Source organism: Lycium barbarum, chromosome 5 (assembly GCF_019175385.1).
Source record: "Lycium barbarum isolate Lr01 chromosome 5, ASM1917538v2, whole genome shotgun sequence".
In the NCBI taxonomy this organism is placed as follows: Eukaryota; Viridiplantae; Streptophyta; class Magnoliopsida; order Solanales; family Solanaceae; genus Lycium; species Lycium barbarum.
The window spans coordinates 17474094-17546182 of NC_083341.1; the positions used below are offsets into that span (position 1 = coordinate 17474094).

Genomic DNA, 72089 nt, shown 5'->3' on the forward strand with positions numbered 1-72089 from the left:
CCATTATAATATAATTCAGAAATATACCTGTAACTTAGACATATTGTATTAAGTTATTCTCTGTCAATTTTCCATAAGAATAGAGCGAGAAATATCCTTAAGATTGTTGAAAATATTACGGAAAATACTCGATCACGAACACTTTAACGAATTCACATAGCTTGAGGCATATCAATTAAGACACTGTCCTTAAGGATATTTCATCCGGTATGAGTGTATCCCCCAAGATTCAACAAGCTCTTGTAGTACAAAACTAGGAGCCAAAATCTAACAAAGATTAACAAAATAGAAAACCCAGCACACTATAATATTAAAAAAAAAAAAATCTATGTCTCTTGATATGACTTTTTTCTCCACAATTAAAGTACACAAAGGAGTATCTATATATGTAGGAAAATTAGTGACCAAATACTTAACATCAATGTCGATATAGTAAATTGTAATAACAACCATTGATGGCTATTTAAAGACCAAATAGAAATGGTCAAAAACGTTTGGGCAACTGCCACTTTCCCCACGAAGAAAATCATTAAGGCTAATAAAAGTAGTATCAATCCTTGAGTTTCAAATGTTAACGTTAATATCATATTAAATCATAATTAATACTAGTAAATTATCTTTTTGAGATAAACAAAATATTTTTTAACAATATCCATTCTTCCCTTCATCTAAAACCAAACCATTACACCCTTTCAACAACCTTAACTGCCTGTTCTAACATCGTACATCACACTAAATTTGGCAAACAGCTCCACGCTTTAGCCCTTAAAACAAGGCTTAAAGAATACTCTCACGTATTGAATTCACTCCTTTCATTCTACGCCAAATCGAAATATTTGGGGTCGGTATGTGCAAAGCACGTATAGAGAGACTAGTATTTAAACGGAAAAGGGTCATATTTACCCCTCTCTACTATCGAAAATAAGCTACATCTGCCCTCTGTTATACTTTTGTAACAGATATACCTCAACCGTCATACTTTAGAACTATATTTACCTCTTACCCGTTAAAACTAGTTATATTTACCTCTCACCCGTTAAACTAGTTATATTTACCTCTCACCCGTTAAAACTTCATTTTCAGTTTTAAGAAGTCACACCTCATGCTCTTATTAAACGAAAAAAACCAACCATAACTGCCTTTAGTAATCATCGAAGAATGAACTTGACGCGTTACAACAAACTAACTACCATTGCCGAAAGCTCCAACACAAAACAACTCATAAAACTGAATTGCATTCTTTCAAACTTTACTCGTTCCCACCAATTCTTGATTGCTCTTCACCTCTTCTACAAAATCCACTCTTCCTTTCATCTCAAACCAGACCATTACACCCTTTCAACAACCTTAACTGCCTGTTCTAACATGGCACATCACACAACTAAATTCGGTAAACAGCTCCACGCTTTCGCCATTAAAACAAGGCTTAAAGAATACCCTCACGTATTGAATTCACTCCTTTCGTTCTATGCCAAGTCGAAAGATTTGGGGTCGGTGAAAAGTTCATGTGCAAAGCATGTATCGAGAGACTAGTATTTACTAAACGGAAAAGGGTCATAGTTGCCCCCGCCTACTACCGAAAATAAGCTATATCTGCCCTCTGTTATACTGTTGTAACACATATACCTCAACCGTCATACTTCAGACCTATATTTACCTCTTACCCGTTAAAAATAACTATATTTACCTCTCACCCGTTAAAACTTAATTTTCAGCTTTAAAAAATCACGTGTCATGCTCTTATTAAACGAAAAAAGCCAGCCATAACCACCATTGGTAGTCATTGTAGAATGAACTTGATGCGTTACAATAAAGTAACAGCCATAGCCGAAAGCTCCAATACAAAACAACTCATCAAACTCAATTGTCTTCTTTCAGACTTTACTCGTTCCCACCAATTCCTGAATGCTCTTCACCTCTTCTACAAAATCCATTCTTCCCTTCATCTAAAACCAGACCATTTTACCCTTTCAACAACCTTAACCGCATGTTCTAACATCGTGCATCACACTAAATTCAGCAAACAGCTACACGCATTCGCCATTAAAACAGGACTTAAAGAATATTCTCACGTATCGAATTCTCTCCTTTCATTCTATGCCAAGTCGAAAGATTTGGGGTCGGTGAAAAGTTCATGTGCAAAACACGTATCGAGAGACTAGTATTTACTAAACTGAAAATTATGGGTCATATTTGCTCCCCGCTATTATCGAAAATAAGCTATATCTGCCCTCTGTTATACTTTTATAACAAATATATCTCAATCGTCATACTTTAAAGCTATATTTACCTCTCAACTTTTAAAACTTTAGTTTCAGCTCTAAAAAGTCACGTCTCATGCTCTTACTAAACGAAAAAAACAACCATAACTGCCATTAGTAGTCATTGTAGAATGAACTGGACGCGTTACAACAAACTAACTACCATAACTGAAAGCTCGAACACAAAACAACTCATCAAACTCAATTGCCTTCTTTCAAACTTTACTCATTCCCACCAATTCTTGAATGCTCTTCACCTCTTCTACAAAATCCACTCTTCCAATCAGCTAAAACCAGACCATTATACCCTTTCAACAACCTTAACTGCCTGTTCTAACATCGTACATCACACAACTAAATTCGGCAACCAGCTACACGCATTTGCCATTAAAACAAGACTTAAAGAATACTCTCACGTATCGAATTCACTCCTTTCGTTGTATTCCAAGTCGAAAGATTTGTGTTCAGTGAAAAGGGTATTTAAGGAAATTGAAACTCCAGATGTTTATTCATGGACAACGTTGTTGTCTGCTTGTACTAAGTTGGGTGAAGTTGGGTATGCTTGTAAGGTGTTCGATGAAATGCCGCAGAGAAATTTGGCTGTCTGGAACGCGATGATTACAGGGTGTGCTGATAGCGGGTGTCACGGGGTTGCTTTGGATTTGTTTAAAAGAATGCATTTTTCGGGTGTTAGATGTGATAATTATGCTTTTGCTAGTGTTTTAAGTTTGTGTGATTTGGAGTTATTGGATTTTGGAAGACAAGTGCATTCGATTGTCATTAAAACGGGGTGTTTGGCTAGAGCTTCGGTGATTAATGCGTTGGTTACGATGTATTTTAACTGTAAGAATGATTTCGATGCTTTTGGAGTATTTCAAGAAGCTGGGGATGAAGTGCCTGATCATGTAACGTATAATGCAATGATCGCTGGTTTAGTGAGTATGGAAAGAGTTGAGGAGGCCTTAATGATGTTCAAGGATATGCAAATGTTTTCTTTGAGACCCACTGAGCTCACGTTCGTGAGCATAATGAGTTCATATTCATGTATTAGAATATCTTCTCAACTGCATACTCAAGTTGTGAGAACAGGCTTAGAAAAATATACATCTATAGCTAATGCAACTATAACCATGTATGCAAGTTGTGGGGACGTGAATGCAGCCTTTTTAGTTTTTGAAAGATTAAAGGAGAAAGATAATGTTTCGTGGAATGCCATGATTACGAGCTATGCCCAAAATAGTTTGGGGAGAGAAGCAATTTTCACATACGTCAAGATGCAGAAGGAAGGGATAAAGGCAGATGAGTTTACAATAGGAAGCATACTAGCGAGCTCAGAATCTCTGGTAGTTGTTGAAATGATTTTAGGTGTTGTTTTAAAGAAGGCACTTATCTTGAAGACTGAAGTATCTAACGCACTGCTCTCTGCCTTCTGTAAGCATGGTGAAATGAAACAGGCTTATCAAGTTTTTCATGACATGTTTCCTAGAAACATGATCTCTTGGAACACATTGATTTCTGGTTGTCATCTAAACGGACTACCCATGGATTGCTTGCACCTGTTTTCTGAGATTGTTAGAGAAGGTTTGATGCCTAACCCTTTTACTCTCAGCATCATTATGAGTGTTTGTGCCAGCATTTCAGCTCTACAACAAGGGAAGGAGATTCACACTTACACTCTCAAATCTGGATTGTTTTTAGAAATATCCTTAGGAAATGCTCTCATCACTTTATATGCAAAATGTGGAATGTTGAATTGGTCTCTAAAGGTGTTCCAGATGATGATAGAAAAAGATGTAGTCTCTTGGAATTCGATTATTACTGCCTATGCTCAGCATGGGAAAGGCAAGGAAGCTATAACTTGCTTTGAGATGATGCAAGAATTAGGTGGGGTCAAACCAGATAACACCACCTTTAATGCAGTTCTGTCAGCTTGCAGCCATTCAGGCTTAATTGATAAAGGCATTGAGGTTTTTACCTCTATGGTTCGTACCTATGGTATAGAGCCTACAGCAGACCACTTATCTTGCATTGTCGATCTTCTAGGTCGGGCTGGGTATCTTGATGAGGCAGAAAAACTGATTAAAGATAGGCATGTTGATGTAGATTCCACTGTTTGGTGGACACTATTCAGTTCATGTGCTGCTTATGGCAATGTTAGACTAGGCAGAATTGCTGCGGGGTTTCTGCTTGAGACCGAAAAGAATAACCCCTCGGTTTATGTGCTTTTATCCAATATTTATGCCAGTGCAGAGAACTGGGAGGACTCCGCTAATGTGAGGAAATTGATGAATAAATGTGGAGTGTTAAAGCAACCAGGAAGCAGTTGGATAGGATCCTAAAGCTCGTTTTCATTAATATGGACTGAAGACGTTTTCTTGTGCAAATTTTAAGGAAATATCTGCACTTTGGTTAGCATTCTATGGGTCTAGGCCTTGAAGTGGGCAATTGCATAATGTGATTGTCATACCAAAAAGACAATTCGTCTGTTCAGATGGTAAGTGTTAAACCATTTTTCAAGCACAGATGTCTTTGACAACTCTATGGCTTTGATTAAATATTTAAAGACTCACGAAGTTACTTTTTGCAAAGAAGCATATGAGGAAAGTTGTTGAAATTATGTAATTACAAAAATAAGTGATTCTTCTTTTTCAGTTTTTAGTTTATTTTTTCCAAAATTTTTAATCACCTTTCTACTGAAGATATGCATCAAAAAGACTTGAATGCTGCTTCAGAGGATAGAGGGTAAAGCAGAGCAGAAAAGTAACTATAGATAGCAAGAAACCAACAATTTATCACAATCTGTTTGAGTCATTCAGGGAATCAGCTCCTGCGTTCAAGTCTCTTGAATTTCTTTAATGTTTTTAATGCTTGTTGGGTAGTGGTTGACTGAGAAAAGACTCTTCTTAGGATTAGCCTGATTTATATAAAGAAAATGAAGTTTATCGATAAGCCAGTGAGGTAAAATTGGCTGCTTTTTATCCTAAGGGTAGAAGTGGATCGCCAAGTAAGTGTTTCTCAAGCAGGATTGCCAACAGAGTTTTGACTTTATTGTTTGTAAACCTTAATAGGCTCAGATGAGATCAAAGTTGAACATGTTTAAAATGATGTGCATTATGTTCTCAAAAGAAAAAGGGGTGAAATGAGTCGTCCCCTTTCTGCTGCATTGTATTATTTATTTGTAGCAAAGCTACAGGTTTCATATATATTCCAAAATTCAAAGTTTCCATGCCTTCATCTTGATAATTGATGAAATGATGTTATGCAGAGTCAAATTCATCTCCTTGGATGAAAATCGAGGCAAACTAGCTAAGCATGAAAAGACTACAGAAGGCATCAAACTCGATTATTAATTCTTTCATCTGCTTTACTTACCTCGAGGTATTTCCTATTTCTTTCTTCTACTTCTAAGAATGGTGTTGTACCGAATGGATTGCTCATGTAGTTTCCTGCTAAAAATATGTGTTGTCAGTAGATGTGTTGGTTTTAGTCAAAGCTAATAATAGTATTATTTTTCAGAATTGTAACTTGGCTCTTAAATGGTCACAATGATCCGCTTCCTTACAAGATTAGAGAGAAGAAACATACCAGATAAATGTATCATATACCTAAATCAGCTTCCACTGTTAATTCATTAGTCTACATGAGTATATTGTAAAACACACATCCTACATTTCCAACCTAACTATAACCTATCATCCTATTGTATCCTATTGTACATTGTAAAACACACATCATGCACCTAATGTGCTTCAACAATCACACACTTTGTATAGCCTCTTATAAGAACTAATGTTGATGCTTGTATATTAATCACAAAACCTTCAGAAAAAGAGTGTAAAACAGAAAGAAATGGCAGGAAGTTGTGTAGCCGTTAATGTTCTCCGTCACTCATCTTATAAAGTGACTGTTCTTGGAGTCGGAAGTGGTGTAGGCCACCAACTACTGGTACTTCTAATGAAAATGTCACCATTAGTTTCACTAGTGAATCTTTATGATCGACAAAATATCAAAGGAGTTGCAGTTGATCAAGTCATTGCAACACTTCCTCTCAGGTTTCACGCTTCACCGGAGAGTCTGGATTGGACGACAGTCTTAAAGGTGCAAATATAGTCATAGTGGCTGCTAGTTTCAGCTATAGCCAAGCATGTCCCCTGATGACTTATTCAGCACCAATGCTGAAATAGTGGAGAAAATGGGCGAAGCAATGGCCGATAACTGCCTAATGTATCTGTACGTATAATTAGCAACCCTATGAACTCTACAGTTCCAATTGTTGCAGAAGTTTTGAAGAAAAAAGGAATTCTATGATCCCAGAAAACTCTTCGGCGTTACAACCTTAGACGTTGTGTGTGCGTGAACATTTGTCTCCCAGAAGAAAATTGTAAATCCCATTCATGTAGATGTCCCTGTTGTTGGAGGTCATGCTGGGATTACCATCCTGCCTTTACTTTCTAAAACCAAACCAGCAACTATTTTCAGGGACGGAGAAGTGACGGACATTAATTTGAGAATCCAAAATGCTGGATTAGAAGTAGTGGAGGCAAAAGCTGGTACAGGGAGTGCTACCCTTTCCATGGCATATTCAGCAGCAAAGTTTGTGGAATCTTCTCTCTGAGCACTCAATGGTGACAACGATGTCTATGAGTATGCTTATGTCCAGTCGGATTTGACTAAGATTCCTTTCTTTGCCTCAAGGCTTAAACTTGGCAATGATGGAGTAGAAGCTTTGGTTCCATCCGATCTCTATGGATTGACGGACTATGAACAAGAATCTTTGGATGTTTTAAAAGCCAGCATTGAAGTCAAGCATTCAGAAGGGAATAAGTTATGTTAAGACGGAACCATAACCACATATTACCCCTGATTAGATTGTCAACTGTTACTGCCATGAAATTTACTCCTGATTAGATATATCATATATAAAGGAGCTGTTTTTTTTTTGGTTGATGTTGGTATAGGATATAAAAGTAGTGATTTAAGTTTAACCATTTGCCAACTATTTTTGATTTTTTGATTTAAGTATTTCAATAAAAATGTAGTGCATAAAAAAAAAATTATGTTATCCTCATTCTCCTTGCGTGATATAATCCTCACAAAGAATCTACCATCTCTTTCCAGCCAAATATTCGAGAAAATGCAGATAGCTATCTGTTATTCATACTTGTATGCTGGCCTTAGAAATATCTGCCCCTTTCAGCTGCTCAAGGTTTGCTGAATGTTCCCAGGAATAACCCATCCCACATTAAAGACATTGAGGAACATTGACCATAGCTTCCAAGTGAAGTTACAGCGTAAAAGAAGATTATTGACAGATTCCAAAGCTTCTTCACAAATGTAGTACTTGCTGCAAATTGTCTTGGGTTAAGCATGCATTATGAGCTGCAATCCAAGCAAATTCAGCTATCCTATGGGGTGCTAATCATTCTCCAAGGCTAATCTTCAACACATTTTTTTATTTGAAGTTACATATATAGGATGTCCTGCAAAAAATTTAATTAGTCAAGTACTCAAAAACAAATACTAGTATCATTGATGTTATCAGACGTCATGCTACACTCCATGAGAGTGATATGTACCTTTGAGGTTAATCTCAAATATGTTTTACACCCAAATGAGCTGTTGTTTCCCTGTTTCCCAAAAACAAGCATACTTTTGATATGCTCTACTTGGTTAGTACCTTTCTTTATCATCTTCTCCCATTTTTTAATTTGTTACTTTGGAGGATTGTTCTGTTGCTTGAACGAAGAAGGTGAAAGAGACATTGTGTTGGGAGATTTGGAGTACTCTGAGAGACGTTGCGATTTTGGGTATTGTAGGAGTATAAAGGTAGAGGAGGTTAAGGGTGCTATTCGTAGGATGCGTAGAGGAAGAGTGACCGGGCCTGACGAGATCCCTGGGGAGTTTTGGAAGAGTGCGGGCAGAGCAGGTTTGGAGTGGCTGACTGGGTTGTTTAATGTCATTTTTAAGACGACGAAGATGCTCGAGGAATGGAGGTGGAGTACGATGGTTCCTTTGTACAAGAACAAGGGTGACATTCAAAGTTGCAACAACTATTGAGGTATCAAGCTGCTAAGTCACACTATGAAAGTGTGGGAAAGGATGGTGGAGATGAGGGTGAGGAGAGGCTTGTCTATTTCAGAGAACCAGTTCGGATTCATGCCGGGGTGCTCGACTACAGAAGCCATTCATCTTGTGAGGAGACTGGTGGAGCAGTATAGGGAGATGAAGAGAGACTTACACATGGTTTTCATCGACCTAGAAAAGGCTTACGACAAAGTGCCAAGAGAGATTTTATGGAGATGCTTGGAGGTTAGAGGTGTACCTGTGGTGTACATTAGGGCGATGAAGGACATGTATGAGGGAGCCAAGATCAGGGTAAGGACAGTGGGAAAAGACTCGGAACACTTCCCAGTGGAGATGGGGTTGCATCAGGGATTAGCTCTTAGTCCATTTTTATTTGCCTTGGTGATGAATGGTTTGACACGGCAAATTCAAGGTGAGGTGCCATGGTGCATGTTATTCGCAGATGACATAGTCCTGATTGACGAGACTCACAACAGAGTGAATGCTAAGCTGGAGGTTTGGAGACAAACTCTGGAGTCTAAAGGATTCAAGTTGAGTAGGACCAAGACAGAGTACATGGAGTGCAAGTTCAGTGACGTGACACATGAGGCTAGCGTGGAAGTGAGGCTGGGTACCCAGGCCATCCAAAAGAAAGGAAGTTTCAAGTATCTTGGGTCTATTGTACAAGGAGATGGAGTTATTGACGATGATGTCACACATCGTATTGGTGCAGGGTGGATGAAATGGAGGCTCGCTTCAGGAGAGCTGTGCGATAAGAAGGTGCCACCTAAGCTTAAAGGCAAGTTCTACAAAGTGGTAGTGAGACCGACTTTGTTGTACGGGGTGAAGTGCTGGACAGTCAAGAACTCACACGTCCAAAAGATGAAAGTTGCGGAAATGAGAATGTTGCGATGGATGTGTGGGCACACCAGGCGAGATAAGATTAGGAATGATGATATCGGAGACAAGTTGGGAGTGGCATCGGTGGAGGACAAGATGCGGGAAGCGCAGCTGAGATGGTTTGGGCATGTGAAGAGGAGAGACACATATGCCCTAGTGCGGAGGTGTGAGAGGTTGGCTATGGACGATTTCAGAAGAGGTAGAGGTAGGCCGAAGAAGTATTGGGGAGATGTGCTTAGACAGGACATGGCGCAGTTCCAGCTTATCGAGGACATGACCTTAGATAGGAGGCTATGGAGAACTCAGATTATGGTAGAAGGCTAGTAGGTAGTCCCACGTATCCCGTCGTACTAGTAGTCGCAGTTTTGATCTTCATTTTCTTGTCCTTTGATTCTTGCAACTACATGTTGTTTCTTGTACCACAATTATCATATTTATCTGTGGTAGCTACTAATTCTTTTTCTCAGACTGCTTTATCATGACTTTTGTCGCTTTCGTTAGTTTCGTATTGCTTTGAACTGTTTGTGCTTATCTAACTTTTTCTCGTCATGTTTTCTCTTGAGCCGAGGGTCTTTCGGAAACAACCTCTCTATCTTCCGAGATGGGGTAAGGTCTGCGTACACTTTACCCTCCCCAGACCCCACACTGTGGGATTTCACTGGGTATGTAGTATGTTGTTGTTGTTGAGGATTGTTCTGTTGAGTAGCCTTCATATGTAGAAGATTATGGATCCTACCTTTTCCATTTCTCTCATGAGATTTTCCTCCTCCTGATCATTATGCCAATTGTCAACTATTTTTTTTTTCTGGACATTAATAATATTACACTTTATTCTATATTCACTTGAGCTGTAGGGCGTGCAAGCACTCAGATCATCAGATTGAGTTTGTGCATCAGTTTCCTTCTGTCTCCTCTTGTTGTGTGTGTTTGTGCATCAGTTTCCTTCTGTCTCCGGTTGATGCGTGTGCCGGTTTTGTATATTAGGGGTGTCGAAGAGGCTGGTTGGCCTGACTTTGGTCGGACTAAAATGTGGTAAATTAATAAATGGGTGGGTCATTGGCTCAGTGAAAGATTATTTGGACTGAGATGGGTTGAGATAAGATAAGCTAAACACAGGTCATAAGCCAATCCGTCCAATACTAATCAAGTTTTAATTTAACTTATTTGGAATGAAGTATACTCAAACATTTGAGATGGGGTCACACCAGTAAAAGTTTTCCTTTAATGGATCATTACAACTCTGAATCAGATGGAAGGCAAATACTTATCCAAAGTCCAAATAAGCCATTCTAATCTTTCATTGATTGGTTGCTGTGGTAGTTAAATGGATTTTCCAAAAATTAATGCGTGGTTGCACGAAAACAGCATTGTAGATCAAGATTTGACAAGGATGATTTTGATCTTTCCTTTTCCTATTAGTATTAATTTGATCGTATGTCTAATAATAGCTGCAGTTAGCCAATCATTTAAAGGGTGTATGAAACTCGCACTTACAAGGCAAAGTCTTAAAATACCTTAGGGGTCGTTTGGTTCAAAAACAAATTACGCTGGAATAAGTTATGCTGAGATTAATTACGTTGGGATAAGTTATGCTGGATTAGTTATTTTGGAGTTATTTTTTATTGACTATTTGGTATGTTGGACTAAAGGTATTATACATTGGATAATTTCTAAAAAGAAGAGGTTTCTTCCTTATCCCGGGATAACTTATCCAGGGATAACTTATTCCACCCTATGGCAAGTATAAGTTATCCCAGCACTATTTTTACTCCTGTGATAACTTATCCCAGGATTACTAACCAAACAAGGGATAAGGAATTGCTAAATTCTTATCCCACGACTAGTTATGTTTATCCTTCGTACCAAATAACCCCTTAGTCCCATATCCATATCACATAGAAATTAAATTGTAATAATAGACTGATACCGCTTGAACAAAAATGCATTCGCCATGGATGCTATAGTCTAAAGAAGGTCCCTACAATCTTGAAAATGTCCTTGCTATAGTCACTTCAAACTTGTTTTTTTCCATGGTTGTCTTTGTCAATAAAGACCAAGAGGGAATGAAAGAGTATGTTATCTTAAAAAAATTGTAATAAAAAAGATGGGTGAATTATTATGAAATATTTTCTTACTGAAAAAAATTGTTTGAGTCTTCCTATTCTCTGAGCTTTCTTGCAATTATAATATGCCATCTCAAGTTGTGAGTTATTATTTTACACGCAAATGACTTGGTAACTGCAAATGATGGCTTATGATACCATCTACTTTTTCTTTTTTCTCATAAAGTTGTTTGTAATATATTAATTAAATGACAGGTCAGTCGAACCTTCTCACTTTTCTCTTAATTTGTTTCATTTGTCATCTTCACATTTCACACGACAATTGGAAAGAAATACTTTCTTCCATAATCATTTGATCTTGACTTAATCATCGAGAAATTAAAATTAGTGAACATTCAATTATCACATGTAAAGGATATTTATTAGTAAATGTTTAAAACTTGAGAGAAATCTTGAATTAAAAGGGGAAAATATATAAAAAATCCCCCAACGTATAGCCAGATTAATTATGACGCATCCAACCTTTGCGGACGATCTATTATCCCCCAGTCTTAATTTTTTAATATTTTAGTACCATTTTTTGACTGACGTGGCAAAAAAAAAATTGAAGCCCAGTTGCACAGTGGAGAGTGTTGCACACTCTCCGCCACATTAGTGCCACGCTGCTGCCACGTCACTGTCACTTTTCCTTTTTTTTTTCATTTGATTTTTCTTTTATTAATTATATTTACACTAATTAACCATTAAACCATTAATTTTGTCTTCTTCATCACTAAACTCTTCTTTTTCATCACTAAACCCTTCTTCTTCTTCTTCATTTTAAGAAATCCATCAACCCATTTTCTTCCTCCATTAACACACACATTCAATTTAATCATCAATCATAAAGAGCTTATTTTCAAGAAACATTCAACCCATTTTCTTCAACCCATTTTCTTCCTCCATTAAAACTCATTTTCTTCAACCCATTTTCTTCTTCCATTAACACACACACATTCAACCCATTTTCTTCCTCCATTAACACACACATTCATTTGAAGGCAAATCAAACACCAAAATATCTCCTCCACCGAAATGGCATTATGTTTTAATGGGTCAGACCCATTTTCATATTGGTGTTGTTGCTGCTGTTGCTCCTGTTGCTGCTGCTGCTGCGGTGTGGCAGCTGCGGCGGCAGTGGTTGAGGAGAAAGAAGAAGAAAGAGAAAAATAAATTGCATTTAACAATTGAAATGTGGAAGAGAGGGAGGGTGGGTGAGAGGATAAAATATAAGTAAATTTTTAAAAATTAATTTTTATTAAAATATAAAAAATATTTTTACTGCTTTCACTCGCCATAATGTTTTCCTTTTTTTTGCCACGTCAGTCGAAAATGGTACTAAAATACTGAAAAATTAAGACTGGGGGGTAATAGGTCGCCCGCAAAGGTTGGGTGCGTCATAATTAATCTGGCTATACGTTAGAGTTTTTTTTTTTTTTTTATGTATTTTCCCATTTAAAAGAAGGAATGCATCTTTTTAGACTATAGAAGAAAATGAGTTTCTTGTAATTAGACACTGGACCAGCTTAAGTCTTAGCAACTTCACTTTGTAAAAGCTTTTGGAAAAAAAAGGGGGTGGTGGGGGTGGGGGTGGGGGTGGGGGGTGGAATGCCGCTCATATGTTGAACTTTTTCATAACGGAGAATGTTAGTTGGTTGGTTATGTGACCTTTCATTTTATTTACTAGAGTTCGACTCCCCATCTTATAATTTCATTCTAATTTTTTCTTCCAATTTTTTTATAAACTCATAAATGTAATTATGTAAAATTGGAAATATTGCGCCGTTAATGTCCAACTTGATTCTTTTCCGTTATGGCTGCCAAAGAGAAAGCCAATCATTTGATCAAAGATCTTCTTTCTTCATTTCCCTTTACTTCCTACCAAAACAGATCCATAACTGTTTGCAAATGACATAAAATGTGTCGTAAAGAGAAGGAAAAAAAGATCTATATTCTCCTTTATTTGGGATTTTGCATTGTCGTTTCCAGCTGGATACAAAAAGGAAAAATTATGTGCTGAGAAAGAAGCCAAGTCAAATTATTGTCCTCTTTTCCCCCACTGATGAGAAAAGGTTTTAATTTAGAATTAATAATCAAAACACACTTGAATTATCACTTTTTTGCGAGTTTTACACCTCAACTATCAGATGTTCTCTTTTTCTACCTAAACTATCACCATTGATGTATTAAAACATACATCAAAGTTGATTAAGCCAACTATCAGTTGTTCCCTTTTCCTACATGAACTATCATCGTCTACTCAATTAAGTGTGTTGTAATACGTAGATGGTGAAAGTTAGGTAGGAAACGGAGTAGGTGATCATATTTCAGGTAGAAAAAAGGGCATAGCTGATAATCGCAAAAAAGTGATAGTTCAGGTGTATTTAATTTTGACCATTATCTCTTTGAAAATAAATCATATTACCCCCGCCATCCTATTTTATATGAAAGTGTTTGATTGAGCACGAAATTTAAGAGAAAAAGAAAGAGTTTTTAAACTCGTAAGTTATAGAGATTTCAGTGGCTATAAATCATTTCATTAGCGGTAAAATGAAAAATATAAAGTTAAATTACTAACTACGAAAAATGTCATTTTTTGAGATTGAAAAATAAAAGAGTGTCACATAAAGTACGACGAAGGGAGTAACTGCCCTATGAACCTAAAAAGGAATTAAAGTAAATTACATTCATATTATCACACATTAAATTGGAGTAATTTTACGAATAGTTACTCAAATTTTATTTTATTGCACCAAAGTTACTAAATTATTTTTTATGACAAAAGTACTACTCAACTTTGTTTAAATATCACATAACTCACTAAATTATTTGTTAAATAAACAAAACATTCAACTTTATATAAATATCATATAAAGTCACTAAGCAAATTTTTTGTAACCAAGAGGTCTTTCAACTTGCTTTGTCTAAGTATTATATTTTAATCTCTTTTTGTCACCTAATGACTGTATTTGATACTAGGACAAGAAGTTGAATCACATTTTAGTTACAACAAAATAGTATAGTGAACTTCGTGATATTATGTAAGGAGAATGACTTTTTCGTTACTTGAAATAGTTTAGTAATTTTATTGCAATAAAGTGAAAATTGAGTGACCATCCATAATATTACCCTTATTAAATTATGCACATAATTTTTTTTTATACTGTCAGTCTGTCACTATATATACTTGTATCTTTTTTAAAGGATGACTAAGACAACTCTTCCTAAGATTGTTGAAATTGTCCAATCTTGGTAATCCAACCTTGTGTAGAAAAAGTTGATGGCCAGTGAAAGCTTAATATTGACATTAACAACAATAAGAGAGTAGAACATGGTAATAAAAATAAGTTTTAAATTTGATCGATTACTCTGAACCCCGCCATTTTCATTTTATACAATTAGTCGCAAATATTACTACACAAATTAGATATAGAAATTTGTAATTTACTTTCAAAAAGCGATAGAATCCAAAATTTTCTTAAAACATCTATCTCACTCTTATCACCTAAATTTGGCTTTATCAGTGATACACTAAATAAAATTCGAAAACTGGCACCAACTAACTTTTAGAAGATCCAATTGGTAGAGTACCTTGAATATTACCTATGAACTTGCTGTATTGCAATAACAATTAAATTGAGCCTCCAGTTGGTCTGAGGTCACCTTTGTGTCTGAATTGATCCAACATCATAACAAATTAGAGAAAGAACAAAAAAAAGGAGAAAAATCTATCTTTATTTATTCTTCCCCAAAAAATTGAACTCTCTTTTCTTTTCTTTTTCTTTCTAAAATAAAAAAATATCTTAAGTTTTTTTTTTTTTTGGTAGAAAAAAATAACTTTATTTGATGCAAATGAAATCTTTCATGTGGAACCAATAAAAGGTTGCGATCGAGTAGTATGTATGGCTTCAAGCTCGGGCACGGAATGTGGAGTTGCTTTTGTTAGGGAATATCTTTACAACTAATGTTGGACTTTTCGGCGTGAATTTAAAATTTGGTCGGACTCTAATATGAGTATCGAATACGTAACAGAAAAGATTAAAGAATCCTCCAAAGATGTCAAATGTGTATAGTTACAAAAGAATAGTAGACATCAGACAGCTGTGTAAGTGGAAGGTCGCCAAACATCTAATTCTCCTTATACACTCGTCATCCCCAATAGGAAAAATACTAAACACTATAGTATTTTTTTGGTTCCATGCATGCAATGCAAAATCGGTTACTATCATCATTATAGAAATACAGCTGTCAAATGGTCCCTTTCCTTTACTTCTTCAAATCCGAGTCAACTTAAATATCCACCTAATTCACAAGCCTGCATTTTTTCCTAACCACATCAACCTCCAATTCTTATATTAATATATATGGTGAAGGAGGATTTAGGATTTAAGTTTTATGAGTTTAATTTTTAAGATTCTTCATATTGGATTCATTATATATTTAAAATTATGGATTCATATTTATTAATATTTATTATAATTTTAGTTAATTGTTACACATAAAAAATTGCTCTCTATGTTAAGTATCGGGCTCAGATGAATTTGGTATCTAGTATCCACCTAGGCATATTATTTTTTTGGTACATCGCCTCGGCATATATACATAAACAAGTTCAATACATATTTAATTATGTCGTCACGTAAGTATTAGACCTAATGTTAAAGCGAGAGATTTACTTGTAATTGTTGTATTTATCATAATTAATGAAGATTAAAGATAATGATGACACGCGATTCAATCAAGTTAATTTTTGAATGTTGATTGATGGATAAAAATAATTAAGAAACTTAAGCATGCATGGAGATGGTGATAAGATATGAATACGTTACCGCTAAATTCCAAGATTTCAACCTTGATCCTTGAATTAATAGCTTTATAAACATTTTAATTCGTCGAAGCTACTGAACTCAACATCTAAAATGATCCAAGTTGTGGTTTAGAAAAATCAACATGGACAATGTCGTCGTAAAAGTCTTTCGTGGAATGCTTATCATCATATATAGTAATCGAGAACAATAAAATATAAAATGATTTCAACTCCCTCCGTCTCATTTTATGTGATGCGTTTTTTCTGGACATAAAATTTAAGAAAGAAAGAAAGGGGAATTTTTAAAATCTGTAGTCTAAAACCAACCATACATATTTGTGTAGTTATAAATAATCTCAATAAAGATAAAATAAAAAGTTTCAAATTAAATTGTTTGTAAATATAGAAATTACTTTTATTTTTGCTACATATAATTACCAAAAAAGAATTCCCGCATCACATAAATTGGAACAAGAGGAGTATTTGATTTAGATCCTAGCTACTAGCAAAGAGAAGCTTTGGTCAATGAGTAACCCCTGATATGATCTTGGTTTAATCAATTGATTTAAGTTCTAATAATAAAAAAAAGTTGTACATACCAATAGTCTAAAAAAATTTAATCGGATATACTAACATGTTATTACTCTATTTTAAAATTACGACATAATGTTTGCTACTAAGAGTTACATAACGTATGTTCTCTTAACAAAGTTTTGTAGTACTATCTTGCTGTAGGGGCCAAAATCAAACGTATACACAAAAGGAAACCCACCAACACGCACCCAAACTAGTCCCCACATCGTATATCTCTCTCAATTCCTACAACTTATATAAAGGCTAATCGTGTTCATGCAATTATGCAAAGTCATATACAATTCCTTCGAACATATACACCATGATGACTAGTTTATTATCTTTCTTCTTTCTATGCTTCTTGGTGGCTGCTTTTGCCGGAAATTTTAATGATGATTTTGATATTACATGGGGTGATGGCCGTGCAAAAATACTCGAAAATGGACAACTTCTCACCCTTTCCCTCGACAAAAACTCTGGTTCTGGTTTTAGGTCCAAAAATCAGTATATGTTTGGAAAGATTGATTTGAACATCAAACTTGTTCCTGGCAATTCTGCTGGCACCGTTACTACATATTATGTAAGTCATTTTTCTGCTGTTATGAGTTCTAATTTAATGTTCGTTGTTTTTTTTTTATATATTAAGATCTTAAATTATATACACCGTCACTATATATATAAATACTCCTTCCGTTCACTTTTACTTGTCATGTTGAGCTTCTCAAGAGTCAATTAGACTAATCTTCGGAGCTAAGTTGAATTAGATTAAGTCAATAATTTAAAATTAAAATTTCGAAAACTATACGAAAAATACTATTGGTTGCAATTCTTTTCATATCAATATGATTAAAAAAGTATATCTTAAAATGTTGGTCAAAGTCTATGCTATTTGACTCTCGAAAAGGAACATGACAAGTAAAAGTTATGAAGGGAGTAGTTTTTTACCGGGTAATTACACCCAAATGACCTTGGAAATGTGTAGTCTTGAACTTTTGACCCCCACTTGCCCCATGAGAAAACCACCAAAGTCAAAACGTGTTGATTGAACTTGAAGTTTTGCCCATGGGGCAACTGCAATCAAAAGTTCAAGACCAGTCATTTTTAGTGTCACTCTTGTAAATAACCCATTTTTGTACCATCGGGTCACCCAAAGGATACCTACATGTAAGCCCATTTTTTTGCACGGATTGCCCTTCTTTTGGGGTGGTCTTTAAATTTTGCCCCTTATATTTGTGTTCTTTAAGTTTTGTCCTTCGCTTGGATACCTGAGGTTCTGGGTTCGAACCCCCGCTCAGGTATAAAATAAAAAAATAATTTCGCAAGGCAGGGCTGGGGGGAGTGTATGCCGGATCCGGCATACAATCCTTAAGGAAAAACTAAAGTTATGCCGGAGGGGGCAGACTTTGCCTTGAAACTTTTTTTTTTTTTTTTTTTTTTTTACTTTTCAAGGCAAATTTTTAATTATGCCTTAAGGAAAAATTCCGTCTTATGGGGCATACTTTTAGTTATGCCTTAACTAAAAGTGTGCCCCATAAAATATAACTAAAAGTTTGCCCTATAAGGCGGAACTTTTCCTTAAGGCATAACTAAAAGTTTGCCTTAAGGAAAAGTTCTGCCTTATGAGACATACTTTTGGTTATGCCTTAATTAAAAGTCTGTCCCATAAGCCATAGTTCCTTAAGGAAAAGTTTTGCCCCATAAGACATAACTAAACTATGCCTTGAGGAAAAGTTATGCCCCCTCCGGCATAACTTTAGTTTTTCCTTAAGGACTTTATGCCGGATCCGGCATACAATCCTTAAGGAAAAACTAAAGTTATACCGGAGGGGGCAGACTTTGCCTTGAGACATATATTTTTTTTATTTTATTTTTTTACTTTTCAAGGCAAACTTTTAATTATGCCTTAAGGAAAAATTCCGCTTTATGGGGCATACTTTTAGTTATGCCTTAACTAAAAGTGTGCCCCATAAAATATAACTAAAAGTATGCCCCATAAAGCGAAACCTTTTCTTAAGGCATAACTAAAAGTTTGCCTTAAGGAAAAGTTCTGCCTTATGAGGCATACTTTTGGCTATGCCTTAATTAAAAGTCTGCCTCATAAGGCATAGTTCCTTAAAGAAAATTTTTGTCTCATAAGGCATAACTAAACTATGCCTTGAGGAAAAGTTATGCCCCCTCCGGCATAATTTTAGTTTTTCCTTAAGGACTTTATGCCGGATCCGACATACAATCCTTAAGGAAAAACTAAAGTTATGCCGGAGGGGGCAGACTTTGCCTTAAGACATATATTTTTTTTTTTACTTTTCAAGGCAAACTTTTAATTATGCCTTAAGGAAAAGTTCCGCCTTATGGGGCATACTTTTAGTTATGCCTTAACTAAAAGTGTGCCCCATAAAATATAACTAAAAGTTCTGCCGAGGCATACTTTTGGTTATGCTTTAATTAAAAGTCTACCCCATAAGGCATAGTTCCTTAAGGAAAAGTTTTACCCCATAAGGCATAACTAAACTATGCCTTGAGGAAAAGTTATGCCCCCTCCGGCATAACTTTAGTTTTTCCTTAAGGACTTTATGCCGGATCCGGCATACACTCCCTCCAGCCCTGCCTTGCGAAATTATTTTTTTATTTTATGCCTGGGCGGGAGTTCGAACCCAGAACCTCAGGTATCCAAGCTAAGGGCAAAACTTAAAGACCACAAATATGAGGGGCAAAATTTAAAGACCGCAAATATGAGAGGCAAAATTTAAAGACCACCCCAAAAGAAGGGCAATTCTGCGAATTGCCTTCATAAAAAAGTAAGATCTGTGATCTTGAAAATAAGTCAAGTTACTAATTGCTATAATAGTTAAAGGTGACCTGATAGTATAATTTTTTTTAATACTTACGGTATATAACTTAAAACTCTGATATTAGTTGAATGGTGATTTTGTAATTAGATGTTTTATTTTATGTGTTGAGTTTTAATGGTGTGGATTACAAAATGCAGCTATCTTCAATAGGATCAAGTCATGACGAGATTGACTTTGAGTTTCTTGGAAATTTGAGTGGAGACCCTTATATTCTTCACACAAATGTATTCACACAAGGAAAGGGAGATAGAGAGCAGCAGTTTTATCTTTGGTTCGACCCCACTAAGGACTTCCATACTTATTCTATTCTTTGGAATCCTCACAGCATCATGTTAGTTCTCTCGCTATCTCTCACTTACAAACATGCCTATATATATATATATAATGTATATAATTTAAATTTTAATTAGGTATACTTTACTAACGTCTATTTTGAATATTTACTCTTGATATGTCTTCGTACCTTTCATATAGGGTTTTTTCATAATTACCTAGTCAGAAGTAGATATTTACTAGTCCATATCTATTTATAATTTGCTCCTTAAATGATTATACCGAGTTATGTATGTTGTATACCTTTGACATATACTATTTAAATTTTGTATACCTAAGTGGTATACAATAGTAAGAACAATTAATTAGAATTGATAAATCAAAATGATTGAGATATTAGCACTTTTGATTCGTTTTCTAAAATACTGATGCGACATAATAAAAAAAAGGCGTTCAAGAATCAATATTTGTTTAATTTAACATGAGAGAAATTACTGTAAATATATAATCCTTGAACTTTTTCATGTATGATGATTACTAATTACTACCCTTTTGTCCATTTTATTAAACAAAATCAGCTTTTCAGTAGATGGGACACCAATTAGGCAATTCAAGAATATGGAAGCAAGTGGGATCCCTTATCCAAAAGAACAACCAATGTGGATATACTCAAGTTTATGGGATGCAGATGATTGGGCTACAAGAGGTGGACTTGTCAAAACTGATTGGACTAAGGCCCCATTTATAGCTTCTTACAGAAATTTCAAAGCCCAAGCTTGTGTATGGTCTTCAAGTTCTTCTTCTTGTAGTTCCAACAACTCAACAGCAAATTCTTGGTTAAGTGAATCTTTGGACACAACAGGCCAATCTAGGATTAAATGGGTGCAGAATAATTACATGATTTATAATTATTGCACTGATACTAAACGTTTCCCTCAAGGATTTCCTCCCGAATGCTCTCTCAATTAGTGTTAAAATTGTTTTTTTATATTTAGTTTTGCATTGTAACTAAAATATATATTGTAGTACATTTTATTCCCTCTGATAAAAGAATTATTTGGGTTGGTTTGAGCAATAAGAATGAGAAATATAATTTGTACCTATTGTGACTGTTTAATAGTTAGTATACCATGATGACTTTCTTGTAATCTTTGTTCTCTGTTAATACAAGCAAGCTTTTTCTTTTCAATTCTCTCGTTGCACATTGTTGTCTTGATATCGGTTTACCCGTACGGCAGTGACACGTTGTTTAGCGTGCGGAGGGGATCACCAGTTGGCGGAAAGTAATCAGACAGAAGTCGGTTGCTTAGCTTTATGTCGCCCTTCCAAGAATCTCAGAAGGGCGCTGCGTAACAGTATTTTACCGTTCTTTTTTATTTATTTTTTCTTTTTCAATAATTTCTCACTTCTTTGGATTTATGAATGTTACCAAAGTGATTGCCGCTTTTCCTGATCTTATAGTATTAAATAAATGGATGGCTTCTATCACAGTATGGTCGTTATTATTGAGGTGAACATAAGGAGTCAAACAGAAGCAATTAATTTATTAACATTCATAAATCAAAACAACTAAGGAAAATTTTGAAAAAGACAAAAAAAGAAAACAGTGTGGTAAAATCCTCCAATACTAATTAATAAATAGCTACAATAGATACAGACGAAATTTCTCCTTATTACTCAAATCAAACCAAATAATTCACTTCTCAGGAATATATAATGTAACTATATATTTTATGCACAATGCAAAACTAAAGATAAATAAACAGTTCTCTTAGAAATTAATTTACTTGTACTAATTAAGAGAGCATTCAGGAGGAAATCCCTGAGGAAAACGTTTGTATCAGTGCAATAATTGTAAATCATGTAATTATTCTGCACCCATTCAACCTTAGATTGGCCTGTGCTGTCCCAAAGATTCACTTAGCCAAGAATTTGCTGTGGAGTTGTTGTAACTACAGGTAGAAGAAGTTGTAGACCATACACAAGCTTGGGCATTGAAATTTCTGCAAGAAGCTATAAATGGGGCCTTAGTCCAATCAGTCTTGACAAGTCCACCTACTGTAGCCCAATCATCTGCATCCCATAAACTTGAGTATATCCACATTGGTTGTTCTTTTGGATAAGGGATCCCACTTGCTTCCATATTCTTGGATTGCCTAATCGGTGTCCCATCTACTGAAAAGCTGATTTTGTTTAATAAATAAAATAGGAAAAAAGAATAGTAATTAGTAAGTAATCAATCTACATGGACAAATTAAGTTCAAGAAATATATAATTACAGGAAATTCTCTCGTTTTTCATTAATGAAAATTTTGATCCTTGAATTAAGTTGTTTTATGATGCTGACTGTTGACACTTGACATAAAGAACACCTTTTTAAAATTATATGGTACAAAACACTTGCGAAAACAAACAAAAACTGCTAATATCTCAATCATTGTGATTTATTGATTCTGATTAATCATTCTTACTGTTGTATACCATTTCGATGTATAAAGTATAAATTGTACATTTTTAAGGTATACAATATACATAACTGTTGCATATAATTATTTAAGGAGAAACTTTATAAATAGATACTGGTTAGTAAAAACTCCCTTCGTCCCAATTTAAGTTTCTTACTTTCCTTTTTGGTCTGTTTTAAAGTGTTCCTTTCTATATTTGATAAGTTTTCCAATTTCAACATTCTACCTAACAAGTTTAAGATCATAAGATTAAAGAACTACGCACATATTTAATTTAAGATTACAAAATTCAAAAATCTCTTTTTATTTGTTGAATTTCATGTCCGGTCAAATTAAGACACTAAAATTGAGACAAAAGAAAGTAGGTTATTCTGACTAGGTAATCATGAAAAAGCCCCTAAAAGAAAGGTACATAAGAAATATCAAGACTAAGTAAATATCAAAGTATAGAAGCTAGTAAAATGTGTCGAGAGACAGGAGCTAATTACATGATGCTCTGAGGATTCCAAAGAATAGAATAATAAGTATGGAAGTCCTTAGTGGGTCGAACCAAAGATAAAATTGCTGCTCTCTATCTCCCTTTCCTTGTGTGTATACATTTGTGTGAAGAGTATAGGGCTCTCCACTTACATTCCCAAGAAACTCAAAGTCAATCTCGTCATGATTTGATCCTACTGATGATAGCTGCATTTTATAATCCACACCATTAAAACTCAACGTATAAATTAAAATTTACATATTTAGAAATTAATCACGTAAAAAATATTATAAATCATAATAATAAATAATTTAAAATATTTAAAAGACATTTGAAAAAATTACAGTTAAATAAAGACTTGTTTGAATATTGAAATTTGAAAGATGCCACGTAAATTAGGACGGATGAAACAATATAATATTCATAAAGTAACCCTTAAGCAGTTTGTCAAATCAATAGATGCTTCCGTAGAAAAAAGACTTACATAATATGCAGTAACGGTGCCAGCAGAATTATCAGGGACAAGTTTGAAATTCAAATCAATCTTTCCAAACAAGTAATGATTTTTGGACCTAAAACCATAGCCAGACATTCTGTCAAGGGGAAGCGTGAGAAATTGTCCATCTTCGAGTATTTTGGCACGGCCATCACCCCTTGTAATATCAAAAGCTTGGTAGAAATTTCGAGCCAACACTAGGGCCCAAGACTTTTATAATTCAAAAATAATTTTTTGGAACTAAAATAATCTATTAAAAAAAAAACCCTTAAATAGCCTTTACGTACAGATTATGTGCGTAAAAGGATCAAAGTGTACATTTACACTTAAGTCTTTTTACGCACAGAATTTGTGCATAAAAGAGGTAGAATATATCGGGCCCTTCTTCTTCCCCACTGGTCCCCTTAATTAAAAAACAAAAAAAATGAAAATCAGCCATTAAAGGTCCTTTTTCAAGTTCCCACGCGATCAAAAATATCGTTTTCTTGTTGATTTCCAACCCAAAAGTGGTATATTGAAGTCTAGGAATAAGTTTCTTCGCAATAAAGCAGCGTATAATTCAATTCAAAAACTCAAAATCAAAGCTTTAATCTAGGTATTTCACTACGATTTTTTTATTACATTATTAACCTAAGCATTACTATTGTGCGAATATGGACAAAAAAAAACTTTTTACGCACTTTTTTTGTGCGCAAAAGGGTTGTTTTCAGCCCGTTTTTTCATTTTTTTTTAATTTTTTTTGTTCATTTGTTGTTAATTTGTTAATTGTTTATTTATTAACCTAAGCATTACTATTGTGTGAATATCGACAAAAAAAAAACTTTTACGCACTTTTTTTGTGCGCAAAAGGGTTGTTTTCAACCCGTTTTTTCATTTTTTTATTTGTTTATTTGTTGTTAATTTGTTAATTGTTTATTTAGTATTTGGTAATTGTTATATTAGTTATTTCAATTGTTAGACTAGCTAATTATTTATTTAGTTTTTGTTAAGCCAATTGTTTATTTGTTAATTATTTGATTAGTTAGTTAATTGTTTATTTATTAATTATATGCTAATTGTTTGCTAGCTAATTGTTAATTTTCTAATCATTAATTATTAATCTTTATATCTTTAATTGTTAATTTATTTATTTGCTAATTAGAAATTGAAACTCGTTAGTTTAGGATTCAATCCTTTGTACGTAAAAGATTACATAACTAATACTACGTATTAGAGATTAATTAAAAAAATAATGATTAATTTAAAATGCGTAAAAAATATACCACTTTAATCCTTACTTCATGTATTAATGATTAATTTAAAATGCCTAAAATAGATAGAACACCACCATGGAGTCGGGACCCTTCGACAACAGAGAGGTACTTTATCTATAGCATGAGCATAGGTCCCAGTATGTATGGGATGCACCGATATCCTCTAGTAGAGTGGTCCGTACCCGTTCGGGGGAGTCAGCATGTGATATTCTAGAGGCTATTCCCCCACATCCCCGTGTCATAGATATACTACGTCGGGGCGGTATCTACCGGTGCATCGAGGTTGGTCGGCTTGTGCACGATAGGGCTCTTGTGACGGCCATGATTGAGCGCTGGCGACCGGAGACCCATACATTTCATCTCCGCACTGGCGAGGCTATCATTACCCTGCAGGATGTCGAGGTGATTTATGGTCTACAGATTGATGGACAGACATTGTATAGAGTGGAGCCTCTGGAGATGCTACCGTATCGCTAGGAGTTGACTAGGCTCACTGGTTTCAAGCCTCTGCAGAGGGATATGCGTGGACGGAGTCGGTTGTTGCGGTCTTCCCTCCATGCTCACTTGCGCCTCGTAGATCTGCAGGGTCCGATTGACGAGGCGACGCCTCAGGCTGATGTTGACCGACGTGCTCGCTTATATCTTCTCATCATATTCGGGGGCATCATGTTCCTGAACACGTCGGGTGCGGATATAAGCATTAGGTATCTGCTCTTTATTGAGGACCTAGACCAGCTGGGATGTTATAGTTGGGGCGCCGCTGTCCTGGCTTACATGTATAGAGGATTTGATCGAGCCTCTATGGGCGAGAGGCTTGAGGTCGCTGCATTTAGCCCTCTTCTTCAGGTAATATATTTAAGTGTGTGTAGATAAAACACTAAATATATTTTTTCAAAACGACGACTGATAAATTATTTTTTTTGATGACTATGACAGATATGGGTGTGGACTAGGTTGAGACCTTTTCAGCCCATAGCTGCTCACCCTCCTGATAACTATGTTGCTGAGGATATGCCATACGCGTGGAGATAGTCGCGCCCAAGGTAAGTTTTTTTTATTTAACATTAGTTTGTTATTTTTGTTAGTCTTTTATTGTTAACTAGTTGAATTCCTTTTATAGGCTTTCATATGGACACCGTATGATCAGATTTTGGGTCAGCTGCCAGCAATTTGTAGGGTTGGTGAGCACATGTGGATTGCACGGTGTTCATTGATCCATATGGACATCGTTGAGTATCACGCACCCGACTGCGTATTATGGCAGTTTGGGCATGTACAGAACATACCCGCGACTACACGTTGGGAGCACACCCACTACACCAGGGACGAGCGTCCGATCGACAGTGCGGCATGGCGGGCGCGTATGCACTAGGAAGTCGATGCATGGAACGCGAGGATGACGACTCTAGCGGCGGTCAGACATGACACTCCGATCCATGAGTACATGACGTGGTACATGCATATCACTCGCTCCTTGATTGCCAACCGCTCGACGCCGCGTCCTGATGGCCGAGGATATGCATCACTCTCAGGAGCGTATGAGGCGCTGGTAAGTTTATTCAATCGTCGTCTTATTATGTATTACTTTAAGAATTTATTCAATTCTTAAAATTTGCAAATATATGCAGCTACGAATGACTCTGATGATACGCCATGAGAGCATTCCCCTTACAGAGTCCACCGACCCCGGATAGCGGCATATGCATCACAGATAGTTTATCTTACTGACACTGGTATGACACGGGCACAAGAGTGGCATCGTGTCGATGAGGATGTACCAAAGGGTGTTCCTGAGGGTGGTAGGGCTGATAGAGGTGGTCGGGCTGATAGAAGTGGTCGGGCTGGCAGAGGTGATCTGGCTGGCAGAGGTGGTCGAGCTGGCAGAGGTCTAGTAGATGAGCCTGACGATATAGCCTGTCAGGCTCCGTCAGCTATAAATATCCCGTCGACCTCTTCTTCCAAGCCGTCGACTTCACAGAGACCTGGATATACGCCAGAGATGGTCCCACATTATGATCCTTGGTCATTATTTGCACATGTGCCAGTTAGTGATCTATATATGGGAGGCGGAGATGAGGACATAGACTTGGATATTATTTTCGTGACTACTTTCTTCTTGCTACAGCCAGGCCTACGGCACCATTTGCATCTCCGGCTCCTCGGGCCGCTCAGGAGCCCTCTCACATGCCATCTCAGGAGCCTGTCGACACACTTGTTTGTTTTTTTACAATAAAATAATGTATTAATTAATTATTTTATTAATCTAAACTAAATTATTTACATGTATTATAGGTTCATTCTTCTGCGCCTGTGGACCCGTCTCCGCCTGTTCAGATTGACACGTCTCCACCTCTAGCTACAACTCTGGGTAGCGCTCAGGTGACCGTTGAGGAGCCAGCTAAGGAGCCCTCTGACCAGCCATCTCAGGAGGCCGTCGACACACAGGTTTGTTTTTTTACAAAGAAATAATTTATTAAATAATTATTTATATGTTATTTCATGTTTAGTTTATGATAAATCTAAATTAAATTGTTTATATGTTATTTCAGGTTCATTCTTCTGCTCCTGTGGTCCAGTCTCCTCCGATTGAGTCATCTCCTGAGGCTACTCAGGTGGAGACCGCCGCCGTCTCCCACAGGAAGCATATTTTCACCCAGGGCCTGAAGAAGGGAAGAAAGGATGATCATGCCATAAATCATCCTATCATTAAGAGGAGGAGAGAGGATCCTGATGATACTGAGGGTGGTGGGGTTAGGAGGATCCTTAGGCCTTAAGAGATTGTATATTTGTAAATAAAATGTACATTTTATGTTAATATTGTATATATTTTTGGGTATTATTTTTTTAATGATAATTAGTTATTTTAGTATTTATTGTCGATTAATAATAACTCGTGCGACGTCCTATATTAATTAGAACCCTATAACGACGATCTAAATGTATATGTATAATAAGTTTTCAAACTTACTTCGGAGCACTTTACACCCTCTAAAATGACGATCTAAATGTATATGTATACTTGATGTAATGAGTCGATATTATTGTACATGAAAAAAATATTAAGTTCTATATAAAATATTTATATTCCGGTGTTTTGAAACGTCACTAATTTCCGGTCAAAGTATGGAAAAAAGCTTAATTTTGAGTTTGATTTCCAAAGAATAAAGGTTAGGGTTGGGGGGGGGGGGGGGGGGGGGGAGGCACTTCACGCACAAAATCTGTGCGTGAAAGGACTTAAGTGTAAATGTACACTTTGGTCCTTTTACGCACATAATCTGTGCGTAAAGGCTATTTAGGTTTTTTTTTTTTTTTAATAGGTTAGTTTGATTCTAAAAATTTATTTTTGGGTTAGAAAAGTCTTGGGCTCGCCAAAACCACCATCAAGAAGCTTAGAATCAAGAAAGATAAGAAAGCTGAAACTGCATGTATAGAAATAGTCATCATGATGTATATGTTCGAAGGAGTTGTGTATGTTTTGAATTGCACGGACACATTTTGCATTTATATAGTTGTAGGGTCTCTCAGAGATATATACGAGGTAGGACGGTTTGATTTTTCCCCTACGTACGGCCAGAGAATACTACAGAATTCTGTTAAAAGAACGTATACTTGCTCCCGTCTCAAACTTATGTGACATATTTTCTTTTGTAATCTATTCGAAAAGGTTTTTTTTCTTCGTTTCAATTTACGTGACACCTTTTGGATTTTGGAGATCAAACGAGTTTGTATTTGACTGCTATTTTATATGCATCTTTTAAATATTTTGAATTATCAAGGCCAAAGTCATAGATGGACCCCTGAACTTGTCCTGATTTTTCATTTAGACCCCCCAACTGAAACGTTGACCATCTGAACCCCCGAATATAAGATAAACCGTGCCATTTGAACCCCTCGTGCCAACTGGGCACACACGTGAAGCTCACTACTTTAAATAGAGCGTGAGAGACCAAATTTTTCTTTTTTTAAAATTTTTAATCATTAAAAATTAATTTTAACAAAAACTCTATTTAAAAATCTATTTAAATAATTAAAAAAAATTGAAAAACCCAACCAATCCTCTCCGATAGCCCACTTCACCGCCGCCACTGCCTCCTCCGCCACCGCCACCGCTTTCTTTTGTTTTTAGAATTTTTAATCATTAAAAATTAATTTTGACAAAAACTCTATTTAAATAATTAAAAAAAAATTGAAAAACCCAAACCATCCTCTCCGATAGCCCACTTTACCGCCGCCACTGCCGCCGCCACCGCTTTCTTTTTTAAAATTTTTAATCATTAAAAATTAATTTTAACAAAAACTCTATTTAAATAATTAAAAAAAATTGAAAAACCCAACCCATCCTCTCCGATAGCCCACTTCACCGCCGCCGCTGCTCCACTTCAAAATCTATTTAAATAAATCTCCGAAGAAAAACGACACCATTTTTTAATTATTTAAATAGATTTTGAAGCGCCGGCGGCGGGGGCAGTGGCGGCGGTGAAGTGGGCTATTGGAGAGGATGGGTTGGGTTTTTCAATTTTTTTAATTATTTAAATAGATTTTAAAATAGAGTTTTTTTTTAAATTAATTTTTTTTGTTGACATGGCTTATTTTGTTTTATAACAGGTAACATGACATGACTTATTTTCATTGGTCTTTTTTTCCATGTCATAGCAAGTGAGCTTCACGCGTGTGCCCAGCTGGCACGAGGGGTTCAAATGACACAGTTTATCGTATGTTCATGGGTTCAGATGGTCAACATTTCAGTTGGGGGGTCTAAATGGAAAATCAAGACAAGTTCAGGGGTCCATCTATGACTTTGGCCAATTATCAATTATTGTGACTTATAGTACTTTTTACATGGTATACAAATATTTTAATTTTATTTCAAAAAACTTCAAGTTTCCATGTTCGTATTTACAATATTAAAAGTTTGAATCTGAAAATTTTAATTGTGCCACATAAATTGGGACAGAAAAAGTATCATACTTTCTTATTAAAAAATAATTTAACTTAAAACTTTTCATTTTACAAATATCCAAGATTGTTTTCAACTACAAATTCTGAAATCATTTTTATTTCTTAAACTTTTGTTCTCGATCAAATATCACTACATAAATTGGGACGTAAGGGGCATGTTAATAACTCTTTATATAGAAAACATGATATGATAATTTTGAAATACTAGAAGAATAACACGTTATATTCGGTTAGATTGTAGTAATGGCTAGTATATTCTTTAAAGTATAGATTTTCCTTCACCCACCGTCTTTAGGCATTTATTTAATACTCTCTCCGGATAAAAAAAAAAAGAGTTCACTTAGCAATTTGTACACCTCTTAAGAAAAGACTAACTCCTAGATAAAAATAAATAATTTGACTAAACTACCCCTAATTAAATAGGCATTGAGATTTGATCATATAACACTTAATAGGGGTAAATCTGAAAAAACAAGGTTAATTTTTTTTTTATTTGATAAGTGGACATTGTTTTTCACCCAAGAAAAAAAGACTAAGTGGACACTTTTTTTTTATTCGGAGGGAGTATAAAATAAGGGCAAAGGTGTAAATATACCTCTTAACTTTGTAATTTAGAGTAGATATACCCCTTGTTACAAAAGTGGTGTATATATACCCCTGCCGTTACAAAATGGTGCAAATATACTCTTTTCGCTGACGGGAGTTTTTTTTAAAAATCATTTAGGTTATTTTTTAATTAAAATAAATACCACGTGACTTTAAAAAAATCTACCTATTTTTCTAAAGCCATGGTAATTTTTTTTCTAGTGTGTTGGTTATGGTTCATTTTAAAAAAAAAATCTCCGAACCCCCTTGGCGGAAAATTATATTGTTTATACATGGTTAAAATTATTTTTTATGTATATATAGTAGGCGTTGAACCCCCCCCCCCCCCTCCCCCCTTGACTTCTTCGTGTGTTCACTTTATCATATTTTGAACCCCCTTAGTGAAAATTCTGGCTCCGCCACTGATGCCTAACCGTCATAACAATTATATTATCTTAAATATGTCAAATAACTCCAATTGAGTATACATTTATAAATACTAGTTTCCGAACACGTGTTGTATATATGTCTCATGTGAAATGGTACGGGAGATGTAAAATCATATTAAAATAGGAATGTAATTGAGTAATAAAAAACTTTAAAGTGAACAATACGAACTGAAATTGATGAACGATCAGTACAAGATAACAAGAACATGTTTAACAACCAAGGCCAAAGTCATAGATGGACCCCTGAACTTGTCTTGATTTTTTATTTAGACCCCTTAACTGAAACGTTGACCATCTGGACCCTCGAACATAAGATAAAATGTGTCATTTGAACCCCCCGTGCCAGCTGGGCACACGCGTGCAGTCCACTTGCAGTGACATGGAAAAATAGACCAGTGACATGAAATATCTGACCAATGAAAATAAGCCATGTCAACAAAAAAATTAATTTAAGAAAAATTAATTTTAAAATCTATTTAAATAATTTAAAAAAATCTAAAAAATCCAACCCATCCTCTCCGACAGCCCACTTCATCGCCACCACTGCCGCTGCTGCCTCCGCCGCCCCCACCATCGTCGCTTCAAAATCTATTTAAATAATTAAAAAAATGGTGCCGTTTTTTGTCGGAGATTTATTTAAATATATTTTGAAGCGGCGGTGGTGGAGGGGGCGGCAGAGGCAGCAACGGCAGTGGTGGCGGTGAAGTGGGCTATTGGAGAGGATGAGTTGGGTTTTTTAATTTTTTTTAATTATTTAAATAGATTTTAAAATAGAGTTTTTGTTAAAATTAATTTTTAATGATTAAAAATTAATTTTAAAAAAAGAAAAAATTTGGTAACTCACGCTCTGTTTAAAGCAGTGCAGTTCACGCGTGTGCCCAGCTGGCACGAGGGGTTCAAATGACACATTTTATCTTATGTTCGAGGGTCCAGATGATCAACGTTTCAGTTAAGGGGTTTAAATGAAAAATCAGGACAAGTTCAGGGGTCCATGTCCATCTATGACTTTGGCCTACCAACCAATATATAATTGACAATTTTTTAGAACATACGCACACACTCAAAGTTCACAAATATTACTATAAAAAAGCGTTGGATGCAGGCTAAACTCGGCATGAATTGTTTGAAATCTAATCCGCTACAAAATATTACTGTAAAAAAGATGTGTAGTGATATCTGAAGTCATTCCAAGTTTCAATATACATAGTGAAAGACTTAAAAATCTAAATTATAACTAAAACCCATACAATTTCAATAATGAACGTTACTTATAAGGAGATTGACGAGCATTTTCTATTACTTCAATTACACACGAGTAACTCACATTATCTTGATCATACCAATCTTTCCTGACTTTCTTATTTTTTATAGTTATGAATTAGAATATATAAGTAGTATTCAATAACCAAAGAAACACCCAGACGAATCAGCAAAGAAATATTGACACCAAATACGATCAATCTAATATTTTTCATATTGAGTTGTCTCATGTCCTCATAAAATATAATTGAACTACTACCTTTCTCTTTATGTCCTTTAAATTTCATTTATTAAGTTTTCTTAAAAATTATACCCATATAATTAACAGTAAGCTGTTCTGAATACAAAATTTTAGAAGTGCTTGAATAATATATGCCATCACAAATATATTGAACTGCCACCTTTTTCTTTATATCCTTTAAATTCAATTTATTAATTTTACTTTAAAAATTATGACTAAATAATTAATATAGTAAGTTTTGAACACTCATTTCCCTATAACAATCATGAAAAGAAAAGTTGCGTTAGTTATAAAGAGAATGAAAAATTCACCAAAAATTTAAATTTAATTTTACAAAAAGAAAAAAAAGAGGGGGGGGGGGGGGGGGGGGGCATGTTTGAAGATAAAGGGACTTCTTAAGAGGCTTTATCTTGGGCGCTTGACGACTCTTCACTTCTTAATATCATATTTCTCAACCATTCCGCTTCTTTTCAAGCATTTGTATGCTAAATATATTTTTATTCCATCGTGGAATACAAGTTTATTTTGATGCTCAAATTATAGCACCTTCATTTGTGTAACAAATCCAATTTATATGAAGTTTTTTTTATCATTATCATCAGTTGGTTCTTCACTTTAGACCATGAACCATGAAACGTCTTGTCTTTAGGAAGGATTGTCTTTCAATAAACATGTCTTATTATGAAAAGTCATAACCTTTCAAGTGACTTCTTTTTTCATTAAAGAATATAATATTTCATCAAGTAACACCCTTTCACAAATGAACATAATATTTTGAAACAACACATGATCAACCATCAGGTTAGTAATTCAATTAACTAGTCGTCACCAAAACCAAACCAATTATGAATTCATTCTTTGTCATGTCAATACCACCAAGGATTTGTGGGAGTTGAAGAACTACACAATGTGAATAAATTTATGTCTCAAGTATCTTCAAAATTGTAACAGACACTAAGTCCAATATTGACTTTTATTCATAAGTCAAACACCCCCACATTTTAAATATTTCAAATGACGTATTCTAGGAAATTCAGTATCATATTGTTGCCAATTGTAACGGACAAAGTGTCAATATTTTAGATTAAGACATCAAATTCATATAAATGTCTTTCAATTACCCTTTTCACAACCCACATGAAATAGAATTACGTCGGTAATCATTTTGGTGCCAATTAAAGCACTCAATGTTATAAACTAATTTTGTTATAATACGAAGACGTTACTATTACAAAAACACTTCAACCGTTAATGTACCCAAAATGATCTACAAATAAGGTACCTTTTCTCTAGATTTAAAATTATTCTATCAACTTTCAAGTATAAATATTATGCATCAAAACAAAGGAATTCATATATATTATCTCACAACTTGAAAGTAAAATGCTATGCAACAAAGTTATGCCACGTAATTTTTTTCGGCGTGGAATAACAAATTTATAATAAGCATATCAAACATGCTATTCCTAGTACTTAATTAGAATGCATTTCATTATCCTAACAAGTGGATCATCTACCCTAACATTTATTTACTTTTTAAAAGGTGGGGCAGAAAAAAGGGTTGAAAGTGTTGATTGAAAATCTCTCTCAATAATTTTACATAAGCATAGAAGGCTTTAAATAGCCAACTTATAACAGAAAATCTGCATAATTTAAAATTCAATAACCTAAAATGTCTCAACTAAACTTATCTAATTAAATTTGAATTTAAACAAAGATTCCTCCTAAAGCTAAACTACTGTTTATTCCAGTAAATCAGCAGTAACTGGAAGTAATTTTCAACACTCCTCCTTTGCTTCAGTTGCTGCAATTTTAAAAAGTTGCTGCTTCTCAATTTCTGCTTCTGTTTTTGTGCTTGAGGATTGTTTTGAGCGTCTCTGGATTTGCCCACTTTTGTGACATGAATTTTCTTCTTTTTTTTTTGGTTGGGGGTGGGGGGGGGGGGGTTGATGTATAAAAAGAACCCTCAATAACCTTGTTTTGTTTAAAAGCTCTTTTGAAAGTTCTTCAATTTGAAGAATTGTAGGATTTGCAAAAAATTGTTGTAAGGATTTTTCTTCCATCACAACATCCCATAAATCATAGGTTTCAAAGTAGCACTTAAACTTCATTAACTAAATTTGATAGTTTTCATCAGTGAAGATTTGTTGGGCATTGAAAGAGAGACTGCTGCTTCCCATGTTTGAAAAAAAAAAAAAACTGGTATTGGTAAAAATTGATATTGATTATAAATAGCCCTGTGCGTTGAAAATAAGAACAGGGTTAAAAGGTATTGATTAAAAATGGTTTTAAAAAATGATTCTTTTGATGAACACACAGATCCCTTAAGATCAATGATGCTCTGATACCACTGTTGGTTTTTTAAATATGGGGCAGCAAAAAGGGTTGAAAGTGTTAATTGAAAAAGTCTCTCAATAATTTTACATAAGCATAAAAGGCTTTAAATAGCCAACTTAAAACACAAAATCTGCATAATTTAAAATTCAAAAACTTAAAATATCTCAACTAAACTTATCTAATTAAATTTGAATTTAAACAAAGACTCCTCCTAAAGCTAAACTACTGTTTATTCTGGTAAATCAGTAGTAACTGGAAGTAATTTCAACAAAATTTATGAAAATAAATTTCACATAAATCACGCAAAGGGTAGAAATATATAACCAAAAAATAAATAGAGTTAAGAGAATATAACCCAATTTTGTCACTTCTCCTTGATCCATTACTTCGACAAAGTGGTCACCTTTGTAGTTAAAATTATTTCTCATTGAAAAAATCTTCTGATTTCTCAAAAGGTGAACCCCTTTGATAGAACCTATAAGTCCACCAATGAACCCCTTAGACTGTTTTCACAGATAAAAATAAAAAGTAAATAAGGCAAGATATTTACATGGAAAACTCCTTGCTCAAGGGATTAAAAACCATAACCTATCCCGGTAGGATTTTTAACTTTACTAAACTGAGCAATGTTTCAGATTACAAGCTTTTGCAACCTAGGAATTAGATAACTAATCCCTCCCCTTACAATAACTCTATTACAAGCACACTCTTGACTAACTCTAGTCAAGCACCAAACTGATTCAACTAACTCTAGCTGAATCTTAACACCACTATGACTAACTCTAGCCAAGTGTTAACAACAAAAGCTTGATAAAAACAGAATACCTATTAAACTCTTCTTGAAGAAGTGTAGGTTTACAATGTAGAGATCACAAAGACAAAGACTAGACAACTCTAGGACTCAAAGCATCTTCCATTATTGAGATCTGGTCCTTGAACTTGTCTTAGCTTTGTTCTTGAAAGTACTAAGAGAACTGTGGCGCCTGCACTTGTATAGATCTGGATTTCTAGGTTTTCAAGTGATAGGTTAAAACAATGCTAACATATTGTCTGAATAGGAACTTAAATGAGAGCATGTAAGGATAAAGTGAGAGGCATGTGACATGGGTAGAGACGTTACACTGATATTTTGCTTTTAGCATGCATGCAGCTGTGCTGCTGTAGTACTGCATGTCAGAACAGTGTCACAGCTTTACAACTATCATGTAACGTACAGTGCCCAGGGGACCTGGTCCTTGGTATGTTTGTCAAATCATCAAAACTATGAAATGTCATAACTCATCAATTTCCCCCTTTTTGATGATGGCAAACTTGTAATTGATTTTCCCCCTGAGAACCAGGTTTTCTCTTCATAGTAAACTCCAGCAGGATAAGAGTATGCAATTTTTCATTTGTACCTGTGGGACCAAGTTTCCCCTGCGGATTAGACCCTCAACTTCATGTTGGCATTTTTACCTTTTATGTCTGTGCAATGTCTAACTAAAACAACTGAGCAACATTTAGCCAACATTGGGGACTTCCCCCTGAGAATGTGGCCCTCAGCATCATGAACCATATCAATTTTATTTAGGACCAGTTTCCCCTGGTGGATGTGACCTCAGCATTATGTTGACGTTTCACTTTCATTTTCATCCACATCCACCCTGTCACTATGCATATATATGATTAACTAACAAGCTTTTCTTAGAACAGGTAGCCACTTGGTTAGGAATCAATTAGTTAATCATATTGAGCATCAAACGGAGAGCAATCAAACATTAAAACTTTCCCCTTTTGGCATTACCGAAAAGAGTCATAAGTTTATCGCAAGCCTAAAGAAGTTCAAAGATATTAACTCAGGCCATTTGGGCAACACAGTATGAACAATAACAGAAGAAACCAAAACAAATATGAAGGAGGAACATATGCACAAAATAGAGAGAGTGCCATTAGAACTGTTTATTAAATAGAAGAACTTAGCAATCAATTGTTAGCACAAACATACAAAAGAAAGTTGCCATAGTGCCAATGTCATTATTTAGACCAAAGAAATAACTTTTAAAAACAAGGATAAAGTTTTAAACAAGAGGGTGAACTAAATGGATTGAGTCATGGGTTTGCAGATTTGGTAGGGTTGAGACCTTTGAACATCATGTCTAGCTTGGCATCTGCAGCTTTGTGGGTATCCAAGATCTGATCCTGAAGTTTTTCAACCTTCTTCTTCTTCAGCTAGGCATTATCTTCTCTCAACTCAGCAACCTCTACTGTCTGCACCCCATTGGGACCAGGTCCCTCTAGGTTCAACTTGGTAATTTTTGCTTTCAACGGGGCATTTTCAACCCACAGCCTCTCCACTTCAGCGAAGATCTTCTTGTTTGCCTCAATGAGACTATATATAGTAGAAGTACATCTTGCTCTCCTTTTCTTTTGCACAATATGACAATCCTCTAATATGCTCAAAGAGAACATTTGCTTCTTAATTCCTTTGGTGACCTTTCCAGTGGTTACCTTGAAGTGATCAAAGACTTTAGCCAGAATGAAGCCATAGGGGAGACCATGTTTGCCATCCTTTGTGTCCACAACTTTCTTCATGTGCTCGATCATGATGGAGGGTAAGTTGACCAAATGTCCACCGTCCAGTATCTCCATCAAGAACAGGTCCTTCTTAGATGCAATGCACCTCTTTTCAGTCTTGAGCAATACCACTTTGTTGACCAACTCGGATAAAAGCTTATATTGTGGCTTCATCTGCTTCTTGTACAGAGTCTCAGTGGTCCCCTACTCTCCTATCCGGACTATGATACTCTTGAATTCGTATGAGTCCTTGATATCCTTTTCATTTCCTAGTTTTTTCATTCCCTCAGTTGAGACATTCAGAATTTCTCCCAACCGAGCTTCGTCCAATGTAAAATCAACTTTTCCAACCTTGCACACCAAGGTATGATCATCAGTATACTGCAGATTCATACAGAATTCTTCTACTTTCTTCTCGTAGGCTAATGCAGGCCCTTTAAAAAGATGATTCCAACTTTGAGCTCTCAATATCTCCATTAAATCATCAAATCCTTGGTGCCCAACCGCCTCCGGATCAAACACTCTGCTAAATAGCACTTTTTGACCTCTCAGATTCTCTTGTCTCAAATTCTCTTCATCTTTTCTAGATTTTCCCTTTTTACAGGAACCAAGTCCCTCAGTCAAAGTTGCTTTCTTTTCTTAGAGCAGTCTGCTTCCCCACTTGCACAGCTCTATCTTTTCTTAGGAGAATGTGTCACCTCCCTCACCTTACTCACTTTTTCAACAACTTTCTCAATTTCTACCTCACCCACATTTTTTCTTCCATCAATCACAAATTTTATTTTCCCTTTTGAATTTTTCCTTTCTAAAGGAGCTTGCTCCTCTTCTTCTTTATCAGACACAGTCACAACTTTCTCTTCATCTATCAAACGTCTTAAGTTGGCTGTCTTTACCAAATTTCTTTTCTTTCCAGTACTCTTCTCTTTGTTACCTTGAAGAGTAGAGTTGAATTGTGTTATGGCCCTTCGTCTGGTGGTAGGTTGTTCTTTTCTTTGTACAGATGTGGGTTTACCTATGCTTTCATTTCCTTTTGACTTAGCACCTCCAGTTCTACGCTAAAATAATATCCAGTGCTCCGTCCTCATCAGAGTTTATCTCTTCTCTCTCAAGATTTACCCTTTCAGATGGTTTTGAGGAACTAGGTTTCTTTTCTGATGAGCCTTCTAAAGGAATAGCATTGGTGGATAGGGGTATAAGATCCCAACAATATCCTTCGGGACCAGGTCCTTTATTCATTACCTTTGTTCTGCTAGGATTCCCATGTTCCCTTTCAATCTCTACGATTTCCTTCTCAAACTCTTTTTCAACAGTAATTTTCTCAGATTCTCCATCAGCATAATCATTCACAACCTTTCTGACAGTGTCATCAAGGTTCTTACTAGCATTTTCCAAGCCAACACTCACATTATCACTCTCCATTGGCAATTCCTGTCCAAAGTCATTACTTATTCCCACATTTTCGACATCTTCTTCCCTTAATTTCTCTATGTTTTCAACCAAATTTTCAATCACTACAGAACCCCTCTGTCTTTCTTCACACTCAGTAACTACAGCATCCACAGTCTCTTCATTTACAGGAGCACTCAAATTCTCCTCACACCCAGCATTTAGAGATTTTTTACTAAAAAATTTCTCTACAACTTTCTCACTATCTAGAGGATCCGAGTTACCTGGATTTAGAGATGTTTCCTTTGAAACCCCTGCTTCATTTATGAGTAGGTCCTCTTCCACTATTGAGTAGTCTTCAGTAACACCTTTTCTTGTCACCTCCATTCCGTCATCCTTCTCAATGATTTCCTCAGTGAGATCAAGGTATTGTGAGGTTGTCATACTCCCTTGGAAATCAAGTTTTTCTGAAGGTTTTGGGGTTATGGAGGAGGAGACATTTTTCTCATGGGTTAAGTACTAATCAGTAGTAAAGGGACCAGGAACATCTATTATTAGGGAGGAAGAGATAGGGTTTTGATCAGACAAGTTTTGAGATGTTATGGGAGATGGGATTGACTTTAGGTTCGATGAAATAGACGGTTTGATAGGAGAAAGTGTAGGGTTGGCTTTAGTGGTTCGAAAATGAAGACTTTAGGTTAGACATGGTTGATTTTATGCTAGGAGAGGAAAGATGTAACAAAAAGGAAAGAGGGTTTGAAGATTTGAATGAGAGAGGAAGAGAGAGTGACCCTTTGGCTTAAAGAGAGATAGCGAACATGTTCTTATTGGTTGGGAGAAAGGATCATTACAAACGGGTCGGTTTTGAGAAGGTGTGACGATTTGGCTCATTTTTAAGAAGGCGAGAACTACTAATGACATGGCACTCAGGCAATATTAAAAAGTATGTAAGTGGTTGAAACGACTACTAACCTGAGTCATAGGGACCTGGTCCTTTGAAACTTTTGATAACAGCTTAGGCAAGAACTCTGAAGAGTGCTATATCTCCAATGTTAGGTTGTCCTGAGATTGCCATGTGAGCATACCTGTAACGGTATAAGAGTGAGTTAGATATCTCTAAAAAACACTTCACGCATTGTACATTTTCTCTTAACATAGCTAGTTACTGAGGAACCATTAGATGATCTTGAACAAACCCAGCTCCAACTGATTTCTTTCAATATGCTCCCACCTCAATGCCTTGATGAGGATGCGTGCAAACTGGTATATTGTGCAAACCCTCATGTAGAATGACACTTTCTTCACATTGTCCCTCAGAGAGTGATATTCCACATCATCAAGACCGCTGCCTCTGCCTCTCTTTTGCTCAATTTTTGTGGATCACATCATTTCAAGGATTTTTTGGTGATATTACTAATTGCATATTCAACTTCAATCAAGAAGAGACTCATGCCATTTGCTTCTTTGTATTTAAAAGGTCAAGCATATTTCCTCAAAGTATCTTATTCCATGAGTACTCTTTAAATCCATAAGGAATCCAGTTCAAATGGCTTCAACATATCCAACAGGCTAATGTTATCTCCTGAGGAAGAGTAGGGACCAGGTCCTTCCATCTTTTAAGATACTATTGTCCCCTCTTAGCTATCTTCAAATGAGACCCTTTTGAACTTAGTTGAATTTTAGCATACGACCCATCATTTAGTACAAAGGTAGTGGTTTCTGGCCATTTGCATGCAATAAAGATTCACTTGACACCTCAGTGATCTCAACATCCTTCATCTTGAACCTTTGAGCAAATCCTTGATTGCACTTTGTTATATCCCGTATTTTGTACATTCGGATATTTCAAGATAATTGCGAGAAGTTAAGGGCAAGGCTATATTTTGATCTTGTTTAATACACAAGTTGTTTATGAATTTTTTTGATGTGGAAATATTAAGAAAGGCTAGGGGTAAAAAGGGAAATTCACAAGGTGGCTCATGGAAATATTAAGGAAAATTTGGGGTTAAAAATGAATTATGAAAACTTAAAAGTCTTGAATAAAAAAAAGGCCAAGTGGCCGTGTAAGGTGGGGTGGGCCTTGGCCCACATGGATGAATTATATATGTAATATTAGATGATTTATTACCCATGTTCATCATCTTTTCCACACTTAGAAAATTCAAGAAACTTGGAGAAAACAAAAAGGGAGCCCTTCGGCCATGGCATAGCCGGATAAGACCTTGGAAAAATTGATCAAGAAAAATTATTTTCTCCTAGAAAATCAACCAATTGGAAGGTCCTCTTTAACGTGAAGTAGTTATTGGAGCAAGCAAAACACTTATTTGTGCACTTTACCACCCTAGCCAAGTTGAGAAGTGTAGTGAAGAAAGGTAAGGTTTAATCCTCTTTTTCATATGTTATGAATGTTTTGTACATGTTGTAGATTGTGGAAATGGATGAAAATCATGAAATTTTGTGTATTAGGGTTGAGCCGTGTAGGTGGGTGCTTGGCCGTGTGTATGTTGTGTTGTGTAGGAATGATGAACTAATTTTATCTAGTATTTTGGTTGTTGTTGTTATGGATTCTATGATGAAAATGAAAGTTCAATAATTCTAGTTGAAGTTGTAATTGTCGGAGAGTTGTTTTAGAAGCTAATGTGATCTTAATACCACTTCTTGTATTTATGGAAAATAATGTTGTTAGTGTGTGAATTGTTGGTGTAGTTCATGAATTTGAAAGAATGAAATGTGTTGTTATTGCTATTGTTGCATTTTGGAGGTTTCGGGTGGAGTGGCATATTGGTTAGATTATTTTAAATATTGTGCGGATTGTTTGAAGTGTTCTTGAGTATTGTTTGAATGGTTTCAGATTAGTATTTGAGTGTGCGAGCATTGGTGTTAGCTTGATTGTATGTAGTTGAACTGAATGTAAATGGAATGTCGTCGGATTATGTAAAAGGGAGTTGCTAATGTTAGAATGTGTTTTGAATTAAGTGTTGATGTTGTTAGTATGTTGTTGGTATTGTTGTTGATGATTTGGCCGAGTTGAATTCTCGGGGTTGTTGAATTTACAGGGAAAATGCTGCCCAAATTTCTGTAGACAAGTGCTAGCTTAGGATTGAATTCCTAAGTACTTGTAGCTAACGTTTGGTATTTAATGACGTTATTGTAGATCTTGGGGAGCCCGAGACTTGAGTTGGGATTAGCTTAGAAAGCGGGCAAGGTATGTAAAGCTTACCCTTCCTTTCTTTTGGCATGTCCTAGATGTAAGTAAGATATGACACGAGCCTTGGGGTAACTCTGTTCATAAGATCCGAGCATGTCCACGATTCTTATTCGCTTCTCGATGTTAGTATTCCTAATATAGTCGAACTATGGTCTTTGTGTCTTTTGTATGATTGGATAATAAATATGTGTAAATAATTTTTATTCCTAACAGCTTTATGTCGAATAATGTCTGTAACTTTCATAGACGAGCTCGGATCGCTTCGATACGTTCCTAGAGGATCATAAAGCGAATAATGTCCATAACTTTCTTATACTAACTCGGATTTACTCGAAACGTGTTTATGTTCCTTCAAGTGTCGGTAAGTGTACTGGTCTATCGAGTCTTAAAAATTGATTTATGTGCATATAGTCTCTCACTACTCTACTCGTGCATACTGTTATTATATCTTTCGCCGAGTCCCGGGCCGGTTTTGTCATCGTGCGCACTATTTTATATTCAGCAGTATGATGTGTTACGGTTTGCCGAGTCCCCCACTAGCGGGCCGAGTACCGTTTATGTATGTTATGGCGTTATGATGTGTTATGTTGCTATGATGTGTTACTGTTACGGAGATGTTACGGGGATATGAAATCTTCTGGAGTATGATGTGCTGTGGCGCCAATGACGGGGTGGCGACCACGTTCCCGAGCCTTATACATGATTTTGATATGCATTATTTGTGTTTCAAAAACAAATATTTTGGTATATTGATTCTTGTACTCATTTTCCATACTTCTTATTTCATTTATGATCCTGATTATTGTATTTCATGCTTTATATACTCAGTACCTATTTCGTACTGACTCCCTTTCTTCGGGGGCTGCGTTTCATGCCCGCAGGTACAGACGCTCGTTCTGGTGACCCGCCAGCTTAGTATACCCATTCTGCTATTTTGGAGTGCTCACCTTGTTCTGGAGCCAACATTCTGGTACAGACTTTTCCGTTGTATATATGTATGTATATTCCGGGGTACGGCGGGCCCTGTCCCGCCATATGATACTTTTGTTACTCTTAGAGGCCTGTAGACATGTATGTGGGTCATGGGTCGTTATTTTTCAGTTATGCCTGTGATTTGCGTCTTAAGCGGTTCCATTTGCTGTGACAGCCTTAACGGCTTGTATGTATGTATACGTATGTATATGTTTTGGGCGATGTGTTTTACGACAGCCTTGCCGGCTTCTGTGTGATACATTTGTTATATGTGACCCCTTAAGACGACATTTGACCTTTGTATCTGTATGAGTCAGTGTACGTCGGATCTGGATTAGCCATTTGTTTGCCGATTCTGGTAAGTGAGTGTGTACGGGTGTCCAGCTCGGGCACAAGTCACGGCCCACGGGGTTGGGTCGTGACACACTTGAGTTGACTAATCAAAGTGCCTTTTGATGGCTACTAATTGCAAACCCAGGAGATGATTTCCCTCATTTTCCATATTTTTTTTGGAATTACTATCTATGAGCTAGACATCCTTCTCTTTTCTCCACCCAAGTCAACTTTAAGAAAATTTTTGATGCCCAAGGTGCTTGCCTTAAGAAATAAAGAACCTTATTAGGCTAAAGTGATAGCTCAGGAACCACAGGACCTTTAACAGCTACAAGGTTGCTTTGACACACTATCAGAAGTTCCATCTTCAGGCTCAGGTGGAACTCAACTGTAAATACTGAAGGGACTAGGTTTTTTTACATCCTCTGGACACTTTGCTACACCTTCTTCACTTGTTATCCTCAGCCTGAGTTATCATTTTAGCTTTACACTTTATGCTCCTCTACTTTTGTGATCCAATTTCCTTTGCAGAGGACCTTGGGCTTCTTTTACATTAAGCGGGTCACAGAGAGTCTTCTAAAACAGGAGCCAGATCAAGCACATATCATAATGAAAATACCACCTTCCATCAGCATCATCTTGACATGTTTTTAGGAGTCCTGCCTTTCTTTTCCCTGACGCAATGCAAGGTGTTCTAGGGGCAGAAAAATAGGTGAGACTTATCTTATCTTCAGCACACAATCTGTTGTTATTTGCTATTGATATCATACGGATCGGGTTCTTCATCATAAGTTGATTCATCAGAAGAAGACTTGCACATTTTAGTTTTAGTGACATTGCTTCCAGCACTAGTAACATTCTCATTCACATCACTGAGAGAGATCAAGTATCCACTTAGCACTTAGCACTTAGCAGTAGATACCACTCAGTGCACTTGTAGTTCAAATCTTCGACTTGGTACACACATTCAAAATCATGGGAGAGTATCTTGTCAATTTTCACTCACACAAAGAGTATATCATCTTTTCATGTTACTACTTGACATACCCCCACATTTTATGGCTTTGAGTGAGAGAGAGAGTTGTCCATTCTTTCAACCGTACGCTGAGAACAGTCACCATGTAGTAACCACTGTTGACTGCACCTCTCTCACTTCAGCCTTTACACATGATCACTTGTTGGACTTAGGAACCCAAACCAGCTTGGGTCCCAAGTAATGATATAATGGGTGAACTAGATATTGACACCTAATATTTGACTTCCATAATTTGCTTCAATTACCCAGAGTCCGTAAATATTAAACAGAGGGAAATATGTTTTTTTTTTTTCAGAAGCCAAAATAATTTTCTAAAAAAAAAACTATTTAGATAATATCTTACCAATTTTGTTGGATGAAATAATTTCTATAATATTACAGATTAATTTAAGTATTTTCACAATTATAATACTTTTGCCAAATTAACCAGAAAAGAGGATAATTTGCCATGATTATTCACTTAATTGTCTAAATAGCAATTTGCAAAGTATTTTACTATGTTTAATGCAAGAAATCTATTTAATTAAGTAAATTAGCCACTTTTACCCCTAAACTCTTATTTGATTAATTATTGGATCTTTATCATAATTAATCGAGTTTTAATTGTAATTAATTTTGAAATTGCCATTAAGCGGCTATAATTAAAATAATTAATTATTAGCAAGGAGTTTTCCAGGTAAACGTCATGTCTTGTTTACTTTCTGTTTTAGCTTGAGGGAACAGATAAGATACCTGGTCCCTTATCTGTTTTGGTGAACTCTTAGTTTTTATCAGTATAGATTATTAATTTAAAACTAGTAACTTATAAAGATTAGAATTTAGAATCCCTAAGCTGCAAATCATGGCTCTACCTCTATGAGTAGGGATATTAATTAGAGAGAAATAAAGGGAAGTTTTCTAAATGTCATGTAGCCTCTCGAAGATAAGCATAGACATCTTTGTACGGATTTACAGGACTCTTCTAAATATTGCTTATTGACTCCTCGTAAGACATGTGAACTTAGGCCTCTGATAAGTCTAAAGCAAATACAATTCAAAAATGTCTATTACAACATGTGAGAACTAGTGTAATAAGTCATAAGCATCTAAGAAGATAAAATAAACAAACTGTATCAAAATAGAAATATTGTCTGAAATGAAGAATTGTTTGAAAAATAGGAAGGGACTCTAAGGTATTGTCAAGGAGTCCGAGTACCTCACCACAGTAGTCTCCAAGCATCTCTTACACTAGCTCACTGATAGGCTCCACTGGTATCATGGTCAATATCTGGACATACAATGCAACAAGTGTAGTAATGAGGGTTGACCAAGAATCCTCACTTTAATAATATGCACAACAAGTATATAATCTTGACAGAAATAAAGCACAAAAGTAGCATAATAAGGTATGCATAGATACAACATAATAGAAAATACAACATTTATGTGAAATGAACAAATCATGACTTAGAAATAAAAAAAATGCAATAAAGTCTTAAACTTTACTCAACACCAGCACTCCTCGGTGCTAAATATTTATGCGCACATACTCCCTGATGTGTTTGGATTATAAACTGCTTCATGAGGAATTGTTCATATCCACGCGTCATATATAGTCTTAGGCTCAACCAAACAAGGACAACTCACACGTCATCATGAACTACACGACAACTTATGTGCCATAATCACATCAACAACAACCACGTACCCAGTGTAATCTCATAAGTGGGGTCTGGGAGGATAGGATTGTCACACCCTAACATTACTAAGGTGTGATCGGCACCCGACCCTTATCTAGGGCAGAGCGAACCCTCTGATTCATATTACACACATGATATCTTTGAGCTCTTAAATCAAATACAATAAAATACATAGTAAAACTTTCGGAAATATCCTTTCTCTTTATTCCCAAATCAGACAAAATCTGTAATCATGTAGGACTTATATCATAACACAAAATGACATGTCGGCTAATGGAGCCGCTTACAGAACTGACAACCAATACCCACGACTCTGTCTGCAAAGTCTCTAACATTAATCAGACATCATAACACGCATACTCTGACTCGGCAGCACTCCAGGAACAAGTGGAGCTTGCCAGCTTCACTGGAACATCTTCTATAATATCTTCCACTCATCTGGGTGTACCTGCGTGGCATGAAACGCAGCCCCCGAAAAAAAAGGGTTAGTACGAGCAATGTACTGAGTATGTAAGGCATAAATAGTAACATAGTAAGGGATGTAATTATAAACCATACAGAATGGGAACATAGAGCATATCATGAGATAAAAGGGTAACCTGTACATCTGAGTGCCTCTTAGGGCGGATGCCATGCATGCTAGCTTTCTTTCGAAAAACAACATATAAATATTTACAAGTAAACTGCCCGACCATATAGGTACGGTGTAATGCTGCCCGGCCATTTAGGCACGGTGTGATCATCATTAGCCCGCGTCCGGGGTAATCATAAACTGCCCACTGCAGTGGTGTGTGTGCTCGGCCTCCTATTGGACGGCGCAGTGTTATACTGCCCGTCCATGTAGGCACGGTGTTATTAAAATACATACATAATTATAAAGCATGCATGAGAGCCCAAGTGAAAGCTACAACTCTATCAGAGTGACATAAGGTCGGTAACCTCCGATTACATTATGGAATAACCATCCGACTTTGTCTCACCTTGATGGAACAATTATTATAAGATGAGACTAGCAACGAATAACAGCGTTAAGTGAACATAGAATAAGATCATAACCACGTTTCGAGTCAATCCGAGTTAGTATAAGAAAGTTATGGACATTGTCCCTTACAAAAACTTTTAAACATAAAATCATTTTCATCATAGTCATCGTAGACATATTCTCATCCTTGACATCATCATTGTCACTGAAAAACATATCCATCATTGGTATCATAAGAGCTTACGTAATCACAACCTTTGGTTTGGAGAGTACGAATATTTTGGAAAACATTTATAGGTTAATAGGAAAGAAATCATGCCTTGGAATCTTAGATTTTTTTAACCTTTGATAACAAGAAAATATGGAAACATTTATAAAGTCATAACCTAGGGATCATGCCTTTGAAAGAGAGGGACGAGCCTTAACATACCTGCTCCACGTCCTATTAGCTACGCTTAATTGTCCAAGCTCGCTACCACTAGTCTACATTCAAGAAGATTAACACAATCATTAGATTCATCATCATATACTCGTCTTAATCCTTCAAATAAATTCACTTATGATCTGCCGAAATTTCGGCAGCATCTCCCCTGTAAATATACCATCCCCGAGAATCTGACTCGGCCCAAATCATCAATCAACAATACCAACAATCATGCCAACAACATCAACAACCCATTCAAGACGCATTCTAACATTAACAACCTTTGTCATACAATTCAACGACATTTCATTTATATTCAATTCGTATAACATTCAAAACACCCAATCAACATACTACTTCATCCGACACCTTCCGAATTTAAAAAAAACAATAACAACCTATTTCCTTCTTTCAAATTCAATCACAACAACCCAACTTACAATCTTCCAACACATGTCTCATTTCCAAATTCATGAATTATATTTACAACCCATACATTATCAAATTTATTCTTACAACTATAAGATACCACACTAACGTCACATTAACTTCTTCAATAATGCACAAACGATTTCAAGTTCATTTCAAGCTACCAAACCTTCACTTTACATTATGGAATCCACAACACAACAATCAAACTACTAAATAAAATTAATTCATCACATCTTACCAACACCCCTCTTATTCGGCCAACACCATACATATACATATTTCATGAATTTCATCCATTTCCACATACTTCAACACTCACAAATCATCTATAACACATGAAAGGAAGATTGAGCACATACCTTCTTCATCTAACCTCTTAGCTTAGCTAGGGTTTGTAAATCACTCCAATAAATGTTTGGCTTGCTCCAACAACTCCTTCATGTTGTTAGGGACGTTCCACTTAGTAGAAATGTTAGAAGAAAATAATTTTTGATCAAATTCTTTCCAAGGTTCTTGTTTGGTTCTCCATGGACGAATGGCCTCTATTTGTTTTGTTCTTGAAATTTCTTGAATTGTGAAGATAAATAATGGTCTTGTTTTGGTCATCTCTCCACATATATATTTATATCTCCTTCCAATACCAAGTGGACACATGTCCTCTTTCTTGAAACTTCTTTAATATTAAAAATAAGATGACTAATTATTTCATTTTTGTCATCACTTTTTCTATATATATATATACACGGCCAAAGGGGTACTCCAAGAACTCTCTTGAACTTTTTGTGAAATTCCCATTTTGCCCCTAGCCTTCCACATTATTACCATGAACCATTTTGCGAATTTCCCTTTTTGCCCTTAGCCTTTCTCAATATTTCCATACTAATGTTCATAAATAATATTCATAACCAACTTGTACATTAAAATAATTTTGGAAGATGGTCATTCAACTACCTTGAAATATCCAAACGTACAAAATACGGGATATAACAAGGATGTACGCAGACCTTGCCTCTACCTTTGTGGGGTAGAGAGGTTGTTTTCGATAAACCCTCGATTCAAAAGAAACGTAGTCAATGCAAGATTGCAAGAAAAATTAAGACAGCAAAATATCAAGATATAAAACAAATGGAGCAACACACAGTAGTACACACATAAGGATAATAATCTACGCGATACCGAAATACTATTATTAAGAAAAGGAAAATAGGAGATGGAAAGGCTACACCCCACCCCACCCCACACACACACATATCTCTCACACACAGCGCGACAAAACTCAACCACCTACTAACCATCAATCCTAATCCTCGACAATCAAATCTTCCTATCTAAGATCATATCCTCAATCAGCTGAAGTTGTGCCATAACCTGTCTAATCACCTACCCCTCGTTCTTCATCAGCCTACCAATACCTCTCCTAACTCATGCGATCTTCAATCTCTCACACTTCCTAATTAGCGCATCCTCACACCTTCTCTTCACATGCCCGAACTATCTCAATCTCGCTTCCCCCATCTTGTCCGCCATGGAGGCCACTCCGACCTTTTCTCGTATAACTTTATTTCTAATCATATCTCTCCTAGTATGACCGCACATCCATATGAGTATCCTCATCTCCATTACCTTCATCTTCTCAACATGAGCACTCTTGACTGGTCAGTATTTTGCCCTATATAATAATGTTGGTCTAACCACCACTCTGTAGAACTTACGTTTAAGCCTAGGCGACACCTTCTAATCACAAAGCAACCCGGAGGCGAACCTCTATTTCATCCACCAATACGGTGTGCGACATCATCGTCAATTTTGCCATCTGTTTGTATTATAGACCCAAGATACTTAAAGCTTTGTCATTTGGTTATAACTTATGCCTCGATCTTTACTTCCATATCTTTCTCTTGCGTCACGTCACTGAACTTGCACTCTGTGTACTTCGTCTTAGTCCTACTTAACCAGAAACCTTTAGATTCTAAGGTCGTTCTCCAAATTTACAGCCTATTGTTAACTTTACTATGCGTCTCCTCAAACAAAACTATGTTGCTTGCAAATAACATACATCACAGCGCCTCCTTTTGAATAAGTCGTGTCAATTCGTCCATCACTAAGGCAAATAGAAACGGGCTAAGCGTTGATCACTGGTGCAACCCATCAAGACTGAAAAGTGTTCTGGCCATCTCCCATTGTCCTAAATCGGGCCTTGGCACCCTCGTACATGTCCTTAATTGCCTGGATGTAGGCCAAAGGCACACCTCTAGACTCCAAGCATCTCAAAAGGACCTTCCAAAGGACTTTATCATATGCTTTCTCCAAGTCAATGAACACCATCTGTAGGTTTTTTTTTTTTCCTATACTGCTCCAACAATCTCCTGACAAGATGGATAGCTTCTGCAGTCGATCGTCCCGGCATGAATCTGAATTGGTTCTCGGATATCGACACGTCCCTCATCATCCTCATCTTGACCATCCTCTCTCATGCTTTCATAGTGTGGCTTTGCAGCTTGATACCCCTATAGTTATTGCAATTCTGAATATCGCCCTTGTTCTTGTACAACATGACCATTGTACTCCACCTCCAATCCTCCGGCATCTTAGCCGTCAAATATGACATTAAACAACCTAATCAGCCACTCCGTACCTACCTCCTACGCACTTCCAAAAGTCTATCGGGATCTCACCTGGCCCTATCGCTCTTCCCCTCCTCATCTTACGAATAGTCGCCCTAACCTCTACAGCCTTTATACACCTACAATATCCAAAGTCTCTACGAAGCTCTGAACTCTCTAACTCCCCCAACACGATATCCTTGTCCCTTTCTTCATTTAAGAGCTTATGGGCCATAATCACATCTAGGTATGAAATTAGATATGTAAATTATAATGCGTATGTACAGTATGTGACCAATATCTAAACATGTAATTCAACAGATATATATAACTACCACGTGAAAGATGCCTATAACGTTACACTAGTATGATAAAATGTATAAAGTTGTGATAGCCCAGAGAAATAACATGCTAAGCAAAGATAGCAACATAAACGTATACCATGTATAGCAGTTACAACATCGATATCTGCATATACGCTCGTCCTTACGCATATACAGTACCACTATACACATAATATATGATAACCAATTTCAATTTTGAAAAATTCTCCTTATTTTGGTCAAAATCATAACTTACCTCGGTACGAACTAGCTTTAACCTTCACAAAATGGGTTTTTCTCAATCCAATTCCACCACACAAACGTGATCTACTCAAAAGAATACTTAACGGGGTTAAACGAATTAATCTATTAGACCCAATTTTATATTTTTAGACTAGGTCAAAAGTCCAAGTGAACCTGGATCCCACATGGTCAAACTTCAAAATAAGTTAGGTCTCAGAGTTATTCAATAATTCAACTAGTCCAAATCTATAATTATTTATTGTAACCGAATTCGATTCTACGTTCAAATTCCAAAATTACACGATTCTAACCCTAGATTAAAAAAACAACATCTTTACTTCTTAGATTTCATGTTCTAGGTGTTATATTCAATGGGTAAACATAGTATATAATCAAAATCAAGTTTAGATCACTACCCCATTTTATAGGTGAAATCCTCCTAAAAAATCGTCTTAATCTGAGCTTTCAATATCCAAAATGCTAACATGAAGATAAAGTCCCAAAATTGACCGTTTATACCTACTATAGGCCTTCATTGTAATCACGACAAGCTCTCACGCGATCACAAAGAGCAACTAGGCGGAACCTGCGCAAACACAACCCCTGCGCGACCGTAAAGCACAACAAACTACGCCTAAGCGATTACAATCCAGTGTTCTGCAATCTCAAAGCACTGCAATTAGGGGTGTACGTATAGGCTGAATTGGTTTGGGTTTTTCAAATACCAAACTAATTCAATTGTGTAGGGTTTTTGAATTTATAAATCAAACCAAACTAAACCAACAATAGTCAGGTTTTTCAATTTTCTTGATATTTTCGAATTTTTTCGGTAAAGTCTTCATGCAAAACATATAACTGTGCTTCAAATTTTTCTTTAGTCCTAGTAAGATATAACTATCTAAGGTGTCTCTTAAGAAAATAACACAAAATGTGAAATGGGTTGCGTTGTACTAAAATATTCAACAAAAAAATGAAATCGCATAAAGCAAATATTGCTAATTAATAAGTCATAATAAAAATGATCATAATCTAGAATTAAGTACGAATAATAAGTGTAATTACATGGATAAACATTAAAGAGAACAATAAAATTAAGTCATGTATTTTCACTGTCTAAACCAATAAAACTAAAGAATAGATATCCAACATTATTGTCATTCTTAGTATTGAATTTCTTTTGTTGCATTAATATTTATTTGATTATGATTTGACCATTATTTGAGTTACTAATAACTATGAGCTATAAAACTTATTGAACCATTCAAAATTCTAAGTCCAAACTTGAAATAGTATGTTAAAAGTAAAAAACTATGAAGAATTTAGGAAATGCTTATAAATTACATTCCAATGAATATTTTTATGTATAAAATATTTTAAAGAATGTATACATGTAATGTCGAGTTCTGTTTGACTTTTTTAGTTAAAACCAAACCAAATCAAAGTAATTATGATCGGATTTTTTTCTGATACCAAACTAAATCAAATCAAACTTAACAACTAGTCGATTTTTTTCTTAATTTGACTCGGATTATCGGTTTGATACGATTTGTCTGTTTTATTTGTCTACCCCTAACTGCAATGCACTAGAAACAAAAAAAATAGCAACAGCTAATATATGATTTTCTTGTCGAAAACTCACCCGAGCTTCTGGCGTCCCAACTCGTACAATATCAACAAGTCTCAGAACATCACATGAACTTATGGGAAGTATCAAATCAAGGAATGGGGTGCTAAAACTCAAAACAAGGAGTTTGAGTTATTCTAAAATTATTTTCCTGAAGATATTTGAACCAGCTAATTGGTGAATATAATTGAATCATCTCCAAGGGGACAGTGTAGACAAAGATTTACTCACACTCAGTATTTGTACTGAATCAAGTTAAATTAATTTTAAGAGGAACATGAGTCGAAACTTGATACACTACTAAACAAATAGGGATTTTCGACCAAATATTTCGACCACACGAGGTCGAAAAAGCCTTTATTTCGACCAATTTTTCGACCACACACGTAGGTCGATAACAGCTTGGTTGAATTTTTTTTTCGACCACACGTGATCGAAATTACATTCTGCCGAAATTAAGGGAAAAATTGTTTTCGACCACAGGTGGTCAAAAAAATTATTTTTATATTAAATTATATTTAACTTTTTCGACTACGTGTGGTCGAAAACATTATTTATATTTAAATATAAAAGAAAATAAAAATTCAATTTCGATCACATGTGGTCGAAATCTGGCAAGAATCTTGCTAAATTTCGATCACATGTGGTCGAAATTGAATTTTTCTGGGTACAATTTTGACCTCATGTGGTCGAAATTGTGAAATATCTAGGCTGATTTTCGACCACCTGTGGTCAAAAACCTGGAATATTTTTTCCAGTATTTGCCTGCTTTTGGCAGCCCACCTGCCAATTTCCAAATAGTCAAATTCATCAACCAAAACAGCCATCCAATTCATCAACAATGTAACACAACCATAAACAATGTTCAAACACTTGAACACTTAAACATTGTCCATTCAAACACTTATAAACAATCAAATTCAACCTCAAAGTACTTAAAATTAAAACTACATTCAAACACTTAAACATCATAAACTACATTCAAACACTTAAACATCATAAACATCATTCAAACACTCAAAACATTATAAACTTAAAAGTACTTCTAATTCGAACTAAAACTAAATTCAAACCCTTAAAGATAATATACATATCCATTTAAACATATCCATATAAACTATTAATTTGGGCTTGCATACCCAACATCCTAGCCTCCGAGGAATTAAGTGTTCTTGTTAGCTGAGCAACTTGATGCTTCATAGCTTCATACTCCTTAGGATCAACTGCGCCATCATCATTGATCAAGAATGAAAATAATCTATTAACAGGAAAAAAGAAAGGATGTGATAAGTGACTACAAGATGAATATGGAACTTCTTTTCCAAATACTTATTATAAATTATCCAAAGAAGAAGGCGCTAATTTGAAGTCTCTTAATGCCAGTAATCTTCTGAGACACTATATCACTGACCGCTGACAAAAATGCAGTTGTTATCGCCTGTAATTATAAATAGCAAAATTTAGAAACTACAAAATTAAAACCGTTGTACCAATCAAGCTAAAAGCTTTAAACACAACACACCCGCATCAACTTGGATCAACTACTTCTCAGTCCCCAACTAGTTAAAGTCAACTAATGAAATTGATTCTCCACGAAGATGCGGAGTATCAATAAATAGCCAATAAAACTCCCTGGAATTAAATTATAAAAAAGAAAAAGTAAATTTGCAGCTATAGTGAACTTTAATGAGCAAATGACGGTTTAGAGACAACTTTACCCATCTTCAATCATAGAAGGCATCTTCAACAGGGATATGAAGATTTCTTCACTCATCCACTTGCAAGGAAAATTAGAACTTTAATTTTTTTTTTCCACCTTTACATTAACATCAAGAATATAAGAAATACAACATAAATAAATAATCAAACAAACAAATTAAACCAGATAAAAAACAGAGGAGAATCTTGATGTAATCATCATTGCTATTCCAAAATATTACAATTGTGATTGATGGAGTGGCTGGTCTGCACCAATATTGTTTTTTTTGCACAGAAAATCAACCTCTATGTTTTTTTTTTTTAAAAAATAAATAAATAATCCTACTACATCCAACAATGCCTTAAAAATACATTATTACAGCCCAACTTTCATAGATCTACACTTGCCCTTTCCACCCTTCTCTGATTTTCTTATTTTTAAACATAAAATTATATTCCTATACTAAAAATAACATAAAATAAACCCTAAAACAAATATTAAACACTAAATAAAGTTATCAAATCTACTAAATATAGAAGGTAATGTAGCTAATAACATGAGATTATTATGCATTGATAAGTGTTCATGACATTAAAAAAAAAAAAAACGTACTTGCGCTGCCGACGGTGGATTGGCGGTGGTCAGAAGGCGGTGGGTTAAGGGTCTGGGCTGGTGGGGCGGTGGGCTGGTGGTGTGGGTAGAGAGAGGAGAGGGAGAGAGGAAAGAGAGAGAAATAAAAAATACAAATGTGGTCAAGTGTGGAGTGTGCGTGAACAGATCTATTCCAAATGTGTATATACAAATGTGGTCCAATTTTTTATCACATGTGGTCGAATTTTTTTATTTTTTTTTTAAATTTAAATGTTTCCCATTTATTATTTATACAAAATTTAAATTGTCATTTTAAAAAATCGATCCCGTGTGGTCAAAATCCTACTGAAAATAAAATAAAAATTAAATTCTTGATTTTTCGACCGCGCGTGGTCGAAATTTTTTGATCGAAAACGCCCTTTTTTTTAGTAGTGATATGTCAATTAATCATAATTAATATAGTGATAAAAGTTTATGACACATACTTACCTTGCATTTTTTGATCGATTTAACAAATAATTACAATTCAAGATGCAATAACACAGACTCAGAGTTTTGAATTTCACGGCCTCGTCTTTTAAAAGAACGCACCAACCACTTAAATAATTTTAATTTGTAGGTTATGTGAGAACTGGAAGTCACAATCACAAACTAAATCGATGTATTATCATCATCTAATTGAATACATTAGACTATGTCGATAATCAACTACCCCCTCCGAATAAAAAAAAGAGCCCACTTAGTCATTTGCACACTCCTTAAAAAAATACTAACTCCTAGACAAAAAAAAGGTAATTTGACTAAACTACTCCTAATTAAATAGGCATTGAGATTTGATCATATAACACTTAATAGGGGCAAATATGGAAAAACAAGATTAATTTTTTCTTGATTTGCTAAGTGAACTCTTTTTTTTATCCGGAAGGCGTAATTGTTTACCTAACTTTTAAGCATACATTATTGTAACAGCACAAAGACATAAATACATTTAAATAAATTTGGCATAATCTTCTCTATCATAAAGTTACTAACTACGCGTCTTAACTAACAATCAACAATTAAAACACTGTTATAAAATAATAACTATAAAGTAAATACACAGAAGAAATATGTAGAGAGAATATGTAGAGAGATATCAGTTTATATTACTTCTGCTCTTTCAACATTGCATTTGTGCATCCTATTTATAGAGAAACAGGACATGAGATATTTTGAGATATTTTGGGATATTTTGGATATCCACTATTTGGGATATTTTTGACACTCCCCCTTGGATATCCATTAATAGATGATGTGTCTCGTTAAAACCTTATTAGAAAAAATCCTGTGGGAAAAAGTCCTAATGAAGGAAAAAGAGTGCGCATATCTAATAATACGCTTTGAGAGTTGCCTCATTAAAAACCTTACCAAGAAAACCCAATGGGACAAAACTTGGTTAAGGGAAAAAGAGTACAACACGTATTTCACTCCCCCTGACGAAGACCAAGATTCAGATGTCGGAGTCTTCGCATTCCAATCTTGAATATCATCTTCTCAAGAGTTGAAGTTGGCAAAGATTTAGTGAACAAATCTGCAGGATTGTCACTTGAACGGATTTGTTGCACATCAATATCACCATTCTTCTGGAGATCATGTGTGAAAAATAACTTTGGTGAAATGTGCTTTGTTCTATCTCCTTTTATGAAACCTCCTTTTAATTGAGCTATGCATGCAGCATTATCTTCATATAATACTGTGGGTATTTTTGTATCACACTTCAAGCCACATCTTTCTCTGATGAAATGTATTACTGATCTCAACCACACACATTCTCTACTTGCTTCATGAATAGCGATTATCTCAGCATGATTTGAAGAAGTAGCAACAATGGACTGCTTGGTCGATCGCCATGATATAGCAGTACCTCCGCATGTAAACAGATAGCCCGTTTGAGATCGAGCTTTATGTGGATCAGATAAATAACCTGCATCTGCATAACCAACAAGATCTGTACTACCTTTGTTAGTATAAAACAGACCCATATCGCTAGTTCTCTTCAGATATCGCAATATATGCTTAATCCCGTTCCAATGCCTCCGTGTAGGAGAAGAGCTATATCTTGCTAGCAAATTAACAGAAAATGCTATGTCAGGTCTTGTAGCATTAGCAAGATACATAAGTGCACCTATTGCACTAAGATATGGTACTTCAGGACCAAGTAGCTCTTCGTTTTCTTCCTGAGGTCGGAACGGATCTTTGCTCACTTCAAGTGAGCGAACAACCATAGGAGTACTTAAAGGATGCGAATTGTCCATGTAAAACCGATTTAAAACTTTCTCAGTATAGGCAGATTGATGGATAAAGATCCCTTTTGCGAAATGTTCAATTTGCAGACCAAGACAGAGTTTTGTCTTTCCGAGATCTTTCATCTCAAATTCTTTCTTCAAATATTCAATCGCCTTTTGGAGCTCTTCTGGAGTTCCAATGAGGTTTATGTCATCAACATAAACAGCAAGTATAATGAACCCTGATTTTGTTTTCTTAATAAAAACACATGGACAAATGGCATCATTTATATATCCTTCATTTATCAAGTATTCACTTAGGCGATTATACCACATACGCCCTGATTGTTTTAAACCATATAATGATCTTTGTAATCTGATTGAATACATTTCCCGAGACTTTAAACCAAATGCTTCAGGCATTTTATATCCTTCAGGAATTTTCATATAAATTTCATTATCAAGTGAACCATAAAGATAAGCTGTAACCACATCCATAAGATGTATTTCAAGGGTTTCATAGACAGCTAAACCCATGAGGTATCGAAATGTTATAGCATCCATAACTGGTGAATATGTTTCTTCATAGTCGACGCCGGGTCTTTGAGAGAATCCTTGTGCAACAAGGCGTGCTTTGTATCGCACAATTTCATTTCTCTCATTTCTTTTCCGTACAAAGACCCATTTGTGACCAACTGGTTTTACACCATTAGGCGTTTGGACTACAGGTCCAAAAACCTCACGTTTAGCAAGTGAATTCAATTCTGATTGAATTGCTTCTTGCCATTTTGGCCAATCATATCTTCGTCGACATTCTCCGACAGATTGAGGTTCCTGATCCTCACTGCCCTTTATAATATTTAGTGCAACATTATATGCAAAAACACTATTCACCACAATTTTCGAACGATATAGTTCTTCACTCACTGAAGTCTCGGGTTTGCTGATTTCTTCAGGAATATCAGAATTAATCAGATCTTGAATCTCTTCATGAGATCCTTTCATAGTGTCATTCTGATCATTGTTTGTATTTCTTTTTCTTGGATTTTTATCCTTGGAGCCCAATGGCCTACCACGCTTCAGGCGTGGATGAGATTCAGAGTCTATGACACTAGTAGATTGTCCCTTTGGAACATCAATTCGAATAGGCACATTCTCTGCAGGGATATGTGATTTAGTTATTCTTTTCAAATCAGTAAATCCGTCTGGCATTTGATTTGCTATTTTCTGTAAGTGGATGATCTTCTGGATCTCCTGCTCACATATAGGGGTACGTGGATCAAAATGAGATAGTGATGGAACTCTCCACGCAATTTCTCTTTTGATTTCTTTTCTCTCTCCCCCTAATTGTGGAAAATTTGTTTCATCAAATCGACAATCTGCAAATCGGGCAGTGAATAAATCTCCCGTCAATGGCTCAAGATAGCGAATAATGGAGGGTGATTCAAACCCAACATATATTCCTAACCTTCTTTGGGGGCCCATCTTAGTGCGTTGTGGTGGTGCTACAGGCACATATACAGCACAGCCAAAGATTCGGAGATGAGCAATATTTGGTTCATGACCAAACACTAATTGTGACGGGGAGTATTTATTATAATGAGTCGGTCTAAGACGAACAAGAGATGCTGCATGTAAAATAGCATGACCCCAGACGGTTGTAGGCAACCGTGTTTTCATAAGTAATGGTCTTGCTATCAATTGCACACGCTTAATAAATGACTCAGCAAGGCCATTTTGGGTATGAACATGTGCTACAGGATGTTCAACCTTTATCCCAACTGATAAACAATAATCATCAAAAGCTTGGGATGTAAATTCTCCAGCATTATCAAGACGTATAGCCTTTATAGGATAATCTGGGAAGTGTGCCCTTAAGCGTATTATTTGTGCCAATAATTTCGCAAACGCCAGGTTGCGAGACGATATGAGGCACACATGAGACCATCTCGAAGACGCATCTATTATAACCATAAAATATCTGAATGACCCACAAGATGGGTGAATAGGTCCACATATATCCCCATGTATACGATCTAGAAAAGCAGGGGATTCAATGTCAACTTTCATTGGTGATGGCCTGGTTATCAATTTGCCCTGATGACAAGCGACACATGAAAACTCACTACTTTCAAGAATCTTCAGGTTCTTAAGTGGATGCCCTTTTGAATTTTCAATAATTCGTCTCATCATTATTGATCCAGGATGACCCATTCGGTCATGCCAAAGCACAAAAGTTCCTGAATCGTTAAACTTCTGGTTTACGATTGAGTGTGCTTCCATTGTACTAATTTCTGCATAGTACAGGCCAGAAGACAAAGTTGGTAATTTCTCCAAAACACATTTCTGGCCGGAGACATTCTTTGTAATGATAAGATATTCATCATTTGTTTCATTTAATGTCTCAACGTGATACCCATTACGGCGGATATCTTTGAAACTCAACAAGTTTCTTGGGGATCTAGAAGAGAATAGTGCATCTTCTATAACAAGTTTCGTCCCCTTAGGTAGAAATATAGTAGCTCTTCCGGAGCCTTCAATTAATTTCGAATTGCCAGAAATTGTATTAATATTTCCCCTTTTTCTACGCAATTGAGAAAAGTATTTCTCATCTTTGAATATAGCATGCGTTGTTCCACTATCAATCACACAAATATCTTCATGATTTGTCATTGATCCAAATAATATTTGAGGATTTTCCATATATTCTTCAAAACGAAAAAATAGGCAAAGTAAACATCGAAGTAGATATTTTGATTAGACAAAGTATTACACACACTTTATTACTTATATATGGAAACATAACCACATTAGCTAATACAAATGACATGTATGAAATATCTAAGTTAGTACAGATCCATCACCGATCAGATGATCTATTTTTCCTTCAGGGATTTCAAAGAAATCTGCCACATCTAAATGCATAGGCTCAACATTATCTTCAGAAATAAAATTTTCTTCGGCATCATTTTCTGCCCTTTTGAGGGAGGCTTGATATAGATCAACAAGGTGCTTTGGCGTACGACAGGTACGTGCCCAGTGCCCTTTTCCTCCACATCGAAAGCAATTATTTTCTGAATTTTTCTTTTGCACAACATCATGCTTTTCATCCTTCCTTTTACACTGCTGGTGGTGAAGGGTATTATATGGTGCATAACGAGAATCATGATTAAAATTCCTTCCTCGACCACGACCATGACCACGACTGGGGCCACGACCTCTTCCACGCCTAGAATGGCGAAAATTTGCCTCATTCACTTCAGGGAATGGGGCAGTACCAGTGGGTCGGCTTTCATGATTTTTCATCAGTAATTCATTATGTTGTTCAGCCACTAAAAGATGTGAGATTAGTTCAGCATATTTCTTGAACTTCATCTCTCGGTATTGCTGCTGCAGGAGCATACTCGAGGCAGGAAAAGTGGAGAATGTTTTCTCCAGCATATCATCATCAGTAATATTTTCACCACATAATTTCAATTGAGAAATAATTTTAAACATTGCAGAATTATATGCCTTAACAGATTTAAAGTCTTGGAACCTTAAATGGAGCCAATCAAAACGTGCTTGTGGAAGTATGACCATCTTCAGGTGATCATATCTATCTTTCAGATCATTCCACAGCGTAAGAGGATCTTTAACCGTGAGATATTCCATTTTCAAATTCTCATCAAGATGACGGCGGAGGAATATCATTGCCTTAGCACGGTTTTGGTTTGATGCCTCATTTTTATCTTTGATGGTGTCTTCCAGACCCATCGCATTAAGGTGAATCTCGGCATCAAGAATCCAAGACATATATCTATTACCGGATATATCTAAGGCTACAAATTCACATTTAGTAAGATTTGCCATTAGTAAAGGAAAACGAAGAAATCAATACCTTCGAGGTTTTGAAGTATTTGCTCGAGATAACAGAGTCTCGTGCTGATAACGTGTTATAAAATAATAACTATAAAGTAAATACACAGAAGAAATATGTAGAGAGAATATGTAGAGAGATATCAGTTTATATTACTTCTGCTCTTTCAACATTGCATTTGTGCATCCTATTTATAGAGAAACAGGACATGAGATATTTTGAGATATTTTGGGATATTTTGGATATCCACTATTTGGGATATTTTGACAAACACTAATTTTTTGGGAGATGTGTTCCTGTTAACTTAAGCCAACAAAAGAGTGGACAATATTTAGATGTCATTTTAATGCCTTGACTATTTAGCCTAATGCGCCGTCTGTGAGTACTGTTGACGTTTTGGGCCTAACAATTGCCTCTTAATTTATGAGTTCATATTAAATACATCATTAATATAAAAAAATTATACTATCAGGTTATTAAAAGAATAATTATAGATAAATCTCTTTAATATATGAAATTTATAAATAATTAATTATTACTATTTTTGTGGATTATTACGCATACATCTCAGAGTTTCGTCTCGCAAGATATACTTCTCTTATGACTTCAAACATTATACAACTTCTCTCATATTTTATTTACATAACTATAGTGCGGTACACAAATGGACAAGTTCAGTCCTAATGTGTCATGACAAGTTCACTCTAATGTTTAAATCTCATTTTTTTCTACTATTTTTGGTAACGATTTCACCTTATTTGCTGGACTGGAAGAAGGTAGGGGTTGGATTCAATTAATTAAAATATGATTTGTTGTGTTTACTATAGAAAAGAGCAAAATGAGAACGCAAACAGGAAATATACTTGTTTACAGATTAAGTTACATTAGTTCGGCTAGACAAAATCGAACGGATATATGTATACACAGTATCTGAAACCAACGATTTGGCCCGTTTGGTATGCTAAGTAGTTGATAAGTATCAAATGCTGAAAATTATTTTTAGGTGTTGATGCTGAATTTATTAATGAACAATTATGTGTTTGGACAAAATGTTTCAACTAATAATAAACAGTCGGTATGTTTGGTAATTAGGTGTCCTTAAAGTTATTTACAAAAGAATATAAATTCAAAAGTATTTTACGTGAAAAGGACGAATGATGACAATGAAATGAAGAGAGAGTTATGAATTTTGTTTTGAAAAATATATTCTGAAGATTAAAAAAAAATGTTAAGAATAAAATAATAAAAGGTTTTGTCAAACTAAAAGTGCTTGCAAGCTGAAATGTCATAAGTTGATAGTAACCAATTAATACTTTTTTGCTAACTTTGACTTATAAATTTATTTTTTTTATATTCACCAAACACATAGATAAACTAAAATGCGGTTTGATCAGCTTAACACCATATATATATATATATATATATAATTCTTGTTATATATCTTTGCGAAAGTCATTATTTTTATTGACTAAATGGAAAAAGAAAAAGTAGTATAACTTGAAGATAAACTGATCCCCTATTATTATTATTAGACTATAGATCCCTTACAAAGTTTGTTATGCCTAACTTTACAATCACCTGAGATTTCAGCACTAATTTCGACGTTTCGGGTTTTAAATAATTTTACATCTCAGTATCGTTTGGATATGCGATTTCAATCACGATTTCAAGTTTTGATTTCAGATATGTGTTTATTTATCACATATTTAATAGCACTTTAATTTCAACTTGAAATTTTTATTTCAATTCCCAAATTCATTTTACAGATAGAATTTCTGCTTCAAATTTGTAATTTCAAATTTTCTAAAATTTAAAACTTGGCCCATAATTTTAGATTTTGCAAATAAAAAAAAATCTTTATTACAAAATTAATAAGCCAACTCTTCTTTTAATATTTCTCTGGTGAAATGGAGGACGGGTCTTCTTTTAACAATATTTCTGTTTTCTTTTGACATAGAGAATGAGTTCTATAAATAACAGGTTTTAGATATCCAACTAGATCAGAACTGGCCAGATTTAGCTTCTTTTATATACTTCAATTTCTGTCTCATTGTAAATAAAACTCCATTCAAACTTGACTAGGAATATTCATCATCTTTTTTCATAGTAGTCATCCAACAAAAAAGGAAATATCACTTAGCGCAGTGCAATAGGAAAAAAAAGCGTCGAGCACAACTTTTGTGTCACCAAAAATTCTTTTTAATTTATTGGTACAAGAAAAAACATGCTTCCTTGTGATATATTAGCAGAAATCCTCTCAAGACTCCCTGCCAAAAATATATGTCAACTAAAAGTTGTTTCAAAACATTGGCTCAATACAATATCAATTCCTCATTTCAAGACACTCCATTACCAAAAATCCATAAAAAATCTCCATCTTGTTTTAATTGATGAATCTATAAGATCCAACTCTTTTACCAAAACACTTACTATATCCACAGTTGACAACCTTAAAAATCCAACTCCAAATCTTGACAAGAAATTCTCTTTAGATGTTTTGTTTCAACATCACAATAATTTCTCTTTTAGCCACTGTTTGATTTGTTACAAGACCAAAAACAGCATTTGGTTGTACAATCCAACTACTCAACAAAATCAAGAATTTCCACCTATTTCAATTCCCATGAATAGTTTTGAATTAGGATACATACCATGTTCCAATGAATTCAAGATTGTTCATTTTTTTTGGAAAAAAAGATGATGCTAATAGAGTTGGTTATGAGATCATAACTCTTAAAGATGGAAACTTTGTCCCAAATTCTTGGAGGGTGCTTGAAAATCATAAGACTTCATATAAAGGGGCTGATCATAACACAAGTAAAATTGCTTCTTTGAGTGTGAATGGCTTTATTTATTGGTTGGTTTATGATATGGAACACAATGAGAAAAGAATTGTCTTTAGACTTGGAAAATGAGGTATTTAGGACAATTTCTTGTCCAAAAGACAGTTGTATTACTCAGAAAAGTCTTTTGATATATCAACCACAACAACTTGTGGAAGTAAAGGGGTTTTTTGGGTTAGCACAATTTTCAGCAAATTTTTCAAATGTGAATATTTTTGTGCTAAAAGAAGGGAACAAAAAGAATGAGCTTTTTTGGGTAAAAGAGTTTAGTGTCAACTTGTCTCATATGGGGCGTTGGTTTAAAATCGTGGGGTTTGTGCCTTTGGAAGAAGATTATACTAATGGGGAGATATTGTTTATTCCAAACAATGGGAGGCCCTTTTTGTACAATACCAAAAATGGTAGTTATACAAATGTAGGAGAATCCAATTTATTGAAATATAGTCACCATAATTTGTACTTTGATAGTCTCTTTTGTTTAGGTAGTGGATGGGGTGATTCTTGAAGAAAGAGAACTTAGGCTCAGGTTTTGGTGTATTTTGACATGATTCTCAATACGATATTTAAAGTAGGAAAGCCCGTAAGGAAAGGTGGAAAGCTCATGTGTAGGCGCCTACGGCAGGATCCATCATCTTGACTGAAATTGCTTTAAAATTGGGAACCTACGGGTTCTTAAGATTTTCAATACTTATGTATCTCTAAGACAAAAAGTGGGTGAGATTCATCATTCTCCGCTTGCAAGTTAAGTTTTTCAAAAGATTCTTTCAAAATATTCTAATGATCTTAATTAGAGGCAACAAGCAAGTCAAGCTGACCAGATATTATTATCAATAATATGTACTTTGGTAGTCTCTTTTGTTTAGGTAGTGGATGAGTCACTCCATTGTTGTGGGAATTAAAGAGCAAGTTTGTTCATTTTGTGTCATATGGTGGCTATCCATAATAAGAAAGTAACAAATGAGTACAGCCTAATTAGTTTTTGGCATTTCTCTTTTTATATGTTTCAACTTCTTTCATTTCCTTCTCTCTTGTGTTTTAGGTAAAGAACTTTTCTTCATATTCAGTTTCTTTCTACTTTGTTTTGAAGTAAGTAAATTATGTATTTAGCTCTTTATAGGTTTCCTAGTTTTATATTGTGCATTAGCAAGGAATGACAAGATCAAATTTTCGATTCAGAAAATATAAGAGATAATGGTAAAAATGTTGGGTGTATGAACAAAATACCACATTGTGATAAGATTCCTAACGGGGAAACTCTAGGGAATCACAAACACAAGTAGAAACGGGAATTAAAGATAGAAGAAATTAGGGATTGTTCGCAATAAATTTTGCTAGCAGAAAATAAATAACTGCAATCATAAACAAATATGAGAAAAAAATCATTTTATTGATTATTTTGTGAGTACAACTCTGGATGTATCCCTTGATTCTAATCTCCATGTTGTTCACCTTGATTCAAGGGCCAATGTAGCGTCTTTCTCGAATGAAGGATCAATTTTTGTTGATGTGTTGAATCTTGGAAGAACTTTGAGCAGCACTTTGGATTGTTCTTGAGGGAAGACGTCTCTCGAACTCTCCTTCTTGTTGAAGACCTTTGGAGAAGACTTATGTAGATGTCGTTGCTCTCCTTTTACCTTTAGTTAAGATGGTGTACCACTTTCAAGATGTCCTTAAAATGGGATATGTGACCTCTTTATATAGGTGTGAGCTAGAGCTTGGTGGTATTTTGGTCTCCAAGTAATTCTAGCGGACCTTGGGATTGAAGGACATGGGTTGGGCTTATCTTGTCAACTTAATGGACTAACCAAAATGCAATTTGGATTTTATTCAAGTCGTATAATTTTGACTTAAATAATTAATCTGACTTTATTAACCAAAATTTGACTTGGTCAACATGTCAATAACTTAGAATTTAATCCAAATTTTGTATGGATTAATTCAATTAAAATTTTGATGTCTACAGATGCCCCCTACTTCAAGACTTGTTGAGGTGTAGGCTTGCCGAAATTGTAGACGAGACTTGAAGTACCCGTGCAGACCACCCGTTTTTTTTTAAATTTTTTTTTTATGTCTTCGTACAAAATTTCCTTGAGACTTGTTTTCGGTAACTTTCTTGAATGTGGCTTGAGAGTTTCCTTCAATTTTGGAGACGAATTCAAATACCAAAGTTATATTATAACTTCATATGGTAAGAAGATCCTTCCACATAGTGTTTCCATATAGAGCCATAATCATTGCATTGCAAACTTGGTAAGGAACCAATTTAATGCACATGAATTGAAGAAAATATTGCCCTTCCTTTACTCTTTTTGAGTAATCCGTTTTGATTTTATTTCCTTGTTGAACACCAATCGAGTATCCATTTTTTCTTTTATTTTCTTGAAGACTTTAATCACTCCAATTCAAATTTGGAGAAAAGAAATCCCCTTCCAATTTAAGCTTGATAACCATGTCTATTTAAGAAGAATTTTGGACATGATTTATTTGTACCAAACTCTTGGAGATAGTCAAGAACGCCGGCTTTCGAGTTTGAAGGCCGGACATGCTTGCTAGTTTGAATGTGTCCATAGCTCCACTGTTGTTGCTGCTTTTCATGTTTCAAAGTTTGTATGAAATTTCTAACTTTGAATCTGTAGGCTTTCATGTTTTATTTCTTTTGACATGTAACTTTTTTTTTTTAATGGTTGCAGTTGCTGTGTAGAATAGTCAGTTTTGCACGCCTATGGAAAAGAATTTGTATCATGTTGTTGAAGCATCAGAAACACGAGAGGCTTGAACCAATAGAAACTAGACTTCGAAGGCTACGGCATATACAAAAATCAAAGCAAAACTCCTTCCAGATTGACGGGAATCAATTTTTTAAAGTTGAGCTCCAGACCTGCATTTTCTTCTGACAGTTTCGTGCAGTCTCATCAAAACGTATGAATCTTGGTGTAGGAGCGCCCAAATGACAATAGGCTTGATTCTGAAGATGCTTCACTCGTAGGACTACGACATGTCCAAAAATCACCATCGAACTCCTTGGGGATTGACGGGAATTGATTTTCGAAGTTGGTATTCAAATCTGGCGGTTCTTCAGACAGTTTCGTGTAGTCTCACCAAAACATCCGTATCTTAGCGTAGGAGCAGACGAATGACAAGAGGATTGATTCTGTATAAAGAAGACATCGATGGCTACGACATATCCAAAAATCAAGATGAAACTCCTTCTGAATTGGCTGGAATAAATTTTCAAAGTTGGTGACACAATCTGACACTTCGTCACTTGGGACAGCATTCATGGACTCTTTTTTTTTTCGTTTTCTTTCTTCTTTGTAGGTTTGCACAAGAGTGTAAATGGTCTCGATATCAGACCGAGAAGATGCACGGAATGTCACCACCCTCTCTTGAAGCCATAAAGAGCAACGGCCTTCAAAGTTCATCCATTGTTGATTGGTGCGGAACTACTTGGAGTGTTCATCCGTTCGATTTTGATGAAACTTGTTGCATTACTCTGTTCGGCTTCGGTGAGAGACAACTTAGTGCATATTTCTTTAGGAGATTTGTTTTACTTCGGCGAACTTCCTTCTTCCTTGCGGCATTGAAAGCGAATACTTAGAGTAGCCTTTTCCAACTTTAGGGAGAAAGCTCATGGAGAATCTCATCCTTGCGACTTGGCGGGAGAATCACATGTGACGTCATCTTCTGACAATTTGTGATCGGGAGAGTGAATTGTCCTTTAACCTTTGGTGTTAACAACCTCTTCTTTTGACTTAGTGAAGAAACAAGGAGCTAGCACCCTTCTCGCGGCATGGAGTGTTTCATCCTTCAAAATTTGGTGGAGAAGTACAATGACACAATGTTCATCATCCTGCACTGAAGCATTATGGTGTCGTCATTGTGGATTTCAATTTTTTTTTTTGTAGGTTTATGAAGGAGCACAAATGGTCTCGATATCAGACCAAGAAGACGTCCACGTGATCGGTGAAGAAACTTGGTGTGACCATCCTTCCAGCATTTTTGCAGAAACAACTTGGAGACTCGAATTTTCTTACGATGTTCGTAGGACAATTACATGGTGCCCCTCATCCTTGCAGTTTAGTGAGATTGACACTTGAAGTAGTCTTTTCCAACCTTGGCGAGAAATTTGATGGTGCATCTCCCTCTTCAGCTTGGTGAGAGAGACACTTGAAGTACCTCATTTTTTCATCTATGACGAGCAAGTACATGAACTCAGTAGATATGCCCCCAGATAGAGTGAGTAAACTCATTGATGCACCAAGGTCTATCTACTACGAAGAAGTTGGTGTAAGAAGATCGTCATGGAAAGTTGCTCCATCCTCCCATACATCAAACAGGTAAACCTTGGTAATACCACCAGATTTTCAGATTGACACCAGCATTGAAGAAGTATCACACTTTATGAATGTAGAAGGCTAGGATGTACAGAAATTGCATGACAAACTGCCAAGTAATGTGTGTGATCATATCCTACAAGAGTTGAGTATAGTGGAGCATTCAGAGGAGAAAGATAAAGCCTGGTGGATGGCTAGTACTACAGGAGATTTCACTGTAGGGAGTGCTTGGAATTTGCTCAGGAAAAAGGCTCAAACATCAGCTCACTTTTCAAAGTTGTGGTTCGAATGAGTTCCATTCAAAATATCATTCTTCCTTTGGAGATTGTGGAAGTTCAAAGTACCAGTGGATGATGTACTAAAGAGAATGAATATCAGCATTGTATCTAGATGTAGATGTTGTCTGAACCCTCATCAGGAGGAGACAGTTCAACATCTATTCCTAACAGGTGAATTTGCAGCAGAAATTTGGCAATATTACAATGCTGCTGTGGGGATAATTGTGCCAAGGATTCAGATGTCACACCCTAACCTTACTAGGGTGTGATGGGCACCCGACCCCTATTCGGAGCCGAGCGAACCCGCTGACTCATATTAATTACATAATATTTTGGACTTTTCAAATCAAATAAAGATGAAATGCATAGTACAATTTTCAGAAATATATTTTTTTTCGCCGCTTTCAAATCAAATAAAATCTGTAATAATATAGAACTTATATCATGACACAAAATGACACATCGGCTGATAGAGCCGCTCACAGAACCGACAACCAATACCCACGACACTGTCTGCAAAGTCTCTAGCATTGGTCAGAAACCATAACACATATACTCTGACTCGGTAGCACTCCAGGAGCAAATGGAGCTTGCCAACTCTGCTGGAACGTCTCCTATAGTAACTTCACATCATCTGGGTGTACCTGCACGGCATGAAACGCAGCCCCCGAAGAAAGGGGGTCAGTACGGAATATGTACTGAGCATGTAAGGCATGAAATACAACAAACAGAACCATAATCGGAACAAGAAGTACAGAAGTAAGCACATTATCCGGATTACCAAAACATTTATCTTCCAAACTCAGAACGTGTACGTCGATATCATAGATCAGAAAAAGTGCAAATCCAAAACACCAAAATACCAGAATATCAAAATGCTTGTTCTCCAGACACAAATCACATATACTGAGGTCATATGTCAAAGAGGAGTATAGAAAGTACAATACACACAGATGATGTCATAAGTCAGACGGAGTACAGAACGTACCGAATGCTCTGATAATGTCATATATCGGACGGAATACAGAACGTACAGAATGCTCAGATGATGTCATATATCGGACGGAATACAGAACGTACAAAATGCTCAGATGATGTCATATATCGGACGGAATACAGAACGTACAGAATGCTCAGATGATGTCATATATCGGACGGAATACAGAACGTACAAAATGCTTAGATGATGTCATATATCGGACGGAATACAGAACGTATAGAATGCTCAGATGATGTCATATATCACATATGCGTCTAACAGAGCCCGACCCTCTAGGGAGGGACGCGGTGAACAGATTCATATGCCAAAATCATATGTCATGTATGCATATAACAGAGCCCGGCCTTATGATAAGGGACGCGGTAAACAGAATCATCATATAGCAGATCCCGGCCCTTCAGTGAGGGACGCGGTAAACAGAATCATCATATGCCAAAATCATGTATCATATATGCATGTAACAGAGCCCGGACCTCTAGTACGGGACGCGGTGGACAGAATCATCATGTGCCATCCTGGCCGCCACTCCCAACTCATGATGATATAGATATGCATATAACAGATCCCGGCCCGCCTATGAGGGACGCGGTGAACAATGCAGTGGAATGCGCACGATAACATACCCTGGCCCGGGACGTAGTGAATCATACCGTGGAGTACGCACGAGAACATAACATGCCCTGGCCTGGGACGCAGTGAATCATACATTGAGTCATGCACGAGCAGAGTCGTGAGAAACCATATGCACATAAATCAAGACTCGATGGATACGTACACTTATCGATATTCGGAGGCTCAGAAACAAGTTTCGGATCAATCCGACTTCGTATGGGAAAGTTATGAATGTTTGAAGTACAGAACATTCCATAAGCGTTTCAAAACAAATCCGAGATCCTTTGGAAGGTTAGGAACATTAAAACTTACAGAATTCTTTCAGAAACGAAACTCTTTATACTTATCTCATTATTCAATCGTATAACAGACTCGATATCGGACATACTTATATCAGAAATGAATCAGAATCATAGGCAAACTCGGAAACATATTAGATAGAACTTCAGAAATCGTAGAGACATATCAAAAAGAGCGAATACGAATCATAATCAAACTCGGAATCACAGAATAGAATAATCCCCGAGATGCATATCATACCTTATTGGGCTCTAAGACATGCCAAAGAAAGAAAGGGTAAGCCTTACATACCTGTCTCACGTCTAATTAGCTACGCTTACTTGTTCAAATTCGCTAGTCTACATTCAAGAAAATTGACATAATCATCAAACACATTGCCATACACTTACTTTAGTCTTCCAAATGAATTCACTTATTTTCTGCCGAAATTTCGGCAGCATTTCCCCTGTAACTACACCATCCCCGAGAATTCAACTCGGCCAGAAATACAACAACAAATCCGAGAATTTAACTCGGCCACAATATCAACAACAATACCAACAATTATATTCAACAACATCAACAGTCAACCCAAGAATATTTCAAACAATTCACATAATTTTCCAAACGACCTACTACTTCACCCGAGATCTTCCAAATTCCCCAAGAACACTAACAATCTATACTTTAACAATATCATTCATTCTTATAATCATAAGAAACCATACTAATATCACATTAACTTCTTCCATAATCCACTAACAATTACAATTTCTTTCATGCCATTAATTCCTCATTTTACATTATAGAATCCGCAACGACAACAATCAAAATATTAAATAAAATTGATTCATTTTCTTCTACACTACACAATATCCCACGGCCACAACACTACATGCACATTTCCATGAATTTTCATGCATCTTCATCCATTTCTATACATTTCAACAACAACCAACATACTACATATATTTAATTCATCCTTCCTACCCAACACACACACACCCACGGCTAACTATACAACACACGGCCACAACTTCAACATGCAAGATTTCATGAATTTCATCCATTTTCACACTCCACAACATACGCAAACCATGCATAACATGTGAAAATGAAGATTAAACCTTACCTTCTTCATTCACTTTCTTCACTCGGCTAGGACTTGAGATTGCACCAAAGACTGTTTTATTTGCTCCAAAAATTATACTACGTCGTAGAGGACTCCTCAATTGGTAGGAAACCTAAAGGAAACAATTTTTTTTTTGATAAAAAATTTGAGACCATATTCGGCCAACCCCCTTGGCCGAATGGTGCTCTCTTTTTGTCTCCAATTTCTCTTAGTTTCTAGAGTTGTAAAATGATAAACTTGTCTTATTTTTTTCCACCATTTTTCTATATATATACTTAGCTCCACAAACATGTGAGGGGCACATGCCCTCTCTCTAGAAGTTTCTTAAAATGACTAAATATACCCACTTGTCTTGTTATATAAACTTTGGTCCATTCAAGAATTTTCTTGAATTCTTGTGAAATTCCCGTTTTGCCCCTAGCCTTTCCACAATATTACCATGAACCATTTTGCGAATTTTCCTTTTTGCCCTTAACCTTTCTCAATATCCCCATACTAGTAATATTCATAAATAATAGTCATAAAAACTTGTACATCAAAACAACTTTGGAAAAATGGTCTCGCCCTTAACTTCTCGCAATTGTCTCGAATTATCCGAACGTACAAAATATGAGCTATAACATCAGATTCATCAGACAATAGTGCAATGGGGGTATATGCAAGGTCCTACAAAACTCAAGTCAGTTATGGAGGCTGCACCAGCATTCATATGCTGGCAATTATGGAAGAGAAGAAATACTATCATGCATGGGGGTAAGATGAATAAACTAAAAGTGATAAATGGGATCAACTATAATCTAAAACAACTGGTGAAGACATTATATCCTTGGCTGAGAAATATTCCACATGATTGGCCTCACATGGTGAAATATTTGGAGGATTACAAGCCTAGAATAGGATATAAGATGGTGTAATGGAAATTTCCTGATGCTGGTTGGTCAAGTGCAATACAGATGGGGCATGTAAAGGTAATCCAGGGTTGAGTTCAGCTGCTTTCTGCATTAGAGATGAGGTTGGAAACCTGATATATGTTGGGGCAAGAAGAATAG

The 72089-nt window shown here is 35.8% G+C and overlaps 2 protein-coding genes, 2 long non-coding RNA genes and 2 pseudogenes across 6 annotated transcripts; 5 read left to right on the forward strand and 1 right to left on the reverse strand.

Moving 5' to 3' along the window:
• The first annotated feature begins 1903 nt into the window (after positions 1-1903).
• On the forward strand, positions 1904-10117 carry LOC132640585 (pentatricopeptide repeat-containing protein At3g49740). Of its 2 annotated transcripts, XM_060357227.1 has the most exons (3): positions 1904-4755; positions 5527-5639; positions 6314-10117. In XM_060357227.1, the coding sequence occupies exon 1, from the start codon at positions 2393-2395 to the stop codon at positions 4598-4600; it is 2208 nt and encodes a 735-aa protein (XP_060213210.1). In that variant the 5' UTR covers positions 1904-2392; the 3' UTR covers positions 4601-4755; positions 5527-5639; positions 6314-10117. The 2 variants fall into 2 exon arrangements, with proteins under 2 accessions (XP_060213210.1, XP_060213209.1); XM_060357226.1 differs by having other exon boundaries at positions 5527-10117.
• On the forward strand, positions 6111-10117 carry LOC132640588 (malate dehydrogenase, chloroplastic-like; annotated as a pseudogene).
• Positions 10118-16973: 6856 nt separating this feature from the next.
• Positions 16974-21017, forward strand: LOC132640589 (xyloglucan endotransglucosylase protein 7-like). Its single transcript, XM_060357231.1, has 3 exons — positions 16974-17286; positions 19693-19886; positions 20407-21017. Exons 1-3 carry the CDS (start codon positions 17029-17031, stop codon positions 20795-20797), a joined length of 843 nt encoding a protein of 280 aa, XP_060213214.1. The 5' UTR covers positions 16974-17028; the 3' UTR covers positions 20798-21017.
• Positions 21018-21818: 801 nt separating this feature from the next.
• On the forward strand, positions 21819-27285 carry LOC132640593 (uncharacterized). The gene is made up of 5 exons (XR_009582297.1): positions 21819-25366; positions 25457-25563; positions 25641-26069; positions 26149-26965; positions 27070-27285. It is a non-coding gene; the product is annotated as an uncharacterized LOC132640593 (long non-coding RNA).
• Positions 27286-53004: 25719 nt separating this feature from the next.
• LOC132640592 (uncharacterized) lies at positions 53005-54728 on the reverse strand. Of its 2 annotated transcripts, none has more exons than XR_009582295.1 (4): positions 54461-54728; positions 53868-53926; positions 53672-53781; positions 53005-53587 (listed from the first exon to the last, which is right to left on the reverse strand). It is a non-coding gene; the product is annotated as an uncharacterized LOC132640592 (long non-coding RNA). The 2 variants fall into 2 exon arrangements; XR_009582296.1 differs by having other exon boundaries at positions 53868-53965.
• An 8058-nt stretch (positions 54729-62786) lies between these two features.
• LOC132639258 (putative F-box protein At3g52320) lies at positions 62787-63910 on the forward strand (annotated as a pseudogene).
• The last annotated feature ends 8179 nt before the right edge of the window (positions 63911-72089 follow it).

Excerpts from the sequence above, each read along its gene's own strand:
- LOC132640585 (XM_060357226.1), top strand. The coding sequence starts at position 2,393 with ATGAACTGGACGCGTTACAACAAACTAACTACCATAACTGAAAGCTCG.
- LOC132640589 (XM_060357231.1), top strand. The coding sequence starts at position 17,029 with ATGATGACTAGTTTATTATCTTTCTTCTTTCTATGCTTCTTGGTGGCT. Across the intron at positions 17,287-19,692 it reads GCACCGTTACTACATATTAT|CTATCTTCAATAGGATCAAG; the intron begins GTAAGTCATTTT and ends TACAAAATGCAG. Across the intron at positions 19,887-20,406 it reads TGGAATCCTCACAGCATCAT|CTTTTCAGTAGATGGGACAC; the intron begins GTTAGTTCTCTC and ends AAACAAAATCAG.